This window comes from Nicotiana tomentosiformis, chromosome 1, assembly GCF_000390325.3.
Source record: "Nicotiana tomentosiformis chromosome 1, ASM39032v3, whole genome shotgun sequence".
NCBI lineage: Eukaryota > Viridiplantae > Streptophyta > Magnoliopsida > Solanales > Solanaceae > Nicotiana > Nicotiana tomentosiformis.
In genome coordinates this window covers 91,133,253-91,203,346 of record NC_090812.1, presented here as the reverse complement: position 1 = coordinate 91,203,346, position 70,094 = coordinate 91,133,253, and the positions used below count along the sequence as shown (strand labels likewise).

General features: G+C 36.7%; 7 protein-coding genes across 12 annotated transcripts in view; 3 read left to right on the top strand and 4 right to left on the bottom strand.

Annotated features, from left to right (window-relative positions):
* Positions 1-3,279: 3,279 nt before the first annotated feature.
* Positions 3,280-4,012, bottom strand: LOC138907171 (uncharacterized). Its single transcript, XM_070197501.1, has 2 exons — positions 3,710-4,012; positions 3,280-3,339 (listed from the first exon to the last, which is right to left on the bottom strand). The coding sequence occupies exons 1-2, from the start codon at positions 4,010-4,012 to the stop codon at positions 3,280-3,282; spliced, it is 363 nt and encodes a 120-aa protein (XP_070053602.1).
* A 23,005-nt stretch (positions 4,013-27,017) lies between these two features.
* On the top strand, positions 27,018-33,694 carry LOC104109407 (protein transport protein SEC23 A). Its single transcript, XM_018775226.3, has 7 exons — positions 27,018-27,202; positions 27,310-27,378; positions 27,559-28,146; positions 28,309-30,129; positions 31,190-31,306; positions 31,385-31,456; positions 33,194-33,694. The coding sequence occupies exons 3-7, from the start codon at positions 27,673-27,675 to the stop codon at positions 33,329-33,331; spliced, it is 2,622 nt and encodes an 873-aa protein (XP_018630742.1). The 5' UTR covers positions 27,018-27,202; positions 27,310-27,378; positions 27,559-27,672; the 3' UTR covers positions 33,332-33,694.
* A 3,397-nt stretch (positions 33,695-37,091) lies between these two features.
* Positions 37,092-49,590, top strand: LOC104109431 (protein translocase subunit SECA1, chloroplastic). The gene is made up of 20 exons (XM_009618738.4): positions 37,092-37,710; positions 38,031-38,103; positions 38,598-38,804; positions 40,674-40,777; positions 40,899-41,078; positions 41,300-41,518; positions 42,327-42,440; positions 42,563-42,676; positions 43,503-43,670; positions 44,071-44,246; positions 44,555-44,621; positions 44,710-44,856; positions 45,195-45,290; positions 45,854-45,922; positions 46,232-46,333; positions 46,399-46,650; positions 46,743-46,810; positions 47,015-47,132; positions 48,664-48,903; positions 49,017-49,590. The coding sequence occupies exons 1-20, from the start codon at positions 37,273-37,275 to the stop codon at positions 49,149-49,151; spliced, it is 3,087 nt and encodes a 1,028-aa protein (XP_009617033.1). The 5' UTR covers positions 37,092-37,272; the 3' UTR covers positions 49,152-49,590.
* Positions 49,225-51,036, bottom strand: LOC104109422 (uncharacterized). The gene is made up of 6 exons (XM_009618727.4): positions 50,899-51,036; positions 50,730-50,780; positions 50,593-50,650; positions 50,033-50,146; positions 49,682-49,849; positions 49,225-49,592 (listed from the first exon to the last, which is right to left on the bottom strand). The coding sequence occupies exons 1-6, from the start codon at positions 50,982-50,984 to the stop codon at positions 49,533-49,535; spliced, it is 537 nt and encodes a 178-aa protein (XP_009617022.1). The 5' UTR covers positions 50,985-51,036; the 3' UTR covers positions 49,225-49,532.
* An 870-nt stretch (positions 51,037-51,906) lies between these two features.
* Positions 51,907-55,775, bottom strand: LOC104109441 (protein S-acyltransferase 18). 2 transcript variants are annotated; one of them, XM_070187492.1, is made up of 9 exons: positions 55,456-55,775; positions 55,236-55,278; positions 54,799-55,125; positions 54,291-54,359; positions 54,127-54,198; positions 53,904-54,032; positions 53,748-53,828; positions 52,752-52,925; positions 51,907-52,645 (listed from the first exon to the last, which is right to left on the bottom strand). In XM_070187492.1, the coding sequence occupies exons 1-9, from the start codon at positions 55,485-55,487 to the stop codon at positions 52,079-52,081; spliced, it is 1,494 nt and encodes a 497-aa protein (XP_070043593.1). In that variant the 5' UTR covers positions 55,488-55,775; the 3' UTR covers positions 51,907-52,078. The 2 variants fall into 2 exon arrangements, with proteins under 2 accessions (XP_070043593.1, XP_009617041.1); XM_009618746.4 differs by having other exon boundaries at positions 55,236-55,349; positions 55,456-55,772.
* Positions 55,776-59,371: 3,596 nt separating this feature from the next.
* LOC104109448 (protoporphyrinogen oxidase, chloroplastic) lies at positions 59,372-63,889 on the bottom strand. Of its 2 annotated transcripts, XM_009618754.4 has the most exons (8): positions 63,155-63,889; positions 62,767-62,851; positions 62,471-62,618; positions 62,277-62,357; positions 61,728-61,899; positions 61,008-61,167; positions 60,630-60,733; positions 59,372-59,929 (listed from the first exon to the last, which is right to left on the bottom strand). In XM_009618754.4, the coding sequence occupies exons 1-8, from the start codon at positions 63,746-63,748 to the stop codon at positions 59,630-59,632; spliced, it is 1,644 nt and encodes a 547-aa protein (XP_009617049.1). In that variant the 5' UTR covers positions 63,749-63,889; the 3' UTR covers positions 59,372-59,629. The 2 variants fall into 2 exon arrangements, with proteins under 2 accessions (XP_009617049.1, XP_070043590.1); XM_070187489.1 differs by lacking the exon at positions 59,372-59,929 and having other exon boundaries at positions 60,641-60,878.
* A 4,510-nt stretch (positions 63,890-68,399) lies between these two features.
* LOC104109453 (meiosis-specific protein ASY3) overlaps positions 68,400-70,094 on the top strand; it is a 7,130-nt gene continuing 5,435 nt past the window's right edge. The window contains exons 1-3 of one of the 4 annotated variants that reach the window (XM_009618771.4): positions 68,400-68,632; positions 69,186-69,262; positions 69,612-70,094. The exon at positions 69,612-70,094 is cut by the window's right edge and continues 1,329 nt beyond it. In XM_009618771.4, coding sequence (XP_009617066.1) covers positions 69,230-69,262; positions 69,612-70,094 — 516 coding nt within the window. In that variant the 5' untranslated portion in view covers positions 68,400-68,632; positions 69,186-69,229. Of the gene's footprint in view, positions 68,663-69,185; positions 69,263-69,611 lie in introns of all 4 variants that reach the window. The other 3 variants (XM_070187482.1, XM_018775262.3, XM_009618763.4) reach the window with 3 other exon arrangements.

Genomic DNA, 70,094 nt, shown 5'->3' with positions numbered 1-70,094 from the left:
ATATTTAGTAATTATTATTTTATCCAACAATATTCTATTTTTAAATGTTAATAAAAAGATCAATATTTTATTTTTGAATTTCAATGTTTGCGGAACTTAATTTCAGAAGATAAAAAAAATGAACGATATTTTCGCTAAAGACATCTTGCTTTTAATAAAGTAAAGAGAAGTTGGGCGTTCTTTCGATGTAACCATTACTTAAAGATGTAACTATAAATTAAGTTGCTGATATATTTTCATCTTTACATTAAGGACATGGATTCCTCGATCAAAATTCTTTATGAATTGTCGTGAAAAATATTTGTATGAGCTGAAGATGAAATTATCATCTTTGCCGAAGACTTGTCAAGAACTTAATACACAACATATCAAAATAACACCAGTCGTTATTAACTTCCATTTGTTATTTAATAATTTGTGATAGTATTACAAAAAGGAATCAACCTTTGGAATAAGTTTTAATCTTATCATAGTTTATACTTGAAAGTCTTTCAACTACTGTAAATCTAGCTGATCCTTGATAAATTAAAATAATATTGTAGAATATTTTTATTAAATTTATTAATCGTTGTGGAATTTAACTTGGGTTACAAACTTAAAGAATATTGTCAAGTTGATTTCAAAGTAGTAGAATCTAACATGGAATTACTCAACGAAGGAATAGTTTGTGCTTTTATACAAAGTGTTGGATATATAAAGAAATAATTCAAGGATTTGTATGTATAAAAACGTTCCTAAAATTACTAAGTAAAATAAGGTAAACAATACATTCCTAAGATACCTAACTTAAATAAAAAAGAAATATATTAATTGATCCTGCATCCTAAATATTAGAAAAATTATTAAATATTATTTTAGTTGATTCGAAGTCCTAAGTATGAGGAAAATAAATAATTAATTATTTTATCTAGTGTGAAATCTATTTATAAAGGGTAAAAAAGGCGAACGACATTTTTCTAAGGGCCTTTAACAACAACATACCCAGTATTATCCCACACTGTGTGGTTTGGGGAGGGTAGTGTATACGTAGACCTTACCCCTACCTTGTGAGGATAGAGAGGCTATTTCCAATAGACCCTCAGCTCAGGAAAGCACAAGCAATACATTAATGAAAATATAAACAAGAATTGACAGTACCAAAAAGCCATATAAAAGCAGAATAAAAACAACAAGATAGTAAGGTGATCAACAATGAAGAAAATAACGGTTAGTCATAAAAACCTACTATCAACAGAAAGCGAGACTGCGTCCCAATAACTTAACACACTTGCATTTCACACAAGGGCACCTAATCGTTCCTTCAATACAAAAATCATCAAGTGTCCTTGCCTTAGCAATAAATCCAGCAACTCCTTCTTTAAATTCATCCCTTAACCCCACACGATTAGGATGATTCTTATTATACACCTATCTACGATGTGCAAATATCATCTACACAAACAAAAAAATTTAGAAGTTGACATATTTATTTTATTTATATTACTTACTAAGTTATATTCTCCCAAAGGTTATCTAAATAGTTTAATTATATATTTTACTATAATACTTTGGTGGTTTCAATATTAATATATACATTAAACAATTGTAAGACAAAAAAGTTCTAAAACATAAAAATTAATCTAATTTATTTTAAATTAGCATATAATAGCGCTCTAATACTTAATTGATTGCATTTTCTTCATTTCGTTCCAATAATAAATAATATAATTAACACATAGATAGGGCATGGAGAATTTCCAAACGAAAAGCCGAAACAGAGAAGTATTAGCTTGTTTCTTAAATAACATAACTTGAACGTATAAAAATTCTAACTCTTTGAAATATTGTTCAACTCTAACTATCATAACCTAAACTATAAGAAGTATTAGCACTTAAGTTATTTCTTTAGTTATTTTTTATATAAATAAGAATTCCGTATTTATAGAACAAACCCAAATTATTCTAAATTTTTTTCATGATTTACTATTGGATACATACAAGAATACTAGCCATTTTCACAAGAACATCTAACTAAAAAGGAAAAAAATAGCTAATTAATCTAAATAAGTAAATTTTTAACAAGTCACTATAAATTATTACTAATTTATCTATACTATATTGCAATTTATATAGCTAATTTATACAAACTATTTTGCTAAATTAATGCAAAAAAAACCCTGGAAAGCGACCAACGGATCTGCTGCCGAACCACCACCGGAGGTGAGACGAGCTGCCGGATTTCTGCACCAAAAACGAGTTAAACAACTTGGGAATAAAAAATTTAGGTGGGTGGGGGGTGGACGGGGAAATGGAGCGGGTGAGGGAAGGGGAGAGTGAGAGAGAGGAAAATCATACCTTATATGGTTAGTTAGAGGAGAAAATCAAGAAATAGAGCGGGTGGGGCACAAGAGGAGAAGGGAGGACAGAGAAAAATAGAAGAAAGAAGAAAACGCGGGTTAGGGCTGTATTAAAAATAGATTTGCGACCAAATCGGTAGCAAATTTAAAATTTCAAATTGCGACTGATTCGGTCGCAAATCCCGTTGACCATTCAAACCTCATTTTTATTGTAGATTCCGACCAAATCGGTCGAAACATTTAATTTAACTCTTTTTAATTTTAATTTTTGCGATTGATTCAGTCGCAAACTATAAAAAATATTTTCGCGGTATTTTCTGCGTAATTGAGCGACTGAATCAGACGCAATTTTGAGCCAAAAATTTTAAAAAAAATTAACATGTATTTTTAATAAAGTTTCCAACTGAATTAGTCGACAATTACGACTGAATTAAATCGGTCAGAATTATTCAGTAGTAAATTTGCTGTTTTTTAGTAATGCTAATCCTCGGCCTCCATACCTTCCTATCAAGGGTCATGTCCTCGGTCAGTTGAAGCTGCGCCATGTCTTGCCTAATCACCTCTCCCCACCTGTTCTTTGGCCTACCTCTACCTCTTCGTAGGCCCTTCAATGTCAACTTCTCACACCTCATCACCGGGGCGTCTGTGCTCCTCTTCCTCACATGACCAAACCACCTAAGTCGCACTTCCCGCATATTGTTCTCAATAGGGGCCACACCCACCTTATCGTGAATAATCTTATTTCTGATCTTATCTAATCTGGTGTGCCCGCACATCCATCTCAACATCCTCATATTTGCTGCCTTCATCTTCTGGACATGAGCGATCTTGGCTGGCCAACACTTAGCCCCATACAACATCGTTGGTCTGACCACCACTCTATAGAACTTACCCTTAAATTTCGGTGCACTTTCTTGTCACATAAAACACCGAAAGTGAGTCTCTATTTCATTCGTTCCGTCCCAATACGATGTGTGACATCTTCATAAATCTCCCCATCCCCCTGAATAATAGACCCAAGGTACTTAAAACTTCCTCTCCTAGGGATGACCTGCGAGTCCAGCCTCACCTCCTCGTCCCCTCCTTGAGTCTCGCCTCTGAACTTACACTCCAAGTATTCTGTCTTGGTCTTGCTCAACTTGAAACCTTTAGATTCTAGGGTCTGCCTCCATACCTCTAATTGTGCGTCCACATCGTCTTGCGTCTCGTCAATCAATATAATATAATCTACAAATATCATGCACCACGGCACCTCCCCTTGGATGTGTCGCGTCAATACGTCCATCGCCAGAGCAAACAAAAAAGGCTGAGTGTCGACCCCTGATGCCACTCCATCATAACCGGAAAATAGTCCGAGAAAAGTCCCCACCTACCATCCTCACTTGGATCTTTATTCCAGCATACATGTCCTTAATCAACCTAACATAGGCAACAAGCACACCTCTAGCCTCCAAACATCTCCACAAAACCTCCTTCAGAACATTATCGTATGTCTTTTCTAAGTCAATGAACACCATATGCAAATCTTTCTTTCTCTCCCTATACTGCTCAATCAATCTCCTAACAAGATGGATGGCTTCTGTAGTCGAACGCCCTGGCATAAACCCAAGCTGGTTCTCGAAAATAGACACACTCCTCCTCACCCTTAGCTCTACCTCTCTCCCCCAAACTTTCATAGTATGGCTAAGTAGCTTGATACCCCGATAGTTATTACAATTTTGGATATCACCCTTGTTCTTGTATACAGGAACCATCGTGCTCCACCTCCACTCTTCGGCATCCTATTCGTTCTAAAAATGACATTAAATAACCTAGTGAGCCTCTCCAAGCCTGCCTTGCCCGCACTCTTCCAAAACTCTACCGGGATTTCATCTGGCCTGGTTGCTTTGTCCTTGCTCATCTTACGTATATACCCCTCAACTTTATCAACTCTAATCTGCCTACAATACTCAAAGTCACAACGACTCTCGGAGAGTTCCGAATAACCCAGTACAATGCTCATGTCCCCCTCCTTGTTCAAGAGACTATGAAAGTAGGTCTTCCATCTCCGACGGATAAGCCCCTCATTGTAACGACCCGACTTGTCATTTTAAGAATTTATGCCCCGTTCAGTGACTTAAGGTCTCGAACAGCCTCGTAATATGTATTATGACCCGCGTGTGTGGTGGAGTTTGATTTTACGGATGATTTCGGAGAGATTTGGGACACTTAGTCCCTCAGATAGAAGCTTAAGCCTTAGGATTTTTATTGTAGTCGGAACTGTATGAAGACGACTCCGGAATAGAGTTTTGTCGGTTCTGTTAGCTCCATTGGGTGATTTTGGACTTAGGAGCGTGTCCGGACTGTGAATCTGAGGTCTGTAGCCAATTTAGTCCTGCAATGGCGAAAGTCGAATTTTTGGGAAGTTTGACCGGGGGGTTGACTTTTTGATATCAGGGTCAGAATGTAATTCCGAGAGTTGGAACAACTCCGTTATGTTATTTGGTACTTGCCTGCAAAATTTGACGTCATTCCAGCTTGGTTTGATAGGTTTCGACACGAGTTTTAGAAGTTGGAAGTTTTGGAAGTTCATAAGTTCGATTCGTGGTGCGATTTGTATTTTCGGCGTTATTTGATGTGATTTGAAACCTCAAGCGAGTCCATGTTAGGTTATGGAACTTGTTGGTATATTTAGACGGGGTCCCGGGGGCCTCGGGTGTGTTTCGGATGGGCTACGGGCCATTTCTTTCTATTTTTGAACTGTTGTTTTCTATCATCTAGTTTCCTTCTTCACTAACGCGAAGGGAGTCTCGTGTTCACGAAGAGGAATTTGAGGGACTGATGGTTTACCCTTCATGAACGCGAATCTGTAGACGCGAACACGAAGAAGGAGCAGGGCAAGCCTTCACGAACGCGGCCCACAAAACGCGAATGCGAAGAAGAAAAGAAGATTGGGGCCTGGGGTCGTTTGGCCTTCACGAATGTGAAGAGTGGAACGTGAACGCGAAGGAGTTGGTCCACTAGTCATCACGAATGCGACGAAGGGTTCGCGAACGCGAAGAGGAAATGATGGGGCAGAAATAATTGGCCTTTGCGAACGCGACGGGGAGGTCGCGAATGCGATAAAGGATTTGAGGCAGTTGGGTTTTGGCCTTCGCGAATGCAAAGCAATGGTCGCGAATGCGAAGAAGGCCTATCTGGGCAGAATTAAAAATCCCAAAAACGGGGGTTTGAGTTCATAACTCAAAATCTAATTTGGAGCTCGGTAGAAGGCGATTTTTGGAGAGATTCTTGCGAGGGTATTTGGGGTAAGTGATTCTTATCCAGTTTTGATTAATTTCCATGATTATGTCTTTAAATCCATCATTTAATTCGGATTTAATGGAGAAAAAATCAAGATTTTTGTAAAATCTTCCAAAAACGAAAATATAAGATTTGGAAGTCGAGTTGTTATTTGAATTCGATAAAATTGGTATGGTTGAACTCGTATCGGAATAGGTGTTCGTATTTCATGAAAAGGATGTCGGTTTCCAGAGGAGAGTCCCGTGTTGACTTTTGTTGACTTTTTGGAATAAATTTTTAAGTCGACGTATTATTATCCGGAATTATTTCCGATGAATTTTAATGAAGTTATACAATTATTTTGGATAGATTTGAACGGACCGAAGGTCAATTCAAGCAAAAAGGCATTTTTGGAATATCAGCAAAACTTCAAAGAGGTAAGTGTCTTGCTTAACCTCGAGTGGGGGAATTCCCCTTAAGCATTGAGTCCTATGTGCAACTTGGGTAATTGAAAACCATGTACGCGAGGTGACGAGTACGTACTTTATTTATATGTGCAAATTTTATTGAGTTAAAGTCTTGAACATATTGTGTAGTAAATTATATAATTGTTGGCATATATTTAATCATCTACTTGTCGTGCTTAAACCCTTGTTGTTGACTCTGTCGTTATATGATAATGTGATGTGACTGTTATTTGATTATTTATGAAATTTCGTGAATTTGCTGGTTTGATAATTATTGGAATTTAATTTATTTTGGATTTTACCCTCTGCAAATAATTAATTAAATGAGCTTAAGAAGAGGTGTTTATATAATTATTGAAAATTTGATCTTTTATGAAGACTTTGCTTTATGTTGAGTAATTTCTATCTCTATTGATTGCTTATGGGTGTTGTACACATTGTGTGGAGCATTTGGCTATTTGCTGTGAAATTAATTGACTTGGTTGTAGCTTTGAAATTTGGCTGTGGCCATTGGGCAAATTGTGATATGAATTGATTTTTGTTATGCTGTTGTGATAATTTTCCATGTAAAATATTGTATTGTGTGAGTTGTTATTTTGGGGAGATAAGGGTGGCATTTCACCGTTGATATTATGTGGTTATAAGGGTGGCATTTCACTGTTGTGTTTGTTGGCTATTGATATTGTCTGGGCGGAGCGATAAGGGTGGATATAGGAGCGATAAGGGTGGAAATAGGAGCGATAAGGGTGGCTATTGTCAGGGACGATATGTGATGATCTGGGGTTGTGGTGTTGACAATTTTCATGTGATGTTGTGATTTTCTTGTGTTTATTTTTATACCTTGTGCAATTTGTCTTGTTGTTAGTAAATTGATAATAATCTGATTTATGTTGAAATTGAGAGCATGTGGCTATTGCCAGGCAGTTTATAAAATGAAATGTGGGCACGAGGTGCCGTGAATTGTGATATGAAATGGGGATATTGGCACGTGAATTGTCTGTGCAGTTGTGATATAAAATATGGGCACGAGGTGCTGTGATGAAATGATAATGATATTTGGCACGTGAATTGTCCGTGCAGTTGTGATATGAAATGAGGGCATGAGGTGCCGGGCAAATATGATGATTTAATTATGGGCACGAGGTGCTGTGAAAATATAAAAATGGGCTGAGACCCGTATTTACGAAAAATATGAAAATGGGCTGAGACCCGTATTTTGATGATTTGAAAATGAGGTGTTACATGGTAACTTTTTAATTGAAATAATTATATTCAAAATATTTATTTGGAAGGATTTTTACTTAGAAAGTATTATATAAAAGAATTGTATTTTGAAATATATTTATTTGAGGAAATTGTATTTGAAAAGATTTATTGAAAGAATTATATTTGAAAAATAATTATTTGAGAAAATTATATTTGAAAGAGAGTTATCTGGAAGAACTATGTGAAAGACATTTATTTGAAGGGTTCGATTTAATTGGGTGTAATTGTGCTTATTAATTGTTGAGTGATATTAATGGTATTCTTGTTGTCTGTTGTGCATATCACTTGTTGTTTTATCCTGCCTTTATTATTATTTGTTTCTTTTAATTTTGTATATCATATTGCAGATGTTATTAGATTAGTGAGTGTCTCGATTGTATCTCGTCTTTACTACATTGAGGTTAGTCTTGATACTTACTAGGCACCATAATTGCTAGCTTTTCCTATTTATTAGCTAACTTATAATGCTCCTTATTCGCCCTCTTCTCCTCTTCGTCTACACTTTCCACTAGCTTCAGATACGCTGCTTTCTTAGTTTCTACTTTTCCTTGCACCTATCCATTCCACCACCAGTCTCCCTTGTGACCACCAGAGTAACCTTTGAGACCCCTAATATATCACGCCCCGAACTCGGGGAGCGCGATCGACGCTCAACCGAGTGAACCCGGTCAAGAAAGACTGTTAGATACTTTCTACCCAAACTCACTTATGAATAAAGAGAATACATATTTTCGTTAATTAGACAATAAGGAGATCATGTATACAATACCAATTCATTATCATTAGTTACTTCATTTTAAAGTCTCAAATTACACACATTTTCATGGTCTGAAGTGGAACAAGTAATTCAAACACAACATAACTTGTTTGAGTTCCCCAACACTAATATACAACCCACACTATATCTACGGAGCCTCTAATAGATACAAAAGAGTACTATGATAGTGCCGGCAACAAGGCCCTGGCTATACCTCAAACACAATACACAAGGAACAAAAGATACATGACCCCGAAATGAAGTGGGGCTCACCAAGTTAGCTGGGAAGAGGGTGTACCGCTATCACTGATCAATGTCTCATGCTGTGGAACCACCTACATCCATTGAAGATGCAGCGCCCCCGGCAAAAGGGACGCTAGTACATATGGAATAGTACTAGTATGAATGACAAAACACCCTCTCAATAGGACGATTGATAATACAAGCAAGAATAATCATAATATCAGTGGAAGCCTCAAACAACATCAAACCTCGAGTTAGGACCAAGACGGTGTTCAAATAAATTTCCATATCTTAAGTTGGGAGATCTTTAGTACCAATATACCGCCGTTCACAATACCATCGTACTCTTAGCATGGAGTCCGATCATGACCCGATCGGCTAGGCCGTCTCATCCGAGACATCAAACACAATCACAATTTCAATTATAATTTCCAGCACAATCATCGCCATGTGTGCGGCATGGCGCCCGATCACGACCCGATCGGCTAGGACGTCTCACCATAATGATGTGTGGATCGACATAATCCTTTTCTACCAATCATCTTATTTCACACTTCTTTCACATCTTTTTATTTCATTGGCGCTAGTGACCACAATTATAAAATTATTCTTGGTACGTCAGCCTATTTAGTATTTCATGCTCACCTTTTTCACTTTCAAACATCATTATCATCAACAATAAGGCATTTCAAATCAAGGTTTTTAGTACACATGCGAGCAATCAAGAGTCTTAGGCACATAGAAATTTTTCACAAAATTTGGCATAATAGCCTTCGTTTGAACTTGACTTGAAGTCGAAACATTTTTAGTGCACAACCCATACTTCGAACAAATTCTCAAATGATAACATAACATGATAAAAGCATTTGGGATACATATTGAACATATATCTTTCAACAAAAGCTTATTCGGAATAGCCAATTTTATAATGAACAATTCGGGACTTACATAAATTACATGAATACCGTGTGATTCAATTCTAAGACAGTAGTTTAGCCAACATACCTTGCTTTGAGCTTTCCTTAAATTACTACAATGTTACGAAAATTCTAGCAATCCTAATCTATTTAGAAACATAACAAAATTGAATCATAATTAGGAAGATATTCGTGGGTTCACCTCATTTAGGCATTTCATCAAACACTAGGTGTACAAATATGACCACAAAGTTCTTCTACAAGATTTCCTTCACTCCATAACCCATTCAATACCAAAAGTTTACTTATATTAGCTCAATTATTTTCCCACCATCCTTATATTTACGTGCATGCATAAATAACAACTCTCATACCCAAGAATTACACTCCCAATCTCTCACCTTCTGCCCAAACTCTAAATTGAAGACTAAGGTTAGAACCTTACCTCTTAGATGAAGACCATGTGAGTTTTCCTTGTAAATTCTCCAAGTCTAGCAATGATTAATGAACAATTAGCCTAGGGTTTCCTTCTCTCTCTAGAACACTCACACTTCTCTCTAAAAATATCAAATTTTTGCCTTCAAAATGAGCCCCAAAGGCTATTTATGAAAATGAGGTCGGGTTATAAAAATCAAAAAATGGACCTTGAGATCACGAGGAAGAAGAGGAAGAGGGCGATGTATAACCAACATAGGATCAAGAGGGGAACCTTGACGGAAGCTAAAGCGTACGAGTTGGGCATCAAGTTGTTGACTATGAGGGCTTGGAGGAGTAGTGGGGATGCAAGCGCTATGTGGACCACAACTGCGCAATGCATTAGGGAAGCCGTGAGAGAGGTATTATGTAAGTCCCCATAAAATTTTACCTAAAACTCGAGGTTTCGTGATACCGGGGTAGACGTATGCGAGACGTGGTACGAACTTTTTTGGTTGAAGAATGCACTACATTGTTGATGAAATTTTTTGGCAAAAGAAGGCAATTATGCGATCTGTTTTGCGACCGCAGAACCGTTTCGCGAGCCGTATAAGCGTCGCAGAGTGAAGCAGAAGCTTGAGTTAATTTTAGGACCTTTATGCAGTCCATTATGCGACCGTATAATCATTTCGCGGACCGCACAATACATCGTATAATAATCATGGAGATTTCTGGAGGGAAGGTTTGCGGTGCATTATGCGACTGCAGAACAAGTCCGCAGGCAAAGACCTTGTAATTCGTGCAAAGACCTTATAATTCGTGCAAAGACCTCTATCGGACTTCCTGTAGAGTAAATAATCAATCTGAGTCTCGGCCATCGAACTTCAGAAGGTGACCAAGTGCTCCTTCTTCGGGAAACTCGAGTTTGCTATCACCAAATCAAATGCTTTAGCAAAGTCCAACAGAGACATTGCTCATCCATTTCTATCTCCAAAACTAAAGCCACCATGTACATCATCAACCCCTCCCCCTCCCCCCCCCCAAACGTCTCTCCAATGTGGTCATTGAAATCTCCTCTTATGAAAAGCTTCTCGGTATGCTGGATACCACGCACCATCTAATCCAAATCCTCCAGAAACGCCTATTGACTTCCTCATCCAAGCCTGCTTGGGGTGCGTACGCACTGATTATGTTCAAAGTAAAACCTTCAACCACTAGCTTAATAGTCATCAGCCTGTCATTCACCCTCCTAATCTCCACTACTAGTTCACAGAGGTCCTTATCGACCAAGATACCTACCCCGTTCCTGCCCCCACCCTCCCAAAATACCATAGTTTGAACATGTCCACATCCCGCACCTTATCTCCTACGCACCTAGTCTCCTGTACACAAGCTATATTAATCTTCCTTTTCTCGAGAATCTTCGCTAACTTTACAGATTGTCCAGTCAAAATTCCTATGTTCCAAGACCTTACTCTCAGCCTAGTATCTCCCTTAGCCCTCTTACCCCCTTACTCCCCGCACCCCTCCCCGCGCTGACACCCCCTAGGACAATACCTTACCCTACCATCGTTCACAAAAGCCACTATAATCTAGGAGTCACTATGCAAGCACTGTCACACCTCTTTTTTTCCGATGGATAGGGGAGTTTTTCCAATTAAAGTGGCATTGTTCGAAATGAGATTATTTGTTTAATCATAGTCGCTACTTGGGATAATTACTATGGTGTCCCAAGTCACCGGTTCATTTTAAATTCCGAATCGATAAAATTGACTCTATTTTTTGGTCCGCGAACAGAGAAGACCGGGTACGGAATTCAGTTAACCCGGGAGAAAGTATGAGGCACTCCCGAGTTCTGTAGTTTTAGCACGGTCGCTCAACTTTTAATAATTGGCCTAATTATCTGATTTATTATATGTTTAAAACCTATTGTATATTTTTACTTTCTAACCGCTTTTAATATTTATAGAATTTTAATTAAATAAGTCGCGATGTCGTGCACTTATTATTTATATACACATTGTGAATCGCGTCACGTGAAATGCACCCACAATTTACAACATGTTTATTTTTATTATTATTTGAAGTTATGGTCAAGTCGCGTGAAACGCGCGCTCGAATTGGAATTTACGTATCACAATTATGCCACGGGAACCGCACCCGTAACCATGATAATTAATTATTACATCACGCCTAAAGCAAACTAGGAATGTTCATCAATTTGTTTTCCTATGTTTTGGGATTATATGTGAAGGTCAAGAGCTCATGGAATTAGACAGTAGGAGTTCAAATGCCTTTGTTGCTTACGAAATTGTTCTACTATTTAGACAATTATTTCACATCATAAACTGGTGGCCCGTGAATTAATGGAAGGATTAATTAATTATAAATCTTTGACTAGGGATTAATTGACGTGAAACTGCTAATTTTAGGAGTTGATAAATGCTTCTAATGGACTTACTTAATTACCAAGATGGTTAGGAGTTGGTTTCAGGTATCGTGAGTTATACATGAGGAAATACTCACGTTCAGACCTCAACCAGGTCTGTTGTAAACATTTGTGGGCCTATAATTGAGCCCAAATGATAATATAGTGTGAAAACCGTTAGACCCCAATTGGGCATGCAACTTTGTTAGGCCTATTAACATGTCCAATGACCTTTAAAAAACATCAGTACAGTAATCCCAAACTAATAACTTTTGTCGTGATTGGAAAGAAAGAAAGAAAGAAAGATAATTAAACCAAATCTAAGCATGAATTCATATTATCTACATTCAAGGTCATATCATCAATTTATGAATACATAAACTCCAAACTCACAACAATCAATTCTTTTGATATCATTTATACAACTTGAACCGAGAATAGGAAAACAACATCAATTCTACTTATGAATAAACAAATTTTCCAAAGATTTCCAAATCAGCATATGACAGCTTAACAACATCATGTGATCAATCCTGAAACTTTATTTCTCGTGCATGCTTCTTATGTCACAAAAATGAGTGTAGATTCAATCGCATTTTTAGACAAGAAAGAAAAGAGAGGATAACTTGTCTGATTGATTACTTTAAACACATACTAAGACAACAATACAACATTTAAGCAAATTTGTAGGATTTAAAATAAAGTTAAAACAAAGGCATACCAAGACAACATTACAACCTTTAAGCAAATTTATAGGGCTTGAAACAGATTTAAAACAAAGGCAGATTCACATAGTCGTAATTCAAATGTAATGTATATACTACTCAAACCAAAAGTAGTACCTGATTATGGCAGGATCAACAAAAATAGAAAATAAGTCTATGAAATTGGAATGAATCAACAACAATATTAAAATAGCAGCAGCAGAAACAACAAGAAATAATGCTAAATCAAACTCCAAAAGAACTCAGAAAAGTGAAAACCAAATAGCAGAAAATGAAGCCAACTGAGAAGCCCCTCTTCTTTTTTTTTTTTGTTCTTTTTCGGAAGTTTTTAGGATGTACTTCTATTTTTGAAATGAAGGTGAAGGAAAGGGATTTTCTGAAAATTGCAGTGAATTCGTGTGTGTGTGTGTGAGTGAGGGAATGTGAGTTCTTATATAAAAAATTATCAGAGAATAATCTGAGGAGTAAAGTCCCTAAAAATAAGGAAAGGGGGCATTTTTTCTTAACAGATTTGGACAGTTGTCCTCTTTTCTAACAACTGTCCTTTTCTCTATTTTTCAGCACCTTTCCTACTTCTGAAATTAATCCTTTTACCCAATTTCTAACCTAATTCTTTGATTTTTATTGTACTTTAACTCTTCTCCAGAAGCTTTCTAAACAACTAAAAATGATTCCTTATTTTTTAATGCCTTTAGCCCCCTCAAATTTTTGACCCTAGATTTGACCTAAACTCTTTATCTTATTAGATTTTGATCCTTTATCTATATTCTAGAATATTCAAACTATTAACAAGAAAGATTCTGCTAAATTTTAAATCCCTAAATGCCCTGATCAAAACTAACAACTAATTTAATTTTAATCTCAGGATTTAGGACTAAATGGCATTAGTGACAAGACTTAATTAATATGATATCACATTGATAAACAACTCCTAATTAACCAACACTTAACAGGCTTTAACACAACATAATTAAGACTAACATAATCAAAATCTTAGTTAATCTAACAAGCTACTGCTCTTAAACCGCTAAATACAATCAAAACACACAAAACACTAATAAAAACAGTAAATCAGGCGGCTAAAATGAAGAACATGAAGGATCAAAAAAGGAAAATTACCCACTGACAAACACGACCAAGTTTAAGAAATCCGACCAATTGTCGATATCGTTGCACGAGCACTGATTCATGCTTGAAAGGCATAACCAATGCTACACAAAGCGATAATGACCATGGACGGTCAGGAGGTTGAATGTCCAAATCCGATGGTCATCAAACGATATGAAACCAACATATTTTGGTAACTCTTAACACAGTCAGTCCATTAATTTATAACGTAAGACGGCTCGAATTTAGAAGAAAAATAAAAAAAGAGGAAAGCTAGGTTTTCTTAACTTCTTAGATCTAAAATCCGCGAAGTTGTAAGGATTTCTGAAAGAAGTGGGTTTGGGATTAGGAATGAGGGGGAGAAGAAGGATGTGTGGTGACGATTTGGGATTGTTTGGAGACTGTCCACCGGTGAGGGATTTTGGAGATTTAGGGCGGCTAGGGTTGAAGAGTGAGAGAGATGAGAGAAATGGGAGGAGTTCTTAGGGTTTTTTTGAGGGGGGGGGGGTGTCTAGGACAGTTATAAGGGGTTTGGGGATTCAGTTCCCAGCAGTCGGATGATGGAAGATCAACTGTTGAGATGGGACGTTACTAAAACGTTGTCGTTTGGTTATAGGGGGTGTGGACCAGGTGAAGTGAACTGGGGCGGGCAGATTTGGATTTTGGGCCTCAAATAAAATGGCCCAAACGACATTAAAGACCCAATAACCTACTTCCTTCTTATTTTGCTTTTAAACTCTAACCCAAATTAATTAAAATCCTAAATTAAATCCTAACTCAAATCTAATTTACAAAGTTAAACCTATTTAGCTACTTTCTAACATTTAATTAATTAATTAACTTAACACTAATGAAAGAAAATTATTAATTTAAAAATATAAACATGACCATTGTATTTTTGTGTTTTTTGTTTGATAAATGTATTTAATTAATGTAATTAAATCCTACATGAAATTAAGATCTAAAATGCTATGAGACGAAGAATTAAACATTTTAATGGTGTTTTCTATGATTTTAAGATATTAAATATGCACAAAAATGCAACTAAATTGAAATAAACAATTAAAAAAAATACCTAAAATTCTATAAAAATAAAAAATAATTAGAAAAATTTATTTTTTGTGGATTTTGTAGGAACATTTTCGTAGGGAAACAATTATGTGCTCACAGCTGTCCCTCTTTGCTCGGAAACATGAAGAGTTTTTGGGCAAAGATAAAGTGAGCAATTACGAGCAATATTTTGCCCGTTTGACACTTCATGAGAAGCGTTTAGAAAAAGTTTGACCGAACCTTGCTTCGGAGGTTGCCTACATATCCTTGGCTATAAAGGAATCCAATAAGTATAGTTCTGGAAGTTTTGGTAGCTGGGACTACCAGAAGCTATGATTTCACTATTGTTGTTGCTGTTACTGCTTGCTGAACTCCTTATTACACCAAAATAAAAAATGAAAAGAAACTAAACAAGCCTATCAGTTATGAGTTACAAGATTCCTATCTATAAGTCTTCTGAAACTTGATCTTGGGTTTTGGTTGGGTTTTCACGCAGACTCTGATCTGAACCTTGATGCTTGCTAGCTGCAGGTACTAGTTCATTCTTCTACGGCTTTTTCTAATCAAAACGGAAAATGTGATGCTCGTAATTTCAGTCATGTCTTGAGCAGTCCACATCTTTGCATCCGCTTCTGTCTTTTGGATTCACTTATTTTCTTTTTCTTTATTTTGGGTCGAGACTTCTTCTTTTGGTTATCTCGAACCCCGTGCCTCAAGGTAAAACCTGCTCAAACATTAAAACAAACAAACGAACAAAAATTTTCTGCCCTAGTTTTCACCAGGAAAATTTCGTGAGTTATTGTAACAAAATTTTAAACTACCTCTTTATTGAAAGCAATAAAAGGTCGAGAATGGTGTACCCTGAAAAGATCACGATGATGATTTTTTTTTGGGATTGTGGGGGGGAGGAGGGGATGGTGTTCCTTTTTGTCAAAATGATGCCTCAACTCAGGATTGGTGCACCTCATGTTGGGAAATATCAACTAGGGAGTGGAGACCCTATGTCTAAAATAACATCAACTAGGGAGTGGAGACCCTAAGTTAGAAAATGCAGCTAGGGAGTGGATACCCTATGCTACCATGATTTTGATTTTTTTTTTTAATATATTAAGAGAATATGTAAAATGCAAGAAAGAAGTTGGAGAAGACTTCCCTTTTTGAGTTGTTGCTGCTGCAGAGCTGTTTATAGCTCCTGCGTGGTTTCTTCTTCTTCTTCTTCTTCTTCTTCTTCTTTTTTTTTTTGGGTTGCACCTGCTTCTTGCAAGGTTGCTTTTGGATTGCACATGTTTCCTGTTTTTCAAACAAAGAACAATTGTTAGTTTGAAATGACAGTTAATTTTGCGGCCTTGAGTGTTTCAGTTGCTTGATCTTGGCCGGCTTCTCTTATGATAATTTCACATGCAACTACTAGTTTCCTGAATACCGATTGCACTTCTGGCCCCGAAGAACCTTTGGCTTTTCCAAACTTTGCCATGACGGTCGGTCACGTGGGACTTAATCTTTTCCAAATTTATTTTGCCTTTGTAGGCCTTTGATTTCTTTCTTCCGATTTTAACTTCAGAGCATTGGGGAACCTTTGGCTTTTCAAACTTTGGCAAGACGGTTAACCGCTTGGGACTTAACCTTTTCAACTTTATTTTTCCCTTGTAGGTGCTTTCAATTTGATTTCCTTCTTTCGAGAGTTTTTGATTTCAAAGCATCAGCCACCATGGCCAGTCGGGGTTGACTTGATGCCCATGTCGAGGATGGGTGCCTCTTTTTTACATATTAGCTTTTATCAAATGAGAGCCCTGTAAATCAGTCTTGCCATCCCTTCTTTGCCTTAGTTTTGGAACCAAGTTAGACCGAAAGTGATTCAAAGAAAAACAAATAATGGAATGGATAATGAATTTAGACGAGAGGTATCCCTTTCGGGGGAAAGGAAAGAAGGACTTATCTGGAGTACCTGCGGACTTCAATGAACATGACATGCCTTTTGGACTGGATGCCTGATCTGTGTTAGCCATCCGACTCTCAGAAATTCATCACAACTTTTGCCTAGAAACCGAGAAACCTTGCCCAGGATTGTCAATACTAATGCCTGTGAAGATCTTCTTTTCAATCAGTAGTGCCCTTTGCAGGTTTTCACCAGCTGGCCTCTCTCATTTCTCTTCTCACCATCGCCTTATAGTGCCCTTTGCGGGTTTTCACTACCAAGACTCTCTCATTTTCATTTTCTCTGCTCGTCATCGCCCTATGGTACTCGTGAGGATTTTCACCAATAAGACTCTCTCATTTTATTTCTCTCATTTTGGTGGCATCAGATCCAAGTGACTATATTCTCCAATTCTTGAACATTCTCGTTGATTGATCGGAAGGACTTGAATAGGATTTGGGTAAAAAGGATTTGGATTGAATTACAACTTTGGAACCTTTCAGGCGAAACCATCGCCGAATCATTGTAACATCTTCCCCAGTTTCAACTTTTGGGGAAATGAGGATTTTTAGTTTGGTGTGACTGAACCCCAGAGAGAGGCTACCTACGTATCTTTTCGGAATCAAGTCAAACTTAGTTCAAGCAACTTTGTTTTTGATTTTTGTTTTGTTTTTCTGCTGTTTTATTTATTTTTGCTTCTTTTCTTCTTCTTTTTTTCTTTTTCTTTTTCCTTTTTTTTCTTCTTTGTTTTGTTTTTCTTCTATTTTTTCTTTCTTGTTTCTTTTTTTAATAACATCTTTAGGTTCCAAAGAGGGTAATCAAAGAAACGTAACCGACTCAAAAGGGTTAGCAAAGGGTTGATAGTGTTTGGATAGCGAGAATGAAAGCCTTCGTCATCCTAATAAGAGAACATTAATGCTACATAGAGGGTCAAACATAGTATCTTTTGATTGCATCCGTGTTGACAGTTGTTTTAGGGATATTTCATTTGATGCTTCCCAGGTACAACGCTCTCTTTTGCAGTACTCTCGTTACAATGTATGGACCTTTTCAATTTGGAGCCAATTTTTCTTTAGCTTCTTCATGAGGTGGGAGGATACGTCTCAGAATGAGTTGTCCTATTTCAAATTTCATGTGTCGCACTTTCTTGTTATAGACACGGGCCATTCTTTGTTCGTACAACTGACCGTGGCAAACTGCGGCCAATCATTTTTCATCAATCAATGTCAATTATTCTAATCGATTCTTGACCCAATCTTTATCCTCAATCTCAGCTTCAACAATGATCCGAAGAGAGGGAATTTCAACTTATTCCGATTTCATTCGGACTTGGCTTAGGCCTATTGTTCCAATTCTTTGTTTATTTTCTCACAAGCCTTATCTTCAATACATTCTGCTTCTTGATTCATTAATTCGAAGTCTGACAACATTTTAGGATCTGAGCATAAAGTCCGCAAGCATGTCATGTTATTAAAATCTGCATTAACAAAATTGAAAAGAGAATAAGAAAGGTGATAAGATTAAGAAAAGAGACATTCGATAACAATGAAATATTAATTTCATTTATTTGAAACTTTTTTTAAAGATAGAAGGGTTTACATCAGAAAGTAAAGCAGTGAAGTAAAACATCCTGATTACGCCCTGAAATAATCCGAACGCAGAAGAGATAGCAAGACCGGCTACCGAGACTCCCATCTAACAGAGAACTTTTCAGGTTTGGCGTCGTTTTTAGGTTTTTCTTCTGCCGCGACAATGGCTACTGTGGCTTTCAATGTTGGATCATCAATTCTTCAACTGCCCCTTTGAAGGTCCAACAGTCCTCTGTATCATGTCCCACTTCTTTAGAGTGGTATTCACATCTAGCATCATCTTAGTGCGAGGGGGACTCGGGGTTTGGCCGGTTCGGGGCAACTGGCTGCAGCAAACCTAGCCCGATTAGCTTTTGAAACAAACTTGAATATGATTCACCAATAGGGGTGAACTGATTCCTTCTTAGGGGTTCTCTTGGGCAAGGATTGTATTGGGGACATTTGGTTGGGGATTATATGGAGCTTGGTAGGGACGGGCATTTCTATGAGGCGGAGCTCGGTTTTGTGTATAATGTTGTGGCCGCGTATAAGGTTGCGCGTTCATCGCTGCATAGGGAGGCGGTGCCACGGCATAAGCAGCATCTTGATGGGGATAATAGTGTTGTGGGACCTTAGGAAGCATATATGATTGGTTGAATCACCTGCAGGCCCCCTCGAGCTTGAAGCCATCATGTCTCCCTCTTCTCTCCCGTTTTTGTTCATCAAAACCCCTGAACCATTCATAACGGCATGTGATGTGGCCTTAAAGGCAGAATGACTCAAGATTCAGCTCGTTTTTAAACCATTTTCTACCACCTCCCCAATTTTGATGGCCTCACCGAACAACTTTCCCATGGCAGATATCATATTCTGGAAGTAGTCTGCCTCTTAAGCCTGTAGAAAGACCGTAACTATCTCCGCTTCATCCATTGGAGGCTTTACCCTAGCCGCCTATTCCCGCCACCTGATTGCATACTCACGGAAATTTTTCGCAGTTTTCTTTTCCAAATTGGACAAAGAGTTTCTATCGGGAGCGATGTCCACATTATACTGGAACTGGCGGACGAAATCTCGAGCCAGATCATCCCAAACATACCAATAGGCGATCTCTTGATCCATGTACCACTCGAAAGCAATTCCTGTGACATTTTCTCCGAAGTAGGCCATTAACACCTCCTCCTTCCCACCAGTGCCCCTCAACTGGTTCGTCGTACTTTTCAAATTTTGGCATCTTGAAGCCAGCTGACAAATGAACATTTGGAAACATGCACAAGTCCGAGTATGAGACACTTTTTTGGCCACTTAGGCCTTGCATGTTCTTCAAACTCTGTTCCAAGTTTTTTATTTTCCGAGCCATTTCTTCCTGCTCGGGATTTTTAACTGCTCTTTCTGGTTCAATTGGAAACTCATATTGTGCTGTTGGGCATACGAGTCCGGGGTGACATGAGTCATATCATGCTGAAATTGCGGATCTTGAAAGGTGAATGTTGGGGGTTCGAAACACGGCCTGGGCACAGTTGGTTGCCCCGTGGTGAAGACATGCGCTACGGAGAACAATACTGGAGGTGCCCTGGAAACTGGTGCTTAGGGGCGAACCACAAAAGGCATGCCAGGACCGTTAGATGACATTGGAGGGTACCCGCATGGGATGAGCGGGTTGGGCACAAGGATGTTGGTAGCCCCACCTGACCTTGGGATCAACTCGGGGAACCCAGGAATTGCACTCGGCGGTTCCCTACCATTAGACCAGGCGTCCCATATTTCCATCATGCGGAGATGCAACATCCTATTCTCTTAAGTAGCTGCTGATTCTGGTTGTGCAGTAGCCGGTGTCGGGCTATCCTCAGGATTGATAATTGGTAAATGACTTTCAGATGCCGTGGAAACCCTGCCTTTGGATCTTGTGAAGTAAGGATGGGAAGCCACGTTACCAACAAAAACCAACCACCTCAATAGAACCTGCTCAACTTCGACACACAACAACCTTGTTAGTTTTGAGACATTTAACAAATAGGAAATTGCACGTTGGGATGCAATGCACCTAAACAGTTAAACGCTTCTACCATGTGTTTAAACAGTTGTGTGTTTCATCCCGGCTTTAACTAACCCTTTTCAATCTGTACCTCTTTTCTTTTCATTCCACGTTTTTTTGGATCTTTGACAACTTGATTTTTTTCTCTTTTTATTTTTTTTGTCGCTCCTGGTTTTTCTCTGTTATTTTTGTTACTCTTTTCTTTATTTTTCATTCGTCTATATTTTTTTTTCACTCAGTTTATTAATGGCTATGATCGAATCCGATGGGGATTGCCTACATATCATGACGCCGCATGAATCAGATCATTGTGTAGTTCAGGAAGATCGAGAATAGACTGACTCATTTTTCTTTTTATTCTTTTTATAAAGAATTTAAATATATATTTTTTTGATTTTTTTTATTTTTATGAAATTTTTGATTTTCTTTAAAAAAAAAAAAGAGGAAATTCTAAAGAAGGAAGAAAATATTTTGAATTTAGATTTGAAAAAAAAAATCTCTTTTTTTTTTCGAATGAAAGACTTCACAAAAGAAGGAAATATCTTTGGATTTAATAATATTTTGTTTATTATTTTCTAAGGAAAGAATTATAAGAAGGAATTAAGGAAAGGAAAAATATTTCTGGATTTTTGAAAATTGGGGGCCGGAGTTGATGAGGTTTGCCTACGTATCTCACATCCGGTGAGAATCAGACCTGCGTAGTTCGGTCGGTTTTGACACAACAAGAAAATATGACTTATTTTTAAATGATCTTTTCTTTCTTTCTTTTTTCCAAAATTTCGGCAGAGTTTCAGGATATTTTGAATACCGGGATTTTCAGAACCGGGTGATTTTCTCTCCTACCTCACTCTTGGTTTTTCTTGATTTTCTTTCCCTATTCTAGAAGCCGGTAAACATGCAAACCGAGCGGACAACTCGAGCCGAGGGGGGACCTGTCCTAGATGGACACAATACTTGTGTTGAGTCTCCAAAGTCAAATGCACGTGATGCAAACAAACGTACCTATTAGGGATCCGACATGAGGTTATGTCATTCTAGGTTTGAATCCTGGGTGTATTGTTCTAGACCTGGCTTATCCGAGTGGACAACTCGAGTCGGGGGAGGGGGGACAATGTATCGGGAACCAAAAAGCCATCCGGCTTTGTAATCATCCGATCCTCGTTCTAAATTAGGGTATGACACTAACAGAAAAGAAGCCACGCCAGTGTGCACTTCCCAGAAGATTTAGAAGACTTAGAGAGAAGAAGGGTTTCGTAACAATTTTATATACAATTCAAATAATATCAAAGCGGTAAAAAGCGACATTTAGCACATTAGGCTCAAACAAGTAATAACAGACAATCACAAGAAAGCCAAGCATAACAATTATTCTAAGCTTAAATTCTGAACCCTGAATCATAAGTTCTGGGTTCGTTTCCCCAGTAGAGTCGCCAGAGCTGTCACACCTCCTTTTTCCCGAGAGATAAGGAAGTTTTTCCAACTAAAGTGACATTGTTCAAAATGGGATTATTTGTTTAATCATAGTCGCCACTTAGGATAATTATTATGGTGTCCCAAGTCACCGGTTCATTTTAAATCCCAAATCGAGGAAATTGACTCTATGTTTTGGTCTGCGAACACAGAAGACCGGGTACAGAATTCAGTTAATCCGGGAGAAGGTGTGAGGTACTCCCGAGTTTCGTGGTTTTAGCACGGTCGCTCAACTATTAATAATTGGATAATTATCTGATTTATTACATGTTTAAAATATATTGTGCATTTTTACTTTCTAACCGCTTTTAATATTTATGAAATTTAATTAAATAAGTCTTGATGTCACACACTTATTGTTTTTATACACATTGCGAATCGTGTCACATGAAATGCACCCGCGATTTACAACATGTTTATTTTTATTATTATTTGAAGTTATGGTCAAGTTGCATGAAACGCACACTCGAATTGGATTTACGTATCACAATTATGCCACGGGAACCGTACCCAGAACCATGATAATTAATTATTACATCGCGTTTAAAGCAAACTAGGAGTGTTCATCAATTTGTTTTCCTATGTTTTGGGATTTTATGTGAAGGTCAAGAGCTCATGGAATTAGACAGTAGGAGTTCAAATGCCTTTGTTGCTTACGAAATTGTTCTACTATTTAGACAATTATTTCACATCATAAACTGGTGGCCCATGAATTAATGGAAGGATTAATTAATTATGAATCTTTGACTAGGGATTAATTGACATGAAACTGCTGATTTTAGGAGTTGATAAATGCTTCTGATGGACTTACTTAATTACCAAGATGGTTAGGAGTTGGTTTCAGGTATCGTGAGTTATACATGAGGAAATACTCACGTTCAGACCTCAACCAGGTCTGTTGTAAACATTTGTGGGCCTATAATTGAGCCCAAATGATAATACAGTGTGGAAACCATTAGGCCTCAAATTGGGCATGCAGCCTTGTTAGGCCAATTAACAGGCCCAATGACCTTTAAAAAACAACAGTACGGTAATCCCAAACTAATGACTTTTGTACACGATTGGAAAGAAAGATAATTAAACCAAATCTAAGCATGAATTCATATTATCTACATTCAAGGTCATATCATCAATTTATGAATACATAAACTCCAAGCTGGCAACAATCAATTCTTTTGATATCATTTATACAATTTGAACCCAGAATAGGAAAAAAACATCAGTTCTACGTTTGAATAAACAAATTTTCCAAAGATTTTCAAATCTGCATATGACAGTTTAACAGCATCCTGTGATCAATCCTGAAACTCCATTTCGTGTGCATGCTTCTTATGTCACAAAAATGAGTGTAGATACAATCACATTTTTAGACAAGAAAGAAAAGAGAGGATAACATGTCTGATTGATGACTTTAAACACATACTAAGACAACATTACAATATTTAAGCAAATTTGTAGGACTTGAAACAAAGTTAAAATTAAGGCATACCAAGACAACATTACAACCTTTAAGCAAATTTGTAGAACTTGAAACAGATTTAAAACAAAGGCAGATTCACATAGTCCTCATTCAAGTGTAATGTATACACTATTCAAATCAAAAGTAGTACTTGATTATGGCACGATCAACAAAAATAGAAAATAAGTCTTTAAAATTGGAATGAATCAACAGCAATATCAAAATAGCAGCAGCAGAAACAACAAGAAATGATGCTAAATCAAACTCCAAAAGAACCCAGAAAAGTGAAAACCAAATAGCAGAAAATGAAGCCAATTGAGAAGCTCCTCTTCTTTTTTTTGTTCTTTTTCGGAAGTTTTTAGGATGTACTTCTCTTTTTGAAATGAAGGTGAAGGGAAGGGATTTTCTGAAAATTGCAGTGAATTCGTCTGTGTGTGAGTGAGGGAATGTGAGTTCTTATATAGAAGATGAGAGAATAATCTGAGGAGTAAAGTCCCTAAAAATAAGGAAAAAGGGCATTTTTTCTTAACAAATTTGGACTATTGTCCTCTTTTCTAACAACTGTCATTTTCTCTATTTTTCAGCACCTTTTCTACTTCTGAAATTAACCTTTTTACTCCAATTTCTAACCTAATTCTCTGATTTTTATTGCACTTTAACTCTTCTCCAGAAGCTTCCTAAACAACTAAACAAAATTCCCTATTTTTCAGTGCCCTTTAGCCCCCTCAAATTTTTGACCCCAGATTTGACCTAAACTATTTATCTTATTAGATTTTGATCCCTTATCTCTATTCTAGAACATTCAAGCTATTAACAAGAAAGATTGTGCTAATTTTTAAATCCCTAAACGCCCTGATCAAAACTAACAACTAATTTAATTTTAATCTCAAGATTTAGGACTAAATGGCATTAGTGACAACACTTAATTAATACGACATCACATTGATAAACAACTACCAATTAACCAACACTTAACATACTTTAATACAACATAATTAAGACTAACATAATCGAAATCTTAGTTAATCTAACAAGCTACTGCTCTTAAACTGCTAAATGCAATCAAAACACACAAAACACTAATTAAAAACAGTAAATCAGACGGCTAAAATGAAGAACATGAAGGATCAAAAAAGAAAAATTACCCACTGACAAACACGGACAAGCTTAAGAATCCGACCAATGGTCGATATCATTGTGCGAGCACTGATTCATGCTTGAAAGGCAGAACCAATGCTACACGGAGAGATAATGACCATGGCCGACAAGGAGGTTGAATGGCCAAATCCGATGGTCGTCAAACGATATGAAACCAACATCTTTTGGTAACTCTTAACACAATCAGTCCATTGATGCGGGTTATAACGTAAGACGGCTTGAACTTAGAAGAAAAATCAAAAAAAGGAAAGCTAGGTTTTCTTAACTTCTTAGATCTAAAATCCGCGAAGTTGAAAGGATTTTTGAAGGAAGTGGTTTGGGGATTAGGAATGAGGAGGAGAAGAAGGTTGTGTGGTGACGATTTGGGATCGTTTGGAGACTGTCCGCCGGTGAGGGATTTTGGGTATTTAGGGCGGCTAGGGTTGAAGAGTGAGAGAGATGAGAGAAATGGAAGGAGTTCTCAGGGTTTGGGGGTTCAGTTCCTAGCAGTCGGATGATGGAAGATAAACGGTTGAGATGGGGCGTTACTAAAACGTTGTCGTTTGGTTATAGGGGGTGTGGACCGAGTGAAGTGAACTGGGGCGGGCAGATTTGGATTTTGGGCCTCAAATTAAATGGCCCAAACGACATTAAAGACCCAATAGCCTACTTCCTTCTTATTTTGCTTTTAAACTCTAATCAAATTAATTAAAATCCTAAATTAAATCCTAACTCAAATCTAATTTGCAAAATTAAACCTGCTTATCTATTTTCTAATATTTAATTAATTAATCAACTTAACACTAATGAAAGGAAATTATTAATTTAAAACTAAAAATCTAAAAATAAAGACATGACCATTGTATTTTTGTGATTTTCGTTTGATAAATGCATTTAATTAATGTAATTAAAACCTACATGAAATTAAGATCTAAAATGCTATGAGACGAAGAATTGAACATTTTTATGGTACTTTCTATGATTTTAAGATATTAAATATGCACAAAAAATACAACTAAATGCAAACAAACAATTAAAAAAGAAATTTCTAAAATTCTATAAAAATAAAAAATAATTAGAAAAAAATATTTTTTGTGTATTTTGTAGGAACATTTTCGTAGGGCAAAAATTACGTGTTCACAAGCACTATCCCAAAAATAAGCGACAAAAATAAAATAAATTACCGAAATATAATCTACCACTAAAGGTCGCAAAACAGGTGAAAAAATAAAATGAAAGAACTAACAGGTACTATAATCTACAAGTAAAGGTCAGAAAAATAAGTGAAGAAATAAAACAAAGGAACTAAAGGAACTATAATCTACAACTAAAGGACAAAAAAATAGGCAAAGAAATACAATAGAAGAGCTAAAGGGGACTATAATCTACAACTAAAGGTCAAAAATAAAATGTGCAAGCTGGAGCAGAACTACTAGGAGATATATGAAACAAAGATTCAAAATAAAGATATAAACAGGTAGATAACAATATAAACAAGCAGACAGGCAAAGAGATACAATTACGCTAAAATATCAAACTATTAAAATATCAATACAAGAGATGAACAATAGAACCTGGAATGCAGGCCTCGAAGTTAACGAAAATCTGGCTGGCGGTGATGGATTGCGATGAGCTGGCTAAAAGGGCTAAAGTTTTAATCTTTGTACCAAAAGCTAGGTTACGGAGGAAATGGAAAGAGTAGAGACCAAGAACATAATGTTCTTGAAGAAGCAGGGCAAGGGAACAAGAAGGGCAGGAAAATTTCGAATACAAGATGAATAAAAAACAAAAAAATGAATTGACGAAATTGTCAAAAAGTAGATTACAACAATACTCTATGTATTTCTTGTTCAAATAGAAAGAAGAAAATTCGAATATATTTGTGTTTTTTGTGGATTTTAGACCAACCAAGAAATCTGAAAATGAACCAAAATGGAAAGAACCCTAAACTTTTTCTGCCTCTCTTCTCCGAAATCTGAAATTCGCCGGTGTTTGAGGAATTTACCGGTGAGAATTGACCGGAGTCTGAATCGGAATCTTCGTGGGAGAATTATAACAGTAACCAAATCAAATGTTCCGGAGAAAACTATGACGCCACTCTCCTCTAAGGGTATTCGTGCTTTTAATATAGTATATAGATAAGATTAATATTCGTCATTTTCAAGTGTTTATATTTTTTAAAATTTTATTTTTAAGGGCTTATATTTTTTATAGTTTTATGCATTGATATTTGGTACATGCCTATCCTAAAATTAGTTATTATTAGTATAAATAGATAACAGCTATTAATGGGTAATCTAACTTGATACGAGGAATGTTACATTGAGACTTTCCAAAAGAAAGAAAAAGAAAAGATTACTCTTTCTGCGGTGCGCCATGGCAGAGAAGCAGCGGCCACGTGTGATGTCTTCGTATCTTCAGCCAATTGTAACAAGCCTTACTGCCACCGTGGACATATACATTAAATTGCTTAAATCCTCAATCAATATCCCACGCGCACCCATTGACGCGCCATGTTTAATTCTCCCTAGGGAAACAAGTGCTCACAGAGAGATAGCAGCTGCCGGTTACTTTCCCCGTCTCTGGGGAACTCTCCAAAAATTAATCTTCAGTTTCTTGATACCAAATACCAGCATCAATTGGAAATCAGGTATGTCAATTTATCTACTAAAAATGTAATTGCCCCCGAAATTTTCGAGACTGTCCCCTTTTACCAATCTGGTCCGGCTCCATAATTCTGTTTTTTTTCTTTATTAGATAGATTTACCATCCTGGAGAAAAGACCTCATCTGGGTAAATTCCAACTTGGATGTGCGGTAAATTCTGGTAAAATTGGCATCTTTACTGTTACTTTAGGTGCATGTTATGATCAACTGAATTCTTGAATATATTGCATTATACGTATAACTTCTGTGGTTTTAAGATGTTATCCTCATTTTTATTTTTTTAATTGTGGGGTTCTTGTAGATTTTACTGACATTTATTTCCAATTTTTCTTGGACCTAGAGTCTCCGAGGAGATCTTGGATGTGACTGTGGAGGGTTTTGGTTTCTTTAAATCCTCTAGATTCTTACCTTGTTTAAAATCCGTGCAAAAGGGTTTTCTTTTGATGCCATTTTGATGGCGAAACGACCCGAATCATCGGTTGGATACTCTGCCACTATACCACCTCCTCAGCAAGGCACTGTTCAGTCACCAATTTTTAGTCCTCCCCCATTCCCAACAACAACAACAGGTCCTATATTTCCTCCACCACCAATTGTACAACCAAACCAGATTCCTTCTCCGTCCATTAAGACACCTAATTTACCATCACCTGCTAATGGAGTTAGAACTGGAAGCCCTGCTCCTCATTTGAGTACCCCACCTGGTCCTCCTGTGTTTTCGTCACCGCTCCAACCTGCTGCTGTTCCGTTCAGAACTTCTCCAGCCACCCCGCAGCCTGTTGCCTATTCCTCTGCTTCGTCTCTCCCCACGTCATCACCTCCCCAGTTCTCGAATGGCTCTGTTGATCTGCATCACCAGAGTTCTGATGCTACTGAAGATTGGACACCTGCTACGGAATCTCCAAACGTTCTCTTCTCAGCTCACAAGGTAAAGAAACTTATTTCTGCTGTAGTGTTTTATCCTTATAAATCTGATAGTAATTCATTTCACTATGAGCCGTGCGGTTACAGGTCATTTTTTGAAGTCACTGTCTGTTGCTGTTTACATTTAGCCATTTATTCTTACTGATGATTTTCTTGTCTTCTGAAGGTGTTGAAGCAGAAAAAACTTGCAAATATTCCAAGTCTAGGCTTTGGGGCATTAGTTTCCTCCGGAAGGGAGATGTCACCTGGTCCTCAAATGATACAACGTGATCCCCATCGTTGCCATAATTGTGGAGCATATGCAAATCATTATAGCAACATTTTACCTGGCTCAGGGCAGTGGCAGTGTGTAATATGTCGTGATCTCAACGGAAGTGAAGGGGACTATGTAGCTTCCAGCAAGGAAGAACTTCGCAATGTGCCGGAACTATCATTACCTTCAGTTGATTATGTCCAGACAGGGAATAAGAGGCCTGGTTTTTTCCCAGTGTCTGATTCCAGAGTTTCAGCACCAGTTGTTCTTGTAATAGATGAGTGTTTAGATGAACCTCATCTCCAGCATCTTCAGAGTTCTTTGCACGCTTTTGTGGATTCATTGCCTCCAACTACAAGACTCGGGATTGTCACGTATGGCAGCACCGTTTCAGTTTATGATTTTTCAGAAGAATCTGTGGCATCAGCTGATGTATTTCCTGGTAACAAATCACCGGATCAGGAGTCCTTGAAAGCATTGATTTATGGGACCGGGATATACTTGTCTCCTATGCACGCATCTCTCCCTGTCGCACACTCAATATTCTCATCATTTAGGCCATACAAACTTGATATTGCAGAAGCTTCTAGAGACCGTTGCCTGGGTACAGCAGTTGAAGTTGCTTCGGCAATTATTCAAGGTCCATCAGCAGAAATGTCACAGGGTGTTGTTAAAAGGCCCGGCGGAAACAGCAGAATTATTGTTTGTGCTGGTGGACCAAATACATGTGGCCCTGGTTCGGTTCCGTATTCTTTCTCTCATCCTAACTATGCTCATATGGAGAAAATTGCATTGAAGTGGATGGAAACCCTAGGTCGTGAGGCGTTTAGGAAGAACACAGTTATCGATATATTATGTGCAGGCACATGTCCGGTAAGAGTGCCTGTCCTGCAGCCTCTTGCAAAAGCCTCTGGGGGTGTACTTATTCTCCACGATGACTTTGGAGAGGCTTTTGGTGTGAACTTGCAGAGAGCATCTGGGAGAGCTGCAGGTTCACATGGTTTACTGGAGGTCCGCTGTTCTGAGGATATTTTTGTTAGTCAAGTTATAGGCCCCGGCGAAGAGGCGCATGTGGACAGCAACGAAACTTTTAAAAACGACGATGCTCTTGTCATACAAATGCTAAGCGTCGAAGAAACACAGTGTTTTGCATTATCCATGGAAACCAAAAGAGACATTAAGCGCGATTTTGTGTATTTCCAGTTTGCCTTTAAGTTTTCTGATGTCTACCAATCAGATATCACGAGAGTCATCACTGTTAGATTGCCTACTGTGGACAGTGTTTCATCATATCTTGAGAGTGTTCAAGATGAAGTGGCTGCTGTTCTTATTTCCAAGAGGACACTTTTAAGAGCCAAGTATGCCAATGATGCACTTGATATGCGAGTCACGGTTGATGAAAGAATCAAAGATATCACAAGCAAGTTTGGTTCTCAAATGCCCAAATCAAAACTCTATCGGTTTCCTAGGGAGCTCTCTGTGTTACCAGAACTCTTATTCCATCTTAGAAGAGGGCCACTTCTGGGAAGCATTCTTGGTCATGAAGATGAGAGATCTGTGTTGCGAAACTTGTTTCTGAATGCAGGGTTTGATTTGTCCCTCCGAATGGTGGCTCCTCGCTGTCTGATGCATAGACAAGGTGGCACCTTTGAGGAACTACCTGCTTATGACCTTGCTATGCAATCTGATGCAGCAGTTGTTCTTGATCATGGCACTGATGTCTTCATTTGGTTGGTATGCAACTTATCTCTTTCTTTTAAGTGCCATTTAAGTACTTGCATTTAGCATTTCTAGTAGATCCTTTAGTTTTTCTTTATCAAAAATTAGATCCTTTAGTTTTTCTCTTTTGCTTGTTTTTTTTCCTTCTTCAGCTCATGTATCTTCATGCTTGATTACGTCCTAATATTACTTTCTATTTTGTTGTTATCCGGCTCTCTTTTGTTAAGTAACGGATGGCTTTTATTGATATATTAGAACTCATTAGAAGCACTAAGTTGGCGCGCGAGTAAATATTACAGAGGGTGCGCACCAGTGATTTGATCTAGAATATGACGGACTCACATTTTGGGAAGTAAAAATGTAAATAAGGGTAAACTATGAACGGGAATGTGCCGCTGTGCAATAATCTGAAGAACCTTCAAGATTGCCGGCCCTGGGAGTTGTAATACATAATTAAGAATAACGAAAAAGGGTGGACGATATAACAATTCTCATAGGTGATAGTATAATAAATTATTCTCTGTTTTTCCTTGAATTATTAACCATTACAAATGCTCGGTAGAATCTAGACATTTCTTAGTGCATCCAAATAATAATCATGCCCCCCTCTCGATCTCAAATTTACAAACCTGATATGTGAAATCTTTGGGTGGGATCAACTTTCAAGTAGAAGTCGAATGCACCTGGTATTGACTTTTATATATATCTTCATGTCTGTGCTTCCTTTTCATTTTTTACGTATTTGCTGTCATTGTGCGAGGATGATGGCTTGCCATCTACTCCGTTTTTTTCCTTTAGCTGCTTTAGATTCATTCTGGATGCTACTTAGAATGAAGTACAGTGTAGAGATTTTCTCTTTTTTCCAGCTTTCTCCAATTTCAAATTTTGGTGGTCATACATCACTTGTCAGATTTCCTTAATTAAAAGGATTGATTTGGTAGCTTTGAACATAGGAATATTATGATTTTCTCTTTTCGTTCTGTTGATTTTTTTAAATTGGGTTTATCTTATTTATTTATTATTTGTTTGTTTGTTTTTGGATGTTATTCCATTTCATTTCTTCGGATGTGTTCAGGGTGCGGAACTTGACTCTCAGGAGGGTAAAGGTGCAGCAGCATTGGCAGCTTGCAGAACTTTAGCTGAAGAGCTCACAGAAGTGCGCTTTCCAGCTCCTCGGATTCTTGCATTCAAGGTATCCTTGTTCTTGATTTTAAGACTATGCATTCTCATATGACGAAACAATGGATATTTAAATTTTGGTATGCCACAGGAAGGGAGTTCTCAGGCTCGATATTTTGTTTCCCGGCTGATACCAGCACACAAGGATCCCCCTTATGAACAGGTAAATGGATTTCAATTTTGCCTGTCATTAGCCACTTTCACGTACCATCTGTTTTTATTATTTCTGTTTGAGTAAGACTGTTGAGGGGCAATGGGTTATTAACTATGATTTGAAAGGACTGATCTTTCCAAAGCAATATAATCTGATACTCTCTCTCTCTCTTCCAGCGATATTCTGGCGTTTAAGCATTTGACTAAAGAGTATTTTAAACCTTGTGGTACGATAACAAAAAATGACATCTGGCCAACTAACAAGCACAAATAAGAGTTATTACTCGGATAATAACATACCCCATATTCATTGCGATGGAGAGGTTTGCATACTTTTATAGAGAAAAATCTTTCGAGCTTAGAGTTATGGAGCAATGTTCTGTCTGGTATTTTCAGAGAAGTAGTTATGCCAACAGATCAAGATAGATAACAGAATCTGGGCATTCAAGATATTAGAGTTACCATTAAAAGGAACCAGAAAGCTATGCAGAATATCGGGGGAATCAATGCAATTGTATGAACATTGTTGTTCAAATTTCAACATATAAACTATAAAGAAGATTCATCTTGAATAGAAACCATACAATGTAGAAGAAGAGTAATGCAATCTTTCCTGAAATTAGTCATAACCAAGGATGTACTAGTATTGCTAAGAAACACAAAAAAATGTGGTGAAAGGATCTCATCAGTGAAAGAACCAGCGCAGCAACTGATAACGAGTTAGCGCATGTAGCAGCTTTGAGAATTGGCCAGAAGACTATAAAAAGCCCTTTGCTTCTGTTATCAATAACTATCAAATTGTGTTTGAGATAAAGTTCATTAAAACGAAAAATGAACTTCACATATAGATTTTTGGTGGGTGGGTTTGGTGATATTACAGCGAAATTCCCTGCTCTTATATATAAAGGGGACTGGTGTTATTATTATTATCTTTTGCCCGGGAAGGGGGGGTTATCTTATCTTACTTTGGGTAGACGTTAGTTTCTCTTGAAATGTCTGTACATACACTTAAATGTTTGTGGCTGCATATCGTCATACCTTGAAACTGAAAAGGACTTGCAGAGCAGATTATGTACCTTTAGAATTGAATATGTCAAAGAAATCCAAGCTGATTTCTCAAATATTTCTTTTCTATTTTAGAAGTTGCTTTCTCTTTGTTTCTTTATCCACCTTTGGTTATTGCCTGTTTCTTTAGGAGTGTTGATAGACTGAATTGGTTAATTTCATCTATCGGACTTCCATAAACTAATTCCTTATAAAACTCATAATCAACACCACTACCCTGGTTTTACTATTCATTTGGCATTTCTCATTGCTATTCTTGTGCTCTGAATTTTTTTTGTAACTTTCTAGGTCTCTTATATGTTTTAACAAGACAGGGTTTGAGGTAAAACAACTGAAATTGTCTCAAAGCTTCTTTTTGCGAATCTCAGACCAATGCTAAGCTAAATGTTACAGATTCTTATCATTTTATAGTGATTGAAATGAGGAATCCTCTTTCCGCTGCCAAAATGGCAAGTGAACTTTTCTTGTCCATTGTTATATCTAAGAAAATTTATATACAACAAGTTTATCTAGAGAACGATTAAAAAGTGTGAGGGATCAAAGGTGACGAAAGTGAAACTTGACTGCTGCTTCTTGCTTTATTGACGTTGCGAGTTTTGCTTTGTTAGAATTTTCAGTTCTGATAGAATCTGTCTCATTAAAGGGCATTCAAAATTGTAACTTTGCTCAATTGACATTGCAGGAAGCAAGATTTCCACAGCTACGGACGTTGACTGCTGAACAGAGAACGAAGTTGAAAAGCAGTTTCCTTTACTTCGATGATCCTAGTTTCTGCGAATGGATGCGGAGTTTGAAAGTCTTGCCACCTGAGCCAAGTTAAGAGTCCTAATAAACGTTCATCGGCAAATCTTCAAGGAGCAAGTTCCAGGGAGTTGCATTCGGATGTACCATCGAGTTTAATGGTATAGACACTTTGTTGGGTCGTGGATGACAGCCTCCATCTCTTAATTTTCTGCTGATTCCTGGCTATCATGCCAGGAAATGAACTCTTCCATTGTGATTGCTTTCTGTATGGTGGAGTCTAAGGGACTGAATTCTTTTGAAATAAAAATTTCCTATTACATCTACTTGAGATTCTTTTTCCGTATAGGGAAGCAAAAGGATATGAATTTTGAGTGATTTGTAACGACATAGATCAAGCTTGCGACTTGCTTAGCAGTTATTACACAGTCGATGTTATGAATTGGTCAATTCTCTATAGACATCAATGAAGCATTTTTTAAAGTCCATAAAAGTGTTTGCCTTGGTCTAATTTGCAAGTTGAGCTTCTAAACTACTTTAAGCTTCAGTTCAAGACTTGTTCTTTATGAAATGGGTTGGTAATGGTATATAGGAGAATGAAGGACTTTATCCCTATATTGTGAAGATAGAGAGTTTATTTTAAATATACCTTCGCCTCAAGGAAAGGTGAATATGGCAGAATGGCTAAATGGATATTGTTGCATAGTTGATTGATTTGATTGATATTAGGAATTGTTCTTTCACCACAAGCTAATCAGGTTGCTCGACAAGTACCTTTCAGTTGGCAAAATAGAAAAATAAAAAAAGTGTTTTTTTTTTCAAGTACCACTAGGACAATATTGAATGGAAGTGTGCTATAAGTGCACATAATTTTGGGACAACTTAAAATAGAAACAATACAAATAAATGTGCAACAACAAACTCACTGTAATCTCACATAATGATATGAGGAGGGTAGTGTGTATGCAGACGTTACTCCTATCTCATGGAGATTGAGAAGTTGTTTCCATTAGACCCTCGGGTCAGTGATGCATAAGCATAACAGTAATGAAAAGAAGACAACAAGACAATGAGGAGCCATAGAAAAGAAGCATTAAAACAACAAGATAGCAAGATGACCAAAATAAAAGCAACAACAAGCAATAATAGAAACCTAAGACTAAAAATAATACGAGAGTATGTACTAATGCTACTAGTAAGAACAAGAAAAACTACTCTACCACCTAACCTTCTAGCATAATCCCCGACCTCCACACCTTCCTATCAAGGGTCATGTCCTCGGTAATCTGTAGCATCTCCATGTCTTAATCACCTCACCTCACTATTTCTTCGGCCTACCCTACCTCTTCTTAGGCCCTCCAAGGTCAACCTCTTACACCTGCTCACTGGTGCGTTTGTGTCTCTCCTCTTCACGTGTCCGAACCTTCTAAGTCTAGCTTCTTGCATCTTGTTCTCCACCGGGGCTACACCTACCTTGTCTCGGATAGCTTCATTCCTAATTCTATCAATCCTGGTATGCCCGCACATCCATCTCAACATACTCATTTCAGCTAACTTCATCTTCTGGATATGTGAGCTCTTAACTAGCCAACACTGAGCCCTATATAACATAGTCGATCTAACTACCTCTCTGTAGAACTTATCTTTAAGTTTTGGTGGCACACTCTTGTCACACAAAACACCGGAATCAAGTCCCCAATACAAATAAATGTAGATTAAAAAAATACATTTTCCGTGCCAAAAACGTTGCGGTAAATACTCCTTTTGGTTTGCTCTTGGATAAGTTATTTGAAAAACGAGATAATACATAATTACCCTACTGTGGTTGTCCCACTTTACTAGATGCATCCTTATATTTTGTGGAGGTCCTATGACCCCTTGACTTTATTTGTACTGTAATAAATATCACCTTTTTAGCTGACATGGCGCTTGGTGTGTTTTGTACGTGATGACATCACGTAAAAACCTCAAAAGTATCATTTTTATTATAGTTTTTCTTTTTCTTTTCTTTTTCTCTATCTCTTACTCCCTTTCTTTTCTTTTACTCTTTTTTGTTTCTTCTTCTGCTATCCGCCATTTCCCTCATTGTAACCACATCCATCCGCAAACTTTCACAATAGCTCCTTCTCCTTTTTTATCTTTTTTATTTCTCTTTTCTTTCTTTCTTAGAGGGTGTTTGGCTAAACTTATAAGTTGGTCAAACTGGCTTATAAGTACATTTTGGTTTATCTACGCATTTGGTAAATATCCAAAGTGCTTATAAGCCAAGTGCTTATAAGCTAAAATCAGCCATAAGTCATAAGTTGGTCACCCCCACCTTATGACTTTTTAGCTTATATGTTTTAGTTTGACCAAAACTTTTACTAATTTATCCTTAATAATATTTTTTAATTCACAAAATACTTTTCCCAAAATAAATTTTCTAACTTTCCCTTCATTACATATTTGTTGTTCATCCTTTTCTTTACAAAGACACTTTTTTAATTTATAATCTTTTGTAAAGTTTTTAAGGATATTTTTGTCATTTTAACAAAATAACAGCATATAAGTACTTTTCTACCAAACACATCAATTACTTATTATTAGTTTCAGCACATCTATCAAAACACGTAAATGCTTATTTAAAAAATCAGTTTTCAATACTTAAAAATGCTTTTCAGCACCTCAAAGTTTATTAGCTATCTATAATCAGCTCATCCAAACGGGCTCTTATTCTTTTTTCGTAACAACTTTGAAGATCCAATATATAAAATGGGTCCACCATGACTCAAAGTTTATTTTTTTGGATTAAAAACTTTTCATCCGTTTTAGAAGATGTGAAATTGAGGTGGGATTGGTGGGAATTTATCGTTGAATGGATGAAATATCCTTGACTAATCCTCGAATTTTAGTAAAAGTTGGGTTTGTTCTACGAAAACTCAAAAATTCTGACAAGAACAATAGAGAGATCCGGAAAAGATTAACAATGGAAGTTCACTAGTCAAAAAACCTTTCTTGTTCTACCAGAAAATGTGATTCTAAGTTGGTGTCAAATTTGATTTCAATTCTTGAGTTTTTCTGTATTTTGGTGATGTTTTAGAATACTTTTGATGGGCTTTGATTGATTTCTATTTTTATTCTAAGAAATCTTGAGTTAGAAAAGATGGAGTTCTGCCGGAGGAAATCTCCAGCAAGTTTGAGCTCATCGGATAAGAAGGTGTCCCCAAAAAGCAAAAAGATAAATATCAAATAATGAGCAAAAATAAAAATAATATAAAAGAAATGACATGGCACTAGCTCGTTGGTGCGTGTCATGCAATAATTTTCTTGAAACGGATGGTTGTACTTTATTCCGTTTCAATTTATGTGAACCTATTTCCTTTTTTAGTTCGTGCCAAAAATTCTTATTTGGCAACAATTTAACTTTATGCAATGATTTATAACCACACAAAATATATGTGCCTCATTTTACATCACAAATTCAAAAATCTTCTCTTTTTTCTTAAACTACGTGCTCATTCAAATGAATTCAAATGGGTTCACATAAATTGAAACGCAGTTAGTATTTATTACAGTATGACCCCCACAAAGTTGCATCGGGATAAGTAGGACATGGAGTAATTATGTATTATACCTTGAAAAAAAGGATTTTGTTTTTGAGGAAACGTGTGTTTGGTTTTGTTTTTGCAAAAAAGAAAATATATATAAAGAATAATTAGGATAATATTCAAATCCGTTTTCTTAAAACATTAGATTGGTTTTTGATTTTCGATAATAATTTAATCTTATTTTTGGAAATTAAAATACATTTTTTTCCGTTGAAATTAAAATGTATTCGTTTTTTGTTGTTGTTGTGGATTAAAATGTATTCGTTAATCAAAAGCTTTTGGTTTGTTTGATAGCAGTTAGCACTATAAGTACAGCATTGGTGCCTTATCGGTTATCTTCTCATCGATCCTCAACCCCTGCTGAAATTCCAAGTCAGCACACTCGACGAGAGAAGCTTTGCTGCCTCTGTAAGTTACATTTCTCACCGGACTAATGGAGCTGGTGGTTTCACCGGCGGCCATTGAGTGGTCAGCCGCCGCCATTAACCGCCGGCCCCCCTCCTTATTCAACCGCTGTGGCACTGCCGATGACAAGGTCGGAGGTCTAGTTAATACCCGCAGCTGGCTACGTGGAGGAGAGCAATCGCAATCTCAATCCTTGTGCTTGCTTAATTTTAGGCAGAAACAAAGTCGGAGGAGTAGGAGGAGGAGAGTGACAAGTCCAGTAGCATCTTTGGGAGGCTTGTTGGGAGGCATTTTTAAGTCTTCCGATTCAGGCGAGTCAACAAGGCAGATGTATGCTTCCACAGTCGCACTTATTAATGGGATGGAATCACAATTGTCTTCTTTATCCGATTCTCAGTTGAGGGAGAAAACAGTTACTCTACAAGAACGCGCTCGCCGCGGAGATTCCTTGGACTCCCTTTTACCCGTGAGCTAATTGAACCAACACTCCAGTTATATTTTGTACTTCCGTTTTGCTAATCTTATCTAAAGCTGGTGCTATGTTCATCGTCCAGAAGTATGAACACATACATAATTAAGTAAATAAAAGTGTAATCCCTAATAACTTAAAGCTTTTAGATGAGATGGTCATATGACTCAACAATATTGCTTCATAAAAATGTTATCTTTGATTATTGTTTCCATAGTTTCTTTTACTGAAAATTGGAATTAGCTCTTTATTTTTTTGGATAAGTGAGCAAATTGGAATGAGTTTTGTTCAGTGACTGAAGTACAATTTGTTTGCAGGAAGCATTTGCTGTAGTCAGGGAGGCTTCGAAAAGGGTTCTAGGCCTTCGTCCTTTTGATGTGCAACTTATAGGTAGAAATGACTTAATGATATATAATCATATTAATTTGGATAACAGAATTTTGCCCTACCATATAACTAAAAGTGAACATGTTCACCATACCATCAAACAGATTTTGCTAAGTGTTGCACTATTTGGAGGTAACAGACTTTTGTTTCCACATGATTTATATCTGTGAAAAAACCAAGAATATGGTATGGTGGAAAATAAGAGTAACTGAGTGTGATTACACATAAACTCCTATTTCTTGAAGTGACCTATTAAATTCTCTTTGCAATTTGGGCCAGTTAGATGTTTATTATGGAAAGAAAAATCTGACAAGGTTTCATCATGACGTCAGCTAGCTTACTCTCCCTTATTTAGTAGTAGTATAAATGGTATTTTCTTGTTCACGGTTTTTTTAGTTCATCATCAGTTATATAAGAAACCCACTTATACAGAATGAAGCAATTATTTCATAATCATGCAAGTGATATCACCTTTTTGCATTTTATTTTTTGTATAGGTGGTATGGTTCTCCACAAGGGAGAAATAGCTGAAATGAGGACTGGTGAAGGAAAGACTCTTGTTGCCATATTACCTGCTTATTTGAATGCGTTGACTGGGAAAGGAGTTCATGCGGTAACAGTCAATGACTACTTGGCACGCCGAGATTGTGAATGGGTTGGTCAAGTTCCCCGTTTTCTAGGACTAAAAGTTGGCCTCATTCAACGTATGACTCATTTTTTTACTCTACCTTAGCATTCTTAATTTTTAGCTTACAGTTCTTTCCATCTCTTTTATTAGCTACATCCAAGCTTTAAAGTTTTCATTCAATTGTGAGTCAAAATCAAATTTGTCCATTGATGATTACATAAGTACTCTCTAGCAGGATCAGGCTAAGTCCCCAAAGCACGAGAAAAGTGTCTTTTTACATGTACAGAAGCATAGAAAGGCATCCTAATAATAGAGAATTTGCTAAGAAGAAGAATCTACATTAGTTGAGTGCAAGAAAGCCGGGTAAGACGTAAACCATTTGTGGCTTTAATCCTCATCACATGCGAGTTATGGTGCATATCATGAAATATGTTTGGAGTTAAATGACTGATATCAAAAACAATCTGAGAAATGTTCTGGTGGAAATTCAGAAGAAAAAACATTGAAAGAGACCATTGAGTGGTTCCTTTGATGCTCATATAGATAATACGAAAAGGGAGGAATGGAAGATTGTCCTAAGGAGGATAAGAGAGGTTTTCCAGTAGCAAGAGCACTTCTCTTCCTACCAGAAGGTTTGCTTTTTGAATCAACAAAGGAGACTCTTCTGAGTAGGGTACAGTATGGGGTTTACCATATTGTGAAGAGAGAAATAGTCGTAGAATTGACTCAAAAGTACCCTTTTGAAGATTACGAGGAAGTTGTTGTTTTATTGCGTTTTGAAGCATATACAGTAGTCCAGCTGATATTAACAAATTCGGTAAAATTCTCTGCCTTTTGTATACATCTTGTATACCAGATTTTTTCCATAACATTATTAACTTAGTAAAATGTTGTTGAGAAGGTAGTGTGGAGGGAGATTGATAACTGGGTTGGAGGTTGAGGGAGATCAACGGTGCAGGAGGTGCAAAATAGCATATTGCTAGGTATTGAGCAGGGCTAGATTGAAGGGTGTGGAAGTCTGCACCTGAAAGGTCCGGGGTGGGGGGAGGGGGGGAGGAGGGAGATTATGTTTTTATTTGGTCAAAGAATACGTTAACTTCTTAATTTAAAAAAAAATCAAAATAGCACATGATTCAATTTTTGTGATGGTGATTATTTGATTCTTTTAGCCTTTGTGCATCCAAGAGTGTGACCTAGTGGTCAATGAAGTGGGAGGAGAACTTTGAGGTTTACAAAAAAATGGAGGCAAAAAACGTTAGGTGATATCTTCCTATATGCTTAAGCCTTGGTGGATAGAGTTCTCTGGTACTTGTGTTGGTGGGAGGTAGCAGGTACCCGATGGAATTATTGAGGTGCGTCGTGCAAGCTAGTCCGAACACCACCATCATAAAAACAATTCCTTTACCTTTTCTTGTTCTTCTTTTCTTCTTTCCCCCCTCCAACGTGTCATTTCCATAAAAGGTTCGATATATTTCCCTTTGACTCATTGATCACTATTTTTACTTTAAAAAACTTATACTCCTTCCGTTTCAATTTATGTGAAACTTTCTCGGAATACGAGGGTCAAACTGACTAGCTTTTGGTGTGAACTCAGAAATAGAATTTTCAAAAATTTTGAAATAAAAATTTACATATTTAGAAACTACTTAAAAAGTACTATAAGTCACAATAGTTAACGATTCAAAATATTTTAAAAGTATTTGTGAAAATCCATGTGGTTTAATTTTCCTTCATGTTTTTAAGATCAAGTATTATTGCAAAGTTTTTCTCTTACAAGGGGTCAAGGGTCATCTTTGTCCATTATAGTTTCTAGATATTTCTTGTTATCTTTGAATATTAATTTTTTGATGGGAAGCTTTGGATACTAATTTGAAGTATCTGCAAAGTTCTATGTTATTCCTGAGGAGGTTTTTCAGCATTCTAACATTGATATTAATTGGAACAGAGAACATGACAAGTGAGCAAAGGAGGGAGAATTACTTGTGTGACATCACTTATGTGACTAATAGCGAGCTGGGTTTTGATTACCTGAGAGATAATCTTGCCACGGAAAGTAAATCTTTTACTTTGTTATAGTTTGATATGTTTCGCTTATACATTCTATATGCTCGGAAGTTACCAGGATTCTCTACCTACTACTGACCAAGTGATTGTGTCTTTTACTCTGCAGAGTGTGGATGAGCTTGTCATGAGAAATTTCAATTATTGTGTGATTGACGAGGTTGACTCTATTCTGATTGATGAAGCCAGGACTCCTCTAATCATATCTGGACCTGCTGAAAAACCTAGTGATCAGTATTATAAAGCTGCTAAGGTAGCAGCTGCCTTTGAGCGGGATATTCATTATACGGTAAGGATTGACTTTTGCCAGATGATCGATCCATTAACCAACAGGATTTCAGCTGTTGCTGGATTTTCTCATTTAGCTAGGAATCTGACAAGGGATCTTTTGCTATGGCTTTATATTCTTGGTTGTCTCTGTAGAAACAAAAGTTTCTTTCAAGATCATAAAATTGTTGCTGTCTTCTTTTTGCAAATCAGTTTAACTACATACTCCCACTGCAATTGCAGGTTGACGAGAAACAAAAAAATGTATTACTGACAGAGCAGGGTTATGCAGATGCTGAAGAAATTCTGGATGTGAAAGACTTGTATGATCCCCGGGAACAGTGGGCATCATATATTTTGAATGCAATAAAAGCCAAAGAACTTTTTCTTAAAGATGTCAACTATATCATTCGTGGAAAGGAGATTCTAATAGTAGATGAGTTCACTGGGCGAGTCATGCAGGTGACTTTGTTTGCTTCAAGTGTTTTAGCTTGACTGGGATAAGTAATTAAAGAAATTAAAAGAAGCTTTATATCTAATTTATAGCATAATGTTTTGGTGCAATTGTTTCATTTCTATTTCGGAAAGCATTGATTGAGCTGTTAGATGCAAGTTTTATTGAGAGCCGTCTCCCGCTGTTCTGCTACATGAGCAGGTCATGGTATGTGTTAGGGTGAGCGGCAGTGTAACCCTCTTTTTTCGTGGGATGTGTGTGTGTTTTGGGGGGGGGGGGGGGGGATGTGCTAATGCAAAATAGAAGATGATAGGAGCTTGTCGGGTACACATGCTCAGAAGTTCCTACCCTTTGTTTTCACTTGAGCTGTACTAATCAATTGCTCATACTGCATGTTTTGGACCTTGGTTGTTTCATATCGTCTCAACAAAGAATGTCATGAGATTCTTTGCCTTAGACTGAAGTTTTTGCGGTGTACTATTTATTAGGTTATTGTTATTATTATTCTTTGATGTTGTGAATGTATGACACGCCACACTATGATTAAAGGTAAAATCTGCATGTATTGAAGTCATATGATTCTGCTTTTGTCTTAGCATTGCATGTGAAGTTGCCCGTCTTAGCACAAATAATTCCCATTAGTTAAGGTCAGTGGATTTTCCACATCTTTTTACTGCTGTTATTAACTACTGTAGACTTATGTTTTTCTTTAACATCCATACTGTGCCCTACGTGGTCATCTAGCATTGATTGACTGAAGGCTGGTTGTTACCCTCTTAAAGACATACGTATTTACAGTCAATTATCTGTTTTCAGGGGAGACGCTGGAGTGATGGACTTCACCAAGCAGTGGAAGCAAAGGAAGGCGTACCCATTCAAAATGAAACTATAACCTTAGCATCAATTAGCTACCAAAACTTCTTTCTCCAGGTTGGGTTCCCTTCTTCAGCAGATATACTACATTCATATTCTGTTAAGTTTGTCCAGAGTTTTGGTGGTATCTGTCATTTTCTGGAGCTAAAACTTTTGATATTTGGTTTAATGAGCTATAGTTCCCAAAGCTTTGTGGCATGACTGGCACTGCTGCTACAGAAAGTGCAGAATTTGAGAGCATTTACAAACTCAAAGTAACTATGGTGCCTACAAACAAGCCAATGATAAGAAAGGTAAGTCTTATTTTGGCTTCCACTTCGATGGTTTTTCTTCACTAGATGCTTTCTTTCTTATTATGCAAACATGAAACTCAGAGGTTAGCTGCGACATGCATCAACTTTCCATGTAGAACATTTCTATGTATCCTAAGTAACAACGTGTCAGTAATAACATAATTGGCACATTAGAAGTGTCCCCAATATATACATGCTGTTGCGTGAAGTGTAGCTGCTAAAGCAGATTTAGCTGATGGGCTGCCCCACAAAGCAGTCCAGTTGGGCCTGTGAATAATTGGCTGAGCATTGAAAAGTGGTCGATCTATTTAGGCTCAAAGCCTGATTAAAAGCATTCAAAGCTAATGTAATATCATTTTACCTTTCTCTCAGCTCTTCGCAAACCACTAATTAACTCTAATCTAATTGTATAATCCACCACTGAAGGCCTTTAACTTCAAAATTTTTGGAATTTCTGTTTGCTGTTGACCTTCCACATATCATGGTGATGCTTCTATGCCGTGCAAGCTCAGTACTTCACCTTTGTTTTTGGGAGGAGGGGAGTTCTTCCAGAAGATTGATGGGGGGCAGTTGCCCAAACTGTGTTGATTGTGGACAATTGATAGTGAGTTTTTTAGTCTTGTCTGTTAGCAACCATCTGGATGATTTTAAAATGTGGCTTCTTCTCAATTTTGGTGGAAAAATCTTTTAATGATCGGAAGAATAGACATTGATCCTTTAACATGAGAATGTATGTGCTCTTACTCATTTCCACATTTTTCCCAAACGCGAAATTTCATCTATGAATAATTTTGTCTTTCTCATCTTCTTATTCCCTCTTTTCCAGGATGAATCTGATGTAGTGTTTCGTGCAACTTCTGGCAAATGGAGAGCAGTTGTTGTAGAGATTTCTAGAATGCATAAAATAGGGCGACCTGTACTGGTTGGTACAACCAGCGTTGAGCAGAGTGATGCACTTTCAGAGCAGTTGCGTGAAGCTGGAATCCCTCATGAGGTGAGCTCTAAAGTTTGAATATGCACTTGAAAGCAAGGTTGTCGAAAATTGCAGTCTCTTTTTCATGCTGATTTTTCTTATATTTTGATAATGGCAACATTTTCTAAAAGAAAACAGCATAAAGTTTGTGCTGCTAAAAGTGACAAAATATATCCCAAAATCAGTAAAGAATCCCCTACTACAAAAACTTACAAGGATTCTATGATATCAAGTATGGAGTCACTACCATTTACAGGGCATTCTTTACACCAAAAAAGAAAAAGTACTAAACAGTTCATTTTGATTCTCTGAATGGTGTTGCTGATTTTTCTTATATTATTTTAGACTTCTATTAGGTACTGTTAAATGCCCCAAGTTAGTTATTCTCTAAAGGTTTTTGAATGGACATTGTTTATACAAGGTTCTGAATGCTAAACCAGAAAATGTGGAAAGAGAAGCTGAAATTGTGGCACAGAGCGGGCGTCTTGGTGCAGTTACAATTGCAACTAACATGGCAGGTCGCGGGACAGATATAATTCTTGGCGGTAATGCAGAATTCATGGCAAGATTGAAATTGCGAGAAATATTAATGCCAAGGTTGTTGCTCAATGGATAATTTTATATTCTCATGAGTTGTCAATAGATGCACAGTTGACTGCTATTGCAAAAGAATTAGTCTTTTTTCTTCCTAAGAAGAGCAAGTTGGTATTCCTTATAGCAGTTGGCGGCATATGGAATTGGTGTTGTCTGCTAATTAATTTGTCATTTAGGAAAAGAACTAGTGTATACTGATGATAAAAATTATAACTAGACGGAGAAATCACTGGCTAATGTGAACTATCTTCTTATAATAAGCCGTTGCTTCAAAGTATTACAACATTTTGTGAATAATATGAATGCCACAGAGTTGTCAGACCAGCTGAAGGAGTTTTTGTCTCTGTAAAGAAACCTCCTCCAAAGCGGTCATGGAAGGTTGGTCTTCAGTCTGATTTTGTAAAGCAACTTCAAAATATTCTTTAATTGTGATTACTATGAGATTGATGTCCGCATAATCCTTCAGGTTACTGAAAGTCTATTTCCATGTGCGCTGTCCAAAGAAAAGACCAAGCTGGCTGAGGAAGCTGTAGAATTTGCTGTAAAAATGTGGGGTCCGAGATCATTAACTGAACTAGAAGCGGAGGAACGATTATCTTACTCTTGTGAAAAGGTGAAGTTAAAATAAGAATTTATTATCTTGTGAGCATCTTTGTCTTGACAAGAGTGATTTTAATATCCAATGAGGATAGCTAACCCATAAGAAGTTACGCCTTACAGAGCAAAATTCGAAATAGAAATGGAAATCGTTATACAGCTGATGCCAGCAGTGTATTACTTATTCCAAGCTTTCATAATCCAACTTGATAAAACGCCTCCTAATATTTGAAATTTCAAAACTTATGTTGATACCGTTTCCTTCTATTGTTTGGAGAGAGACAATGACTCAAGCACAATAGTAAAGACAATTGTTTTTGATTACTCTCAATGGATGTGCAATTTATGTCACAGGGTCCTGTTCAAGACGAAGTAATTGCGAAATTACGCAGTGCTTTTCTAGAAATTGTCAGGGAATATAAAGTCTACACTGAGGGAGAGAAAAAGGAGGTAATTTCTGCTCCTTTAAATTATCTTGAGAATTCCTCTTTCAATTTGAACTAGTCGTAAATTTCTGAAAACCAGCATTCACTTCAGCATGAACCTCTCTTTGTTTCTGCTGCTTGAATATATTGCACATATGTATGATTCTGTGGCATACACTTCACCTGAGTGGGACTGAAAATATGAGGTAGTAGTACATGTTTTGTTTTGTTTGTTGTAAGAGATTGATCAATATTATGTAACTTCATCCTCTAATATTAATATACTTTTTGATCTTCTAATGAGAAAAAAAGAGGATAAAACTAATAATATGATGATGCTTAAAAGAAGTTGAAAATACTGGAATTTTTAAATATTTCTACAGGACAAGTTTTCTTCAACTTCTCTTTGCTTTTCATCTTCCCAAATAAATACCGCTCACTCCAATATAAAAGAAAAATCCCTTTCTCTGTGCAAAGTAGCTCTAACCTCCAGCTTGACTCAATTTACTCAATTTATGCCCTTGAAATTTCTTCTCCTTTTTTCCTTTGGTTGTATATTCTTGTGACTTTTTATTTTGACGTGCAAAGGCTGTTTCGGCTGGTGGGCTGCATGTGATCGGGACTGAACGGCATGAATCGCGGCGAATTGACAATCAGGTACTATTTTTGCAGTTGGGTTGCTCTAGTGGTGAGCACCCTCCACTTCCAACCAAGAGGTTGTGAGTTCGAGTCACCCCAAGAGCAAGGTGGGAAGTTCTTGGAGGGAGGGAGCCGAGGGTCTATCGGAAACAGCCTCTCTACCCAAGGGTAGGGGTAAGGTCTGCGTACAAACTACCCTCCCCAGACCCCACTAGTGGGATTATACTGGGTTGTTGTTGTACTATTTTTGCAGTATGTAAGTGCAAAACCAATTAGTTTCATAGTTATTCCATTGGAATTTTGATTGTAATATTTATATGTGCAAAGCTGCGTGGTCGAAGTGGTAGGCAAGGAGATCCTGGAAGTTCCCGCTTCTTCCTCAGTCTTGAAGATAACATATTCCGTGTATTTGGCGGGGATCGGATTCAGGTAGGTAATTTGTGTGCTATAGATATAATGTTATTGTAAGACACTATTAATTTTATGACATTCAGGGGCTGATGAGAGCTTTTAGAGTAGAGGACCTACCAATTGAATCGAAGATGTTGACAAAAGCACTAGATGAAGCTCAACGGAAAGTAGAAAATTACTTTTTTGACATCAGAAAGCAATTATTTGAATATGATGAGGTATTGAATAGCCAAAGAGACAGGATATACACCGAGAGAAGAAGGGCCCTAGAAGCAGACGACCTCCAATCTCTCCTTATTGAATATGCTGAATTAACAATGAATGACATTCTGGAGGTATATGGATTTATTAATTTCTGAACTTTGAAAGTCAGTTCTTTCGCAAATGGATTTGTGACGTGTTTTTCTTTTCTGTTGAAATGTAACAGGCAAATATTGGTCCTGATGCTCCAAGAGAGAGTTGGGATCTAGAGAAGCTTATTTCAAAGCTCCAACAGTAAGAATCTCGTGAATAAGCTTTACTATGTTATTTTGTTTGTGACTTCATGCATCTTTATATTAAAGGCTTTGGTATCTAAGGAGTGTTGTAACCAGCTTTGGTTGTTGTCACCTAAAGCTCCATTTCACCCAAATGTCCTTCCAAATTCTGAATAGTGATATTCATATTACAATTCTACTCTGAGTTGCTTGACCTTTACAGGTATTGCTATCTGCTGAATGATTTGACACCTGATTTATTGACGAGTAATGGCTCAACTTATGAAGCATTACAGCAGTATCTTCAGCTACGTGGACGCGAAGCATATCTCCAGAAGAGGGTCAGTTTTCTCTGGTTGTACTTGACAAAGCATTTCCTACATTTCTTTCCAGCTCTTACTTCGACCATTAGGTTTAGTGTAGGTGATCCTTGAAAGATGAAAATAATTATTGAATACTGTCCTCAAGTATTTAAAACACCCGAGCTTTTTAAAAGAAAAGGTTGGTTGGAAGAGATGGAGGGAGTAATGCCTACTGGCAGAGTAGAGGAAGGGGATCGGACATGGAGGATGGTTTTGCTTTTGCAGTTTCTCTATGTTTTCTCAATTCAGGTGAGGTTGCAGTTCTCATTGAGAAAAGAAGTCATTTCACATAATCTGTTAGATCTGCTTGTGATGGTAGGATCTTGTTATTATATAATCAGAGGGCATGTCCACTTAAAATCATTAACTTTGAAGGGACGTGCAAGTGATTCTCCCACAAACGAACATTCTGTTGTAGGCTTAGACAAATTAAAAAGGTCTCTTTTCTAACAATTTGCAAATTTCTAGATGGCACGGCAGAGATCATAAGTTTGTGTCTTACTGCACTCTTCAAATGGGTCGTGTGTTTGATCCAAGAAAGAGAATTAGGACCTAAAATAAATGCATAAAAATTTAAGCCTTTAGATGAAACTGTTTATACAATTCTAAAATTCATTTATGGGCAAGGAATGATATCCATACTCCACTTCAAGTTGAAATGTCGAATAGCTCTTAATTTGTTCAAGTTATTTATAAAAAAAAACTCTTCCTGTGCCTCTAATTTTGCAATCAGTAGGATGCATGTTGTAAAGGTGTAAATGGAACAAAAGAGGTGGAGCAAAGAAAACTACCTCAAAGTCCAAATGCTATCTCAAAATTTCTTCCCTTTTTTTCTTGCACATCCACTCTGTGTATCTGATCAAAGCATAGTTAGTCTTAAGCTCAGATAAGGCAGAGTGGTTGCGATAGTTCAGTGCTCAACGTGAAATAGTCTAATTATAACAAATTTTTTGAATGATACAGATGATTCACATGGTCAACCTAGAATATTTTGGGAAGAGGTCTAGTTGATTGAATTTCTAGGGATCAAACAAAAATTGCTCGGGGAACTGGCTAAGATTTTGTACCTTATTGGTTTCACCTGTCTTGATAACCATTTTTTTTAATCGGGTTATTATATCACAATTCTATAGTCAATACATTCAGAGTTCCAATCCGTGAACTAATATACAGAATATGTGCAACAAAACTAGCATGTTTTGTTCAATTTAAATAGTAATCCTTCTACATATTAAGAATCAGATTTTGATAATCAGACCAAACATGCACCAAGAATAGTTTTGAAATAAGAAAATAGAAATTATTGACAGAAAAGGCATGTGGGTTGAATTACTGCAACAAACTTTTGTAAGTTATTTACTCTTCAATTTTTGAAAACTTTGAAAGGGAATTTTGTTTGAATGGAAAGTGCTCTACGCGTCAGCTTCTCTTGAAATTTTTTGGGCACTGAATTGTTTCTTCATTTCCTTCTTTTTCCTTTTACTATTGAATATTCATTGCGACTATATAGGATACTGTGGAGAAACAAGCTCCAGGTTTGATGAAAGAGGCAGAGAAGTTTCTTATACTGAACAACATTGATCGTCTGTGGAAAGAACACTTGCAAGCACTCAAGTTTGTTCAGCAGGCTGTGGGGTTACGAGGCTATGCACAAAGGGATCCACTAATTGAATACAAACTTGAAGGGTACAACCTTTTCATTGAGATGATGGCACAGATCAGGAGGAATGTCATATACGCTGTTTATCAGGTTAGTATTCCGACTTTGAGATCTACTAATCCTCAAGAAAGAAAGTTTGTACAGGATGTAATGTTTTGGTTCGCTCCTCTCAATTAACCAAATCTGCGCTTTTCTTTTGTCAGTTTCAACCAGTCATGGTGAAGCAGCAAGACCAGAAACAGAGCAACAAGGTGGACAAACTCGATACTAATGGGAGGGCTAATAATGGTGCTACCAATCCGTCTCCATCAGCTGTTAGTTCACAGTCTAGCACATAAGACATTAATTTGGAACTGACAATTTTGGGGAAAGCAGGAGCCATGTGAGGTAGGTTCATTTACGAACACATAATTCTGAATGGCAAAGCAGCCTAGATGACACTTGCAAATTGAAGGAAGGTGGCCACAGGGCCGTAATACATTGTGAATCTTCGCAGCCATTACTCAGCTAAGATAAGAATACAAAATTCAGTAGGTCTCTGTATCAATGCCATGTAAGTTATCTTCCCTGATGTGCATGTGATTGTATAGATGATAAATGCTTCATAGAACTACATATTACTTCACTTTCACAAGGCCTGTAACCAAAATGACCAGATGCACCTCCACAATATACAATTCATCAAATGTCTGTGTATGAAGCTCCGGTTGCAATGTAGTTCATTCAAAGTTATGGAGCATTTCATTGCTGATGAATTGACTAAACTGGTTTCCTTTATCCTGCATAGAGCATACCATATTACACATTTTAAGTTAAAAGTCCTGTTCAAAATCCACACACCCCCCCAAAAAAAGTAGAATTCCCCTACCTTAACGCCAATGGCAATTGCAGTTTTAAGTTTTACCAATTCACCTAATCTCAAAGAACCTCTTTTCTTGTCTTTGACAAAGACAATTGGTACTTTTTTCGAAATAGCCAAGCTTTCCAGATGTTTGGTCAGCAACCGCGGATGACAATCAGATGCTACTAGTACAACCTGAATATCCACAATGAACAATGTCAAAGAGTGTAACAAATTAATGCAGCATATAAGAGAACTTGCGATCCTGTAGATTCTGAAAACATCTAACAATCATATAAACCCCACGTGAAATTTGTTAGCCAAGTTAAACCAAATGAAAATTAAGGCGTAAAAAATTCATGAGTAGGCGAGCTAAACCTGAATTCTAGCAGAATGCACCTTAGCCGATAGTGATGAGCGTTCTTTAGCAGGAATCGGGGGCATTCTCTCAAGCACCCGCGTAATTTCATTCACCCCTACTGAAAACTGTTGCTGTACACATATCAAATCGGCAATGTGAGTATGAGATGAACAGAACAAATAGTTTTAGCATCCTATATAATGGAAAACTGAAAAAAGGCTTTTTTCTTTTAAAATAGTCAATTAATAATATTTCTTTTCTAGATCTCTTCTTTGAGACGCTGGATAGTGGAGAACAATGGGCTTTACAAATTAAAATAGGGTAAAGGGTCAAAAATGTGGGTAAAAGGTCAGATTTGCACCCAGCAGCTTTGCCCGTGGTTAGAAAAAGCCTCATCTCGAGGTTTAAGTTTAAATCATAATCATAAGTTGATAGGTAAATTTGGACACGTGGAGTCACCAATTTCATAATGGAGCTTCATTAATGGCAGTGCAGGGGCTGATAGCTAATAGGGGTATGAATGAACCAAAAATCTAACGGAGGCAAAATTGAACAATTTCGAATACTAGGAACCAACCTTAAGCCAAAGTTTCTCAGGTAAAGATGCGTTAGAGTTTCTGGCTGTCGCTATCTCCCTGCGGCTGGCGCCGTTAATATCTTTCGGCCAAAAAAAAAGCGACAACTTGAGAAACAGGGAGAGAAGGATAAATTTACCTCTTAATTGATGTGAGAAGACGGTCCAGAACTTCACCTTCATAGCACTTGCTGCATTATATTTATTAGCACATCAGAAACTGCAGCCATTAACAATGCTTACTAGTTACTACAACCAGTCTGACTATATTAAAAATCAATCGAAAATTAAAGAAAAAACGAGGTTTACATTTTCTGTTGAGGGAAAGAGTTACCGCAAACGGAGACATCTTCTCCGGTAGATTTGGTTCTAGAAGCAATAATTGGCATACTCATTTTTCACCTCTCTTGCCTTTGGAAAATTCAGAAACTACGAACTGAGTTTGGACATATATAATGAGCTCCTGAGTTGGACCATGGGCTTGGCGTTTAAGTCAGATGGCCACTTTTGCCGCCTTGTATTTAGAAGTTGGCCACTTTTTCACTATAAGATCCTTGGTCCGAACATTAGAATTTTAAACTTGGTTTTACTCATTTAATTGTTTAGTTTCATTATTTCTACTCTTTGTAAACTAGTTCATTCAGATATAACTACTCTATTCATTCTTCTTTTTTTGTGCTTAAAGATTTGGTGGTTTGAATATTAGAATTTTTTTGCTTAAATATTAAGGTTAATACGATTTAGACATAAAGCATCACGCAAGAAATTTCTTTGAAAATCCTTTGTCTCCCCAAGTCCACTCGTAGCCCGATTAGGGATGTGGTAGGAACTTGTAACTAGACCTGCTATTAATATTGACGCTTAGAGCGAAGCAAATTTGAGAAGTGAAGCGCAATTGTTGAATCAAAGATCAATTTAAGCACCACCGCCGTTCGAATTGGTTGCTTTTGTTTTAATCTGCACAAGATTAAACTAATAAGTGAAAATTTTAAATTGATAGAACTCTAAAAGTAGGAAAATAAGAAAAATTTGTGGAGAACAATAAAAGGAGTTCTTGACCAAGACCCATCAACCTATTCTAGTTGAGAAAAACCAAGTCCAGATGCGAAAGGAACAAAGAAAATATTGTTCAGGAACAACATCACAAAAATGGGGCGCACCTCTACATTAATAGAATTTTCAGCTAATAAGAAGGGCAACAAATACAAAAATAACTATGCCTAAGTTCCAAGGTGGTGTCGGCTATACGAATCCTCACTAACCACATTACTCCATTGAAGGGCAACAAATATTCCTCAAAAAAGAGAGCAGAGTATGTATATCTTTGAATCCCGCTATGTTGGGGAATATCAATAAATATGGTATTGCAGGTAGCATTATCATACAAATGTTGTTGTTCGTTATGATGATGGAGTCAACCTGTGCAACAATTCCAGTAACATAAATACTATTACAAGTGAACTAAAAGAAGAAAAATGTACCATAAACACTATCTTGGCGATGCTGCAATCTCATTTTCTTTCTTCAAGGCAGAAAATAGTACCTGCCTCGAAATGTAAGTCTCAAGTTCCCTGGAGACTTGCGTTAATTTCAAATCGAAATTGCCTTTATATCTATGTTTTGGTGATGGAAATGCTACAGTAGCATTACCACTACGAGGTGTAGGGATACCAACTGTTGGAGAATAGGAACATCGTCGCCTTGGACTAGAGAGCTGCAATGGTGATCCCCCACTACGGGTTAGCCTCCCTTTTGTGATGATCACTTCTTTTGTCAAACCAAGTTCCCTACTGCTCGCCGCAGCTAAGGGAACTCTATTAGTATCCAAATTCATCAGTGGTCCACTTCTTGTTTCTAGTGGCAGTGGCTTCATTGGGTCTACTATTTCCTTCTGCTTGATGAGCCGTTCCTTTGCCTTCTCAGCTGCTTGTAGAGCTTTCTCTCTACTCATACTTATAAGTTTCCAGGGGTCAATGTTAGCTCGAAAACCTCGCTTTTCTTTCAATGTGGACGATTCAGTTTCTCCATCAATTTTTATTGATACTGTCTGCGGGATCTGATCAAAAAGTGCAAGATTCAACTTACAAGATCAAAAGAGAAACATCCAGTTTTGATTGGTCTGGGAATGCAAAAAACTGAGGAAAAAGATGTGCATACCATACCTGATTCATTCTTTTTTCTCTGCATGTAAGTCGTGAAATAAGTGATGGCTTCTCAGGTGAATCAAAATCAATACTCTCATCCGAGGAGGAATCTGAATCTTCTGATGACTCTAAAAGCTCCATAGACTGGTTCTCCTCTCTCATTGCTAAAATGTAATCATAAGTTCTCATTCCCTGCCAAGAGAACCATGGTTTATCATGAGCAGTGAAACCAAGAAACTTAACTGAGAATGTTGGGCAACTTGTACGCCGAGTTTCTTATGTTCTCAGTAGTCTACAAGCCTACGATGTGTTGTCTCTCAGCACAAACTTGTTAAGGAGAAGGAGGCTGCAGCAGCACTAACTACGAAGAGCTAAGCATATAATGAACCTTACTTTAAAATTCCTACAGTATAGCAATAGGAGCTCTAAGAAGAGCTACTTTAGGATTCTTACACCAACATACATAGTACTCTAAGATGTTCTTGTACCAGCCCACAAACTAAGTTCTCTTTTCTAAGTAGATTTTCTTGTGTTGTCTTACTTTAAAATTAACATGGCACCCACTTTTTTGTGGTATTAGAAGCCTACGCTATAGCAATAGTAGCCTTGGTTCTATTCTAAAGTTTCCTACACTAAAGCAAACAAGTAGCTCATGTTTTAAATTTTTCCAATTTCCCATATATAAATAAGCTTGCTCTTACTAATCACATAGGAGTACATAATAAGCCTACTTACTATCTTACATTAGTTGAAAGGAAAAGAAAGAAATGGGTGTCGATAAACCCTCAATGAGATATTATTTTTTACATATGTGATAAGGTCTCCTTTCCGCTTCTTTTTAAGCGAAAATCAGAACTCTTTGTTCATGACGCTATTCTGCTTTCTCTCAATAAAAACCAATACAAAAGCAAACTCAGCCCTCTCCTCTCCTTCCTCTTGCTTCCTCTCAATCCAAAAGATATGTTATGCTTTTATTGTTGCAACAAATCTTTGGGAAAGGGGGAACAGTCATACCTTTCGGATGAGAACTATATGAAAGAAGAAAAGCTGCCCCAGTGCTGCCGAACAATATGATGTCATTAGAAACAAAATCACCTGTAAAAGATACATTGAAAAATAAACAACTGATGGAATTCAGGGACGAATAGAGAAACAAGCAAAGAATCATACACAAAATGTTGCAAGAACTCCTCTAGGGAACTTGGCATTGAATCTTATATGAATCTCTTGTTCTATGCTCCTTTTGTTGGCAAAGCACCTTACAAATATCGCAACAGCAGTCCCTCCTTCAATAAGCAGCTGTTTCACCAAGAAATTTGTTAGCAGCTTAAGATGTAAACTCAATAGGAATATCAGAAAAAGAAGAGAGAGCGAGAGAGAAAAAGAGAGCAACCATTATCAAGAGGGATATCATTAGAAAAATGAAGGTGGTATAGTTCTTCTTCCCGACACAATTGTTTAACCACTGCAACAACTCAAAGACAAAGATCCTGTCAGTTTGAGTACGGATGTACCTTAATGTACGAAGCAACAGAGAAAGAGATCCTATTTCCTTACTCTGCAGTGGTGATCAAATCCCTCCACACATCGGTTGCAGGTCCGACAGTGTTTGCTATGCTTTTTAACCTGCAAACACGATCAAGATAGATACTTTCATATATTTTTCAACTATTAGAAACTGCATAATGTTGTTTCACCACATTAACAATGTGCGTGCCAGGGGCGAAGCTAGTAAGAGGGAGGGGGTTCAACTGAATTTTCTTTGTCGAAAAAATATACCACGTAAATAGGGCAAAAGTTTAATTTCTTTGATTATATAAAACTGTTTAATCTCCTTTACATAAAGGAAAATTCTAATGTAGTGGTAAAGGGGGCCCAAAAGTTGTTTTAGGTCACGAGTTCAAATCTCAGCTACGACTTTTTTGAATCCCCTTATATAAATTCCTGGCTCAGCCATTGGCACGTGCAAGCACTGAAACAAAAAACATATGCCATATCTAGAACATAAATTCTAGTGGGTTCTATTCAATTTAGCAAAACACAAATAAGAGATGCAGCGGCGAACCTCAAAATCACAAAGCGAACAAAACGAAATGTCATCCTCTCTCGTCTGTGACGCAACCAAATCATCTTTAACAAGAAGGGGAAATGTGAGCAAAGGCTCCAAATGAAGATTACTCTTCAAAGGATCCAAGTACTTTCTCCTTATGAAGGTCTTAAGGACTCTCCTCTCTATTCTCCTTATAAATCTCACAATAATTTGACCCAACACAAATCCATAATTAACGTTCGAAAACCCTGTGCGATTGCTTTTTTTCTTCACTCTGAACCTCGTCCTGTCAGTTGGATCAATGGCCGCACACCTTATAAACAGAAATGCAGCAGAAAGTGCCTGCATAAAACGAAAGGCAGATACACAAAATTTTGATTTGTGCCTTAAAATACAGTTGTTTGAATACACTGAGCTAAAAAAAACTACTGGAGAAAATTAAATTAAATTACCACGAAGGTGAAAACAGAGGTGACAGTGATTTCAGCAATCCTACTACCGAGGAGAAGACCCAGGAAGCAGTAAAAGGTCACTAAGAGGAAACAGAAGACTGAAATTCCCACTATCTGCAGTTGAACACCAGTTTAAAACTAAAGATAAATGCTGTTTAATTCCAAAATATAAGTGAAAGAGAAAGGAGAAAAGAACTAAAGAGAAGGGTAGATGGCTAACCTGCAACGTGTGAAGAGGACGTTGCCAGCCATGGCGTCTCATATTATTCAGTTCTTCGTCTTTGTTTTCCTTTTCTGTGTGACTCTATCTATTTTCAGCTAAGCTCTATAGAGGAATGAATGAATCAGCCTGAGTGTTTCCAACGGTAAGCATCGCTCCGTACCCGTGGTGTATTTCAAATTTTGAAACTCGATGCCCTTTTTCTTCTCTTGGGCCGCTTCTAATTCCCTTTTTAACCCAAAACCGTCCACAATCCACCTTTCCATTTTATGCCCACCTCAAGTGTGGGGTATAACATAATTTTCAATTTTATCCGTGAGATAGATTTATCCGCTCGTTTGATACGAGTGATAAAGGAATAATTAATCTCGGAACTAAATTTAAGAAGTAGTTGGTAAAAAATTACGGTATAATTAATCCCGAAATTAGTTATCTCGGAATTGTAGTATTTTTCTATTCCCATGAAAAGGTAAAATAACTAATCCCGTAATAATTAATATTGGAATAAATTCTTTCCAACCAAACGACCTCTAAAAGTTTATTCTTTTATAGGTAAAAATGAGAAGAGGTATTAAAATGTTACTACTATTCATTTAAAAGAAAATTTTCGGTATGTTATATATATATATATATATTTGCCTTACACGTCAGAAATATTTTTTATATTTCTTTAACGTCGTGCCTGATAAAAATAATAATTGGTAATTATTAAATTTCTTACCAAATCGAAAAATAAAATGCATTTTCTGCTGCCTTGATCTTTTCAGGTTCCAACAAACCTTAAAAAAGAACTTTCTCTCCATGCTTATCTGTTTAAAATCAAATCAAGGCAGCTCTTCCGTTAATCTAGATACTGGAATGCCCATTAACTATCAATTGTTGATAACATTTAGCGAGGGAGGAGACGTTTGGGGACGAAAAAGGAGGAGAGTTTTGGGTGCCTATATGATTAGTGTGAGCAAACACTTATGCAGTTATTTATTTTACGGTAAAGGGCCAAATATACTCCTCTATTTTTTAAAATGGTCTAAGAATACCCTTCGTTATACTATTGGGTTATTTATACCCCTACAGTCATACTTTGGGTTCAAATATACCACTCATTTAAATGGAGGGACATGTATCATCATCTTGTTGCTCAATTCTAAATATCTCCTAATTAATTAAAAAGACTAATTACCCATACCCAAAAAATAATTATTATTTTTTTTGTAAAAATTGGAAAAAAATGAAATTATTTTTACTAAAAACTGAAAAAAATATATATATATTTTTTTTCAGTTTTTACAAAAAAACTGCTTTAGAAAAAACTGAAAAATATTTTCTAAAATAATATTTTTGTAAAAATTGGAAAGAAAAGCTAAAAATTAATTTTCTAAAGCAATTCTTTTTGTAAAAACTGGAAAAAACTGAAAAAAAATGAAAATATTTTTTCCCCCAGTTTTTACAAAAAACATTGCTTTAAAAAAACCTGAAAAATATTTTTTAAAATAATATTTTTGTAAAAACTGAAAAGAAAAACTAAAAAGTAATTTTCTAAAGCAATGTTTTTGTAAAAACTGAAAAAACAAATATTTTCTTTTTTTTTCATTTCTTAGTTAAAAATATTTCAGTTTTTTCTAGTTTTTAATTACTTTAGAAAATTACTTTTCAGTTATTTTTTTCAATTTTTACAAAAAAATTATTTTAGAAAATATTTTTCAGTTTTTTTCAAGCAGTGTTTTTGTAAAAACTGGAAAACAAAAATATTTTCGTTTTTTTTCAGTTTTTAGTAAAAAAACAAATTTAGTTTTTTCCAGTTTTTACAAAAAAAAAATATTTTTCGGGTATGAGTAATGGGTCTTTTTAATTAATTAGGAGATATTTAGAATTGACCAACAGGACAATGACACGTGTCCCTCCGTTTAAATGAGGGGTATATTTAAACCCAAAGTATGACCGCATAGGTATAGATAAACCAATAGTATAACGAGGGGTATTCTTTGACCATTTTCGAAAGTAGATAGATATATTTGGCCCTTTGCCGTTTATTTTAACTAGACTAGATCTATACAAGAGCAATCGTGATCTATTTTTGATTTCATGTTAAAAAACCTTTTTTTTTTTAAAAGTACTATTGAATTACACCTAATAAATGTTGTATGACAGAACATATTACCTCTATCAAATTTAAATACAAAGAAGTATAATTTTAATAGCATCTCTTTATTAACTCAAGGGAAAAGGCATAATTTGCTCTTAAATCATCGAATTATAGCCATTTTTTAAGTGATATTTATTTTTTAGCCAGTATTTTTAATGTTGAGCAAAAATAGCCACTACTCTATTAAAATTGATACGAGAAATCGTTTTTACCCTTTCTTCATGAGTGATGTGTAAATATTAAGGACATGGTGTCCTTAATTTTAAGAGTGTTGTGTAAACATTAAGGACAAACCATGCCTTTAATTTTTACACATCACTCATGAAATTAAGGACACCATGTCCTTAATATTTACGCAATACTCATAAAGTTAACGACACTATTTCCTTAACATTTACAATGCACACATGAAGTTAAGGACACCATGTCCTTAATATTTATACTGCACATATGAAGTTAAGGACATGATGTCCTAAAGTTCAACAATAGAAGGTGCAAATACGAGTTAAGGACATTATGTCCTTAACATTTACACTGCACATATGAAGTTAAGGACATGATGTCCTAAAGTCCACTACTCTATTAAAATTGATACGAAAAATCGTTTTTACCCTTTTTCATGAGTGATGTGTAAATATTAAGGGCATTGTATCCTTAATTTCATGAGTGTTGTGTAAATATTAACGACAACCCATGTCTTTAATTTTTATACATCACTCATGAAGTTAAGGGCACCTTGTCCTTAATATTTACACAATACTCATAAAGTTAAGGACATTATTTCCTTAACATTTACAATGCACACATGAAGTTAAGGACACCATGTCCTTAACATTTATACTGCACATATGAAGTTAAGGACATGATGTCCTAAAGTTCAACAACAGAAGGTGCAAATACAAGTTAAGGACATTATATCTTTAACATTTACATTACACACATGAAGTTAAGGACACGATGTCCTTAACATTTACACAGCACATATGAAGTTAAGGACATGATGTCCTAAAGTTTAACAATAGAAGTTGCAAATACAAGTTAAGGACATTATGTCCTTAACATTTATATTGCCCTTGACATTTACACTGCACATATAAAGTTAAGAACATGATGTCCTAAAGTTTAACAACAGAAGTTGCAAATACAAGTTAAGGACATTATGTCCTTAACATTTATATTGCACACGTGAAGTTAAGGACACGATGTCCTTAACATTTACACTGCACATATGAAGTTAAGGACATGATGTCCTAAAGTTTAACAATAGAAGTTGCAAATACAAGTTAAGGACATTATGTTCTTAACATTTACACTGCACATATGAAGTTAAGGACATGATGTCCTAAAGTTTAACAACAAAAGTTGCAAATACATGACACTTTGTTCTTAATATTTACACAACACTCATGAAATTAAGGATACCATGTCCTTAATATTTACACAGCAGTCATGTCTAGCACATGGGGGTATTTTTGTCCGGACGGGTAAAAATGTATTAAGCACTGGCTAGAGAGTAAATACATTTAAAACAGTGGCTAAAAAGTAAAGACATCTGTGCACTTCCCCCCCGACTTTGCTCAGTGAGTAATAAATATACTCTCATTGTTACCCTTGCAGAGTCAGTCTTTGTTGCCACAAGTATGCCCTTGAATGTGGTATGATCCCTTACTTCCGGTCGTGGAATAAATAATCTCCCAAAGAAAACAAAAAATGACAAGGCAAACCATATTTAACCATAGGAAATTGAAGAAATATATCTGCAGTCTCTCACCATGCAGAAGCAAAGGACCTTTCACATTTATGGGGAAGCTGAGGGGAAAAAATTATCTTCAACATTCAAGTGTTTAAAATTGATATACATTATATTTCCTGAACAGGAACATTTTATCTCAAAGAAAACGACTGATATCAAGTACAAATCATTTACCAAGGCTAAAATAACTCTAATGAGCAAAACTTTTAGGCACATGCCAATTTTCCCAAGGCATGATCGTACTACTAACAAGGTTTGGACTACCCCCAACACAGGTTTCATTTGTATGCATACCGAGACAGAAATCCTGTTACCTCGGATGCAACTTCATAAGCACCTTCAACACACCTCCCCAATGCTACACCTGACACATAATTACCCCCAAGAAACAGCCCTTCAAGCCCATTATCATTCATAGCAGCTTTTGCAGTACTTAGCGTATCCAGATGACCAACCAAAAACTGTGGGATAGCTTGTGGCCATACTCGCACACCCACAACAAGAGGATCTTGAGCTTTGGGTTTTATAAGCATTTTTCTGAGGTCACGATCAACTACTTCCACAAGTTGGCTCTCCGTCTGCAAGCAGAATGAGGTATCAAATCTCAAAACAATTTATTCTAGGCCCAGAAGCATAAAGAATAACTGCGAAATGCTTACCATAAAAGAAAGTCATGTGATGGAAAACCCAAAAAATGCAGTCAAACATAGAGGATAGAGAAACCACAAACCACAATCTGCTTAGCTCTTTAGTTCATTATGGTGAGTGATGACTATTGTGAGGATTTGTAATTACTTGACTGTTTTTTTAATAACCGATAAATCCCTAAGGACAAACTAGCGCACGGGTCGAAACTTGGTGGGGATAATGGGCCTGCCACTATGCTTCTCCACTTAAATACCAGGTTTGTCTGCAGCAGCGTTCGACAAGGTTCGAAGTCATGACACGCGTCTAACCCACATATCACACATTTTGCTCTTACTGCTAGATCAAAAACCTGGAGGCTCTAACCACTTAGTTATATAAGCCTAACGGTTTTGTAAATTAATCTAGAGAGCAACACTGAAAACATTTTCCTCATCACTGCAAGGAATTAACGTTTTTGCAACCAAAAGAACAGTTTACGACTAGAAACCATCAGGGGATAAGGTCATTCTCAGTTTTCTGTTTGTTACCATAGGACCTTCAAGCGATGCCCAACTGGCCAGCCCATGAATATTCAATATGATAAATCAATACCGGCAGGACTTGAAGTTGCGCTCAATTTAAATGCCTTACCTTAGACAAAATTTCAGGATTTTTTGCTCCTCCAATGTAGTTCAAGAGTAGCACCCGACCTTTTGGGGCACGGTTAGGGAAGAGTGATGAACTATATATCGTTCCTGCATAAGAAACACAAGTATTATATTTAAGATGAGTCAAATCCTGATGTTATTGATCTGAAATCATTCATCTTTGATTTGCATGGTACTGACAAAATTTGAAGGTAATGATGGTCAGGGAAGACTGATAAGCTATATATTATTCCTGCAGATGCGATAGAGGAATGCTACTTCGGTGAGTTGCATCTTGCAATTGTCAAAATAAAAGTTTTCCATCTTCAATATGGATTCTTGATGTCAAAAATTAGAGTGAATCCTTCAAACAGAAAGCTACCTAGTGTTTCCACTCCCTGTGTACGTGGATGCAACTGCCCAAATCCCTTTAGTTCACCATCAACCAGACGCTCATCACGAATAGCTTCTTGAGGATATGAAATTGTGACTGCTCCAACTGGGGGATAGTAGAAATTTGAAAGTGCATCTGCTGCGGCAACCTGAGTTTAATATAAGTTTAGGAGACGTTTTGCTTCAGTAAGAAACAGAAGATGCTGAACCACAACCTATAGATAAACATTTCTCATTTTAAGTGAGCCACATTTCTTGCAAAGCAATTATCAGAAGTAGTAACCTTTGAAAAATCCAAGGTCAAAGCATTTAAAGAAAAGTGCTCATAGATTTATATATGAAAAAAATTCACTAACATGAGATACAGGTACCATATTTCACGAGGGGTGGGGTACGGTTGCGCTCTTGACCGCATGAAGCATGTACATGTTAATTCTCTGTGTGACACAAATGTTCTTTTTTTTTTTTAATTCTCTTTTATCTGATATTATCTGATAAGTCTTTCTCTGCACATTATATTGCATCCAAATATTATACATAGTATATGACTGTTATACATATGTGTTTGAGCACCTTTTCCTCGTCCAAGAGAAAAAGAAAAATTGAACTTTGCTCAAAGGATCCCCTTTTTTATCCAAGTTTCTATATTAGAGTGCCAAAATAAACAATAGCAATAATGACTTTGGAGCAAACAGTAATGGAAACACACCGAAAGAGGACGTAATATGTTGCTTGCTACATAGGATGGCACAGTCATGACAATGCTTCGACTTTGAAGAGAAACTACTCCTTCTGGTGTCTCGTATGTCAAGTGATATCCTCCTTTTTCTGACTTAGTAATGCTAGAAAGCTTCCATGATAGTTTTAATTTGCTTCCCAATCTAAGGAAACATGGCGACAACTTATTAGCATTTCCAAGGTAAAAATACTAGAGAACTGCTTGAACAAGAGCACCAAAGAACAGACCTAAGCAGAAAAAACGCCAAAACTGAGCTTTCTTAACTTTTGATATTTTTCTTCTCTTTCCTTTTTTCCCCCTAAACATTTATACTGGTGGTGGGAGTGGGGTGGAGACAAGGTAAAAATACTCTGCTTGAATAAGAGCACTAAAGAACACACTTAGGCAGAAAAAAACCCAAAACTGAGCTTTAACTAGTCCTTAAATTTTGATATTTTTCTTCCCCCCCCCCCCCCCCGAACTTTTATACTGGGGTTGGGAGTGGGGTGGAGGCATTGAGCTCGGAGAGGAGAAGGGCACCTTGCACTGATTGCATCCGGCAGCATTCTGAGACCCTTCCTGAATGATCCAACTGTCTGTCCTTTTGGTTTAGGTAAACGCCTGTAGAATGATTACTCAAGTCAGCCTACTCTCTCTCAATACATATATTCTTAAGAGAAAAAGCACAAGGCCTGGAAAGAAAAAGCACAAAAGCTTTAAATCAAGTCCATTACGGATCGCGGGGCGCTTTAGGTGTACTGGATCTCTCCTTTATTGCTTTAAAGGTTCCTCCAATAATGCTACCACCAGTTTCTTCCAACTTCCAAACTTTCCCAAATGCTGCTTTCATACTCAGTTTTGAGGGATCACCAGCATAAACACCTATACAAAACAAGGACTATCAAATAAAATCAATTGAGAAATACATATAGATACAGTTCTATGTCGTACGATATGAATCTCTATAGCAAACAGTATTTAAGAAAGTGAACAAATTCCACAAAGGCAGTAGTTCCGAATAGGCAGGTACCAGAACAAAATGGTTCTATCAAGCGTTCAAAGACTTCGCCACCAAGATTACGACGCACGAACTGCTCAACTGATTCCTCATGACCCTGTCACCTTTGCCAAAACATGCTAAGTGAGGGAAAAGGCACAGATTATCAAAAAAGTGCAAAAATTATTTACACAATCAGGTTATTTAAAAGGTAAATGCATGTACCTCTATCAGTATAGCATTAATTGGTAACGTAAAATAAATGGTAAGTAATGTGCTATAGCAGGTTAAATTACACTGATGTTTAACACTATCTTAAACTGTTGAACTTTACAATCTCTCTATAAGTTGCAATTTTTAATTTTTATATTTTGTGTCAACGGAATCAAAATAAATGCATTAAAGTTAGAAGAGTACAAACTGGAGGTGAAGGGCGGAGGCCAATGGCACCAAAACCAGCTCTCAACTTGCCAGGAATGCTCATCAAATCAAAAAAGGGAAGATCAGTGAGTTTTGAGGGGACGGGCCTTAATTTACCCTTCCACAAAACGAAACGGGGCGCATTAGGATCTCCCAACACCAAATCATCCTTCAATCCACAATCTACAGCCATAGTCAACATAGGATCGGACGGCTGGAAACTGTTGGGACCTTCTTCCCACAAATAGCCGTCTCTTTCCACAGTCGTTATGTTGCCACCGGCACGATCTCTCGCCTCGGTTACCATCAAATTGGGGTAATTAGCGGACATCACCTGCGCAATGCAGAGACCACTAATTCCTGCTCCAACTATTACACAGTCCAGCTCCGCCGCGGGTCCGCCGTCGACCGATGAGGAAGGAACTGTGTAATCTTTGGCAACGGAGCATCGTGTTCTCCAGCCATTGCAATTGACACTATTGCGCTTGGAGACTGAAGAGAAAGGGATGAAACTCGTACGGTTTAAGAATGCCAATGGCGATGACGACTGGTGAGTGAAAATATTAGGATGATTGGCGATGGGAGTTGTTGTCATGACTGCCTGACTTGTAGACCGCGCTTCAATTTCAGCTGGACTATCCTGAAAAATATCACCTTTCGCCTAGCGTTATCTTTCCGGTTGGTAGAATTTTGGATGTGTGCGCACACACAATCTCAGCCGTCACTTTTTTCTCATGACTTCACATCTTTTGGTTAGGAATTAATGCTGGTGAGATAAGGGGTGATTCTACAGGATAAGTTCACTGTTGGGGCTTTGAAATTATACTTCAAAATAAAGGGGAAAACATTAGTGTGTGATTTTAATAGTGTTTGTTTCCCAAAACAAAGTTATATTCTGTTTGGCAAGTTTCTTTTTTTTGGCGATTTTTCTTTTTTGTCAAAAGTACTTTATTTTTAAAGTTAATGTTTGGCTAAGCTTTAGAAAGGAAAAAAAATTCTTTTGAGCATAAACATATTTTTGAGAAGCATTAAAATTAATTTCTTTTCAAAAGCACTTTTGAAAAAAAATATATTTAGAACCTGTTTGGCCAAGCTGCTAAAAATTACTTATTTTGAGAAGTATTTTTGCTTAGAAGTGCTTTTCAAAAAAGTACTTTTGAGAGTTACAATTTGTGTTTGGCCAATTTATTTGAAAAGTACATGTTATAATAATAATATTTGATAAGTAAATTGTGTTCGACTATTTTTTCAAAAAGTTAGTTTTGAATGTCAAATTACAAAAAAAAAACAATAAATGTTTAGTTTATAATTAGTATATTATTTAAAAGAAAAAAATTAATTTACATATTTATTATTAAAAGTTAAAAATTTTCTTTTTATTTAATTAGAATATGAAACATAAAGTAAAAATATATATTAAAATTTATATTAATTTAAAATATAATTATCCAAAGCAATAATATTAGGTATTCAATATTACTTAGTTTATATATTGATTTAAAAATATCAAAATATAATCATTCAGTATGAATTGATACACCATGTAGTGAGGTTGGTATTTTCTTTAAGCTCTACACCGTGCTAGAACCTACTTAATTAATCCTATATAAAAGAAGAGATCTATTTATAGTGTAGAGATTATTTCAACGAAGAATAGGAAAAGGAGAATAAAAATACGATAGAAATTAAAAGAAAGGCTAAATAAATGAAGGATAACTTGAAAAATATAAATTTATAGTAAAGATACTTTTGTCATAAAAAAATAATTTTTCACTTCTACTTATGCATCTTTAAAGAAGATAAAATTTGTAACTTATTCTCAAAAGCAGAAAAATTGCTTATACAATTGCACAAAAACACTTCTCCATCTTGACCAACACACATCAAATATCCAAAAAAGTACTTTTTTTATAAAATAAAAAAAAGTACTTTTAGCCTCTGAGAAACTTGGCCAAATATGCTATTAGAATCACTTTTAAAAACTTGGTTCAAACACAAATTGTTGTTCAAAAGTACTTTTTAAATTAATTAGTCAAAAATAAATTGTTTCAACAAAAATAATTTTAAAAAAAATACTTTTCAAAATAACCTGATTTTAGAAACTTAGCTCAACAAGCTACTATTAGTTATTAGTTTGACCCGAAATTTCAAAGTTCAAACCCAAAAAACTATTTTTAATAACCAAAAACTTGCATAACCTAGTGTGATGATGAAACAATCCAGTAATCTATGCGTGAAAGATTCAAAGTTCATTTAGGTAGAGTCAGAGCAATTGTCATTTGAAGCGTCAATTGGAGCCGAACAATAAGATAGCAAGCAGTCAAAATAAGAATATTAGGAAATCGATAAGTCAATTTCTAACGCTCAAGTAATTAATGATATAAACAATAACAATAATAAATCTAGTGTAATTTCATAAGTGGGGTTTAGAGAGTATAGTGTATATCTAGGTCTTGACCTTATCTTGTAAAAGTAGAGAGACTATTTTCGATAAATCCTCGGTCCAGGAATAGTAAAAATAAAAGCAACAAATAATAGTAACAATAATGTAATAGGGTAAGTGAAGCGAATGATACAACATGTAATGATAAAGAACCAAGAATAAGAAAATACAAGAATAATACTAGTACTAATGGTAAGTCTAGGAGAAACTCACAGTAATCTATCAATCTTCAACTCTAATCCACGACCTCCACACCTCCCTATCACGACCCATGTCCTCGGTAAGCTGAAACAATGACATGTCATGCCTAATCACCTATCCTCGGTACTTCTTTGGCATACCCCTACCCTTTCTTAGGCCCGTCATGGTTAACCTCTCACACCTTTTGACTGGGGCATCCATGCCTCTCATATTCACATGCTCGAACCATCTCAGCCTTGATTCCCGCAACTTGTCCTCCACATAGGTCACTCCCACCTTGTCCCTAATAATTTCATTCCTAATCTTATCTTTCCTGATATGCCCACACATCCATTTCAACATCATTATTTTAGCTACTTTTATATTCTTGACAGGCCAACACTCAGCCACATACAACATAGTTGATCGGTCGAACCACCACTTTATAAAACTTGTCCTTAAGTCTTGGTGGCATATTCTTATCACACAAAACCCCAGAAGCGAGCCTCCATTTCATCCACCCTGCTCCAATATGATGAGTAACATCCTCGTCAATCTCTCTGTTACCTTGGATTACAGACCCAAGGTACTTGAAACTATCTGACATCAGTATCAGTCTTCACTTCTACTTTTGCTTCATGCATCCCATCATTTAACTTGCATTCAAAGTACTCTGTTTTCGACCTATTCAACTTGAAACCTTTAGACTCTAGCGTCTGTCTCCAAACTTCCAACCTAGCACTAACTCTGCCTCGCGTCTCATCAATCAGTACTATGTCATCAACAAATAGCATACACCATGGCAGGGGTGGAGCTAGAGAGCGAGTAACGGGTTCGGCCGAACCCAGTAACTTTGGTTCAAACCCTATATGTTTTTGATAAAATTCATTAAACATGTACAACTTATTAATTTAGAACTAAGTAACTTAAAAATAATTGAATTCCGAACCCATAAGCTTTAAATCCTGGCTCCGCCGACCATGACACCTCCCCTTGTATGTGTCGCATCAGCACATCCAATGCTCGGGCAAAAAAAAAGGGCTAAGAGCTGATCCATGATATAACCCCATCTCCACTGGAAAATGTTCTGAGTCTCCTCCCGCAATTCTCATTCGAGTCTTAGCTCCCTCGTACATGTTCGTAATCACCCTAATGTAAGCTATAGAAACACCGCTAACCTCCAAACATCTCCACAGAACCTCCCTCAAGACTTTATTATATCATATGCGTTCTTTGGGTCAATGAACACCATATGCAAGTCCTTTTCCCTCTCCTTATACTGCTTCACCAATCTCCTCACAAAGTGAATGGCTTCAATAGTTGACCGTCCTAGCATAAATTCAAGACACACTTCTTCTCACCCTCCTCTCCACTATCCTCTCCCAAATTACTTTTATATTATGACTCAGCAAGTAATTAATGATATGTGAATAAAATTGTAGTGTCGATAAACAAACACGTAATGGGCAATTGATAAAACCTTACAGAACTGGACATGAGGTTCGTTGCGTGTTACAACAAATTTATGCACGTGTCTTTCTCCTCCCTTCTTATGATCAACAATTCTTTTGTGATTTGATACACCCCAATTGCATGCTTAAAAGTCTATGTAAAAAACATGTATTTTAATTATTCAGCTCTCACAAATCTTAAAATGTTTTATGTAACAGCATGTATTCTCATTTTATAGAGATGTAAAAGTAATTCAAGTGAATTATTTCTTGGATCTTTAAATTTAAAGCACCTAACCTTTGATTGGAGATGCAAGAGAGACATAGACCATTGAGAATCTCTTTTGGGCACTTATATGCTTGTTTGTTGAGACTCCATATCCAATTAGTTATTTAGAGCGGTAAGCTAATATGATACTTTGTCATAACTAAAATGATTCCATACATTTATTGCTTTTGGAACTCCCATAATACATCTTTACTATTTGTCAGTGTAAATGAGAAAGTAATTTTTTAGGTAATATCTCGCTTATCATAAATAACTCATTCATGTTAATGGAAAATGAATTAAGTCCGAGAATAAGTTTTCCAACAGGCCTTAGCAATTAGGATGAGGAGCAGCTATAGGTTGTTTGAACAAAAAACTTTTATTTATTTAACATTTGTTATAATTGACTGAATTATACTGGGTTATTGTTATTGTTGTTGTTGTTATAATTGATATTGATGAGACTTGTAATGATCATATCCTCCTTTGAAGAGGGAATGCCGTGTCTTCTCAATGTGTGATATAAAAATAATATAACAATTGTGGTATAAATAATTTCTAACTATTTATATTGGAATAGGAAATTCATTTAAATGTAGGATAAAATAATTCACATTTTATCATGAAATTATTATCCCGATAACCAAACTCCTAAGTATGATGCTCCCGTGAGTGTAAAAATATTCAATGAATACATCAACTTTATATTTGTGATTTTGATCATCTTATTTAATTAATTGTAATAACTGTAAAAGTGCTCTGTCAAATACTCATGCACGTTTACAAGCTGTGATTATAATTATCAATTTGCAAAACACCAACAAAAGAATTAATGAAAGAAATACAAACATTTGACGTGCTTATATGAAAATTTGGATGCTCAATTTCCAAAAACACCAAAGTCCAAACCGGAGACGTGAGAGTCAGTGCGCAGTGTGAAAGTAAAAGGGAATGCTCCGTACTTTCGTTTTCCCGCCTTTTCCTCACATATCTCTCCTGATCACGATTCACGCGAATTCACCCGTACGTTACCCATTTCCTAAATTTCAAAAAGCACCCAAAATCCTCTGCTGATTGTAGAGCGTCAACTCGAGCTTATTTTCTCAGAAGTCAGAAACGAAAGGAGGCGCGCGCATGGTAAATCTCGTTTCTATTTAGTGGTAACTGGTAAGGTTACATCTATATGCTCAATTTCTATTAATAGTAGCCGGCTATATTAGATTCACCGGATTTTGGATCATTCACTGATAGTTTTGAACTTTTTTTTTAAAAATCTCTGATTCATCTTCTTCTCTAGTAGAGCTTTAGCGTTTCGTTTTTGAAAAAGGAAGTAGTAGTACCGGAAAATGTTCTAATAAAGCAATTTGGAATTCGGGTTGGATTTTGAACTTCTAGAAGTTTCATCTGTAATCTTCTAGAGCTATTACAAGCTCCCTGTAATCTTCTCGTTTTGAACATCTGTGCTCTACGTGTGTGTGTGTGAGAGAGAGAGAGAGAGATAGAGATAGAGAGCGAGAGAGATGGATAGATAGATAGAGATAGATAGAGAGAGAGAGTGATAGAAATAGAGATAGAGATAGAGAGATGTTTTTTTGTGTGTGTGTTTTGAATGCAAGCAACGAATATAAAAGTTTGACGGTGGAATTTGTTGCTAAACTTGATTAATCACTCTTTCTGCTTACATATTCAGCATTCACGGAATTGGTTCATTTTGGATCAGCTGAATTTGCGACTATGGACGTCAACAGGAAGCCAAATTCACGAGATGTAAGTGGTCAGCTCTGTAATTCGAGTCTGAGTTGCTTAATTGAAGCAATTTAATTTGCAGATTTTCATCTGAATGCTATAATGGGATCTCGCTGAAGCATATTTGCTCTGTCCCTACTGATTTTCCGATAGTTTATATCTCTAATTTCGTCGGTGCTCTGTATTTTTTACCTGCTACCTCGTCAGTGTCAAGGCTTGGACAGATGAGAAGCACCTAGTGTTTTGACTCCATTGAGATTTAAACCTCAGACCTCATGGTTCTCAAGCCACTTTATTGAATGAGTGCAATTTTCAAAATGTTTTAACTAGTAAGACAGATGTTGAATCACTTTTATTTTGTCCTTGTTAGGACCCTATGAGTGACGCTTGGAGTTTTGGCAGCAATTATCACCCATCCAGTCAATCTAGAAAAATATCAGTTGGAATTGTGATAGATTCAGTTGCAAAATGCAGAACACAAAAAGCAAAGCAAGCTGAAAATCACGCGCACGTGGCTGCACTTAAAACTTCTAACAAAGGGACGTCTGCTGAAAATGGTGGGACAACAATGGCTCAAAACAAGCGGAATTTTACGAATGACAGAAAGAAGAGGGAAATAGGGAGCACTTCTGCTATCAGAGAGCCCACGGAGCAGCAGACATCTCCTTGGATATCAACTAAAACCCTTCACCATGAACCAACTTTAGAGCCTGTTACTCCAGCAGAGAAACCTTCAATTGTTCAGGGCGTAGTTGAGATGTCCAACAGATCAAACAGAGTGGAGGTAGGACCAGTAGAGTGTTCTTTAAGGGCTTTCTTAATCCAGACAAGGACTTTACAGTTTGACAAATCA

Excerpts from the sequence above, each read along its gene's own strand:
- LOC104109422 (XM_009618727.4), bottom strand. The coding sequence starts at position 50,984 with ATGAGTATGCCAATTATTGCTTCTAGAACCAAATCTACCGGAGAAGAT. Across the intron at positions 49,850-50,032 it reads TGCATTCTGCTAGAATTCAG|GTTGTACTAGTAGCATCTGA; the intron begins GTTTAGCTCGCC and ends GTGGATATTCAG. Across the intron at positions 49,593-49,681 it reads CAATTGCCATTGGCGTTAAG|GATAAAGGAAACCAGTTTAG; the intron begins GTAGGGGAATTC and ends TGCTCTATGCAG.
- LOC138907171 (XM_070197501.1), bottom strand. The coding sequence starts at position 4,012 with ATGAAAGTTTGGGGGAGAGAGGTAGAGCTAAGGGTGAGGAGGAGTGTG. Across the intron at positions 3,340-3,709 it reads TAAAGATCCAAGTGAGGATG|GGGGATGGGGAGATTTATGA; the intron begins GTAGGTGGGGAC and ends TCTATTATTCAG.
- LOC104109431 (XM_009618738.4), top strand. The coding sequence starts at position 37,273 with ATGGAGCTGGTGGTTTCACCGGCGGCCATTGAGTGGTCAGCCGCCGCC. Across the intron at positions 45,291-45,853 it reads CTGAGGGAGAGAAAAAGGAG|GCTGTTTCGGCTGGTGGGCT; the intron begins GTAATTTCTGCT and ends TGACGTGCAAAG. Across the intron at positions 47,133-48,663 it reads AAGCATATCTCCAGAAGAGG|GATACTGTGGAGAAACAAGC; the intron begins GTCAGTTTTCTC and ends GCGACTATATAG.
- LOC104109441 (XM_009618746.4), bottom strand. The coding sequence starts at position 55,497 with ATGAGACGCCATGGCTGGCAACGTCCTCTTCACACGTTGCAG. Across the intron at positions 55,126-55,235 it reads CCTCTGTTTTCACCTTCGTG|GCACTTTCTGCTGCATTTCT; the intron begins GTAATTTAATTT and ends CGTTTTATGCAG. Across the intron at positions 54,199-54,290 it reads GATTTGATCACCACTGCAGA|TGGTTAAACAATTGTGTCGG; the intron begins GTAAGGAAATAG and ends GAGTTGTTGCAG.
- LOC104109448 (XM_009618754.4), bottom strand. The coding sequence starts at position 63,748 with ATGACAACAACTCCCATCGCCAATCATCCTAATATTTTCACTCACCAG. Across the intron at positions 62,852-63,154 it reads GCCTCCGCCCTTCACCTCCA|GGTCATGAGGAATCAGTTGA; the intron begins GTTTGTACTCTT and ends CAAAGGTGACAG. Across the intron at positions 62,358-62,470 it reads CCTAAAGCGCCCCGCGATCC|GCGTTTACCTAAACCAAAAG; the intron begins GTAATGGACTTG and ends ATCATTCTACAG.
- LOC104109407 (XM_018775226.3), top strand. The coding sequence starts at position 27,673 with ATGGCGAAACGACCCGAATCATCGGTTGGATACTCTGCCACTATACCA. Across the intron at positions 28,147-28,308 it reads TTCTCTTCTCAGCTCACAAG|GTGTTGAAGCAGAAAAAACT; the intron begins GTAAAGAAACTT and ends TGTCTTCTGAAG. Across the intron at positions 31,457-33,193 it reads AGGATCCCCCTTATGAACAG|GAAGCAAGATTTCCACAGCT; the intron begins GTAAATGGATTT and ends TTGACATTGCAG.